Genomic DNA, 72089 nt, shown 5'->3' on the forward strand with positions numbered 1-72089 from the left:
TATTGTATTAAAGGCTGAGGTGAAGTCAATAAAAAATCCCGGGGCATAAGATTTAGACTCCTGCACATGCTTTACAATAAAATCAATTAAAGTAATTGTGGCATCTTCTGTCCCCCGGTATGGTCTATATGCAAACTTCAATCGATCTAAAATCTTACACACTGAAGAAATAACATGTTTACTTACAAATTCTTTCCATACATTTTTCCAAGACAGAAGTGAATGCAACTGGTCTAAAATTTTCAGGTAGTGTTTCCCCTGATGTTTTAGAGATGGGTATTATCGTAGATATTTTTCCACATATGAAATATGTGAATATGAAATTTCCCATTTGAATTGATTTCCACAAGCTTTTAAAATCCTCCCTCTTAAGCCATCAGGGCCTGGGGCTTTATTAACATTAATACGAGCTAAACATGCATCCATTTGGCAGATGCCCTTATCCAGAGTGACTTACAATTATCTCATTTATACAACTGGGCAGTTGAGGGTTAAGGGCCTTGCTCAAGGGCCCAACAGTGGCAGCTTGGCAGTGCTAGGATTTGAACTCACGACCTTCTGATCAGAAGTCCAACATCTTAACCGCTGAGCTACTACTTCTAACACAGATAGAAAATGTCCATATACCGGTGCTCTCTTAGTGACAGTAAAAATTCCAGAGAGTAAATCCTCACAGGTGTGCCCACACCTTTCTCTCCAAGTGTCGAAAGGTTTTCCAAAATTAAGGAGACAATCAAAATGCACGTGAATACAGATTTTCCAGTGAACTCCATTCTCATTTTCACTATCCCATCAAGTGATCAAGCACATATGCAACTTAGACGTAATGAAAACAACTTGGACAAACACAAACAAACAAACAGAGAAGCAGAGAAGCGCTGGGTCTGCAGTCTGGAGGCGCCCCGGAAGTCATTTTCATTGTTGTGGAAACCACAAATATCTCTATTAAGTGTGCAACACTAAATAATTAATTTGACACTGGAATAAGAAATAAAGCAATTCAATGGCATCTGGAGTTCAGCTGTTGCTCTTTCCAACTGAGGATTTAGGCCAGTTGATGCACCACCAGTAGAACAAAAGCCTATTATCACAGAATGCATTATTTTATACTTAAACGTCACAGGATTAAATATTGCAGTTTCAATGGGGACGTTTTTATCCTTAAGGTCCTAAGTGTAACTATTTTGTGTACCTAGCTTATAAAATAAATTTATAAAAGCAAATGAGGGTGAAATATTAAAATTCTAATAAAATACACACCTTTTGCAAAATTTATGCTGTTTGCATTAACACAGACAAAATGATGAAAAAAAAGAGAGAGAAAAAATGTCCATAAGGATGAACTCTAAGAGTTAAGACATTCACAGAAGCATTCACAACAAGTGAATATCAATGAATGCAAGCAGCTGCTCAGTCTAACCCAAGAATGAAGTTTGGTCAATAGTGCAAACTAAACAAGGTAACCAACTGCATACAACAAAACATTTTATTATATAATACATCCAGGAAGAGGGGTGATAAGATTTTATTATTGTTATTATTGAATGGGTAGTCTTCATAGAAACTCATTCAACCTCCTACAGTACAGGGAGAGAAAGAAAAAAAAGAGAAAGTATTAATGAGACCTGGTAAATTTAATCTCCTCCATAAACAGAAGAATATCTGCTTATAATAACTGACCAGTCTGATGTGTGTAGGGGTGTGTGTGGTTGTGCTGTATTACCTGCTTGTATTACATAAATATAATAATAATGAAAAAGAAATAAGAAAATCCCATCTGTTCAACAGCTGGAACTTGAGACTTACTGTGTCAATCACTATAGGGACATTTCTTGCTTTAGATGTCTCTATCACCTCATAAAATATCTTAAAATTTAAATAAAATCTTATCTTATTATCTTAAAATAATGTAAAATTAAATGTCATCCAAAAATGATTAAGTGATGTTGGTCAATAGGCACATTTTAAATGCACTCAAAATCTTCATGTACACATATAAATGATTCATGAGTCTAGGTTGGGCTGCAATTCCAATTCCACACTAGAACTGTCATATTTACCTAAATATATTCTAGTTTCAGGTGTACACAGTTCTTTACGCACAAGGGAAGAATGGATTAAAGTTCAAAGTATCACCTAAGCAGCAGTGTACATGTGCTCCTTTCAGAGAAAGTTGGAATCACCTGTATGAGATCTTTTTTTGACATTCTCAAGAGTCTATAAGCCACTTTTTCTGGGAAATGAAATGAAAATTTTCATTATTAATCATAGGGAGCCATAAACACGAGGAGATGTGTTGTGCATCTTAAATTCATCACTGTATTCTATCTAACAAATATTTAAAATGGCATCAGTTTTCTGCATATGCACAAGCAGCTGGCCTAAGAGACTGTTTTGAATGCAATGGAAAGTGAATATATTCCACTTGCTTTTTTTTTTTTTTTTTCAGTAACAAGTCTTTTAAGGGTTAAGCAGATCATATCATGCTCTGCAGGGGCAGTTCCATCCAGGGCCACTAGAGAGCACCCTGACTATCTGTGCAGAACTTCTTCTTCTGTTGTCTCCCTCATTTCCTGTTTTACCATGCTCACCTGTTTGTTGTTTTTCTTGATTAGTTATCCTGTTAGTTCCCGTTTTCACTCCTTTGTTGCTAGAGCATTATGTTTATTTCTTTACTTTCATTTGAAGGTGTTTGTACTATGCATAGTCTTTTTGATAGTTTAAGTATTTCTAGCCTTGTTTATATAATTTGCCTAGTTTCTGGTTGGTATTCTGTTTTTTTTTTTTTTTTCTGTCCTCATGTCTGTTTCTCTGAGTCTTTGTTCCTGTTCCCCATTTGCATTCACATCCATCCATGGACTCCATCATGGCAGATAGTCAGTTTTACCGTTAGAGCTGTTAATAAAAGGCCTGAAATGAGACACATGAATTTTAAACTTTCTCTAAGGGAGCAAATATATTGTTTCATTCACAGTCTGATGGTCTGAATGTTGCTGTCTGTGTGTGTTATCTGTCTGTTTCTGATGAGACAGGACACAAGTGAGTAAACTCTGTGTTCTTTGTAAAGGGACAACCAATAATCTTCAACATAATTCCAAGCAGAGGTCAAAGTACAGGAAGACAATGTCAAAGTAAGCAGATACATAATCCAAATAAAAAAGCATGCACAAGACATACAAAAAACAGATTTACACAGGAACAGGAAACTAAGGCTCACTAGTAAACCCTACAAGATTTCACGGAAGGTGAGAATCATCAGGTATAAAAAGACAAACAAATCATGGGATAAACATAGAACAGGTGCACACATTAGGGAAAAGACCAACAATGAGAAAAGTGTGGAAACTGAAACAAAAGCAAATCATAAACAAAAGCTCAGCAGCACTCACTGCAGGACACACGCTGTGCAATGAGGGGGAATTTGTGACAGTTCCACAGATTCCTGGTGCTGCTGAAGGTCGCAGTGGCACTGAACCTCCACAGAGTCTCAGGATTTTCCTCCTTTTTGTGTCTTGATTACTGTTAACATTTTTCAATAGACTAGCAGATAAAATATCCAGTTTAGGTGAACACTGTACTGTATATAAAGCTTTTATTTTACTGGCCTTCGGTTTCTGATTAATTCTACTTACTGCCTGTGGATGATATGAACACATTTCAAGTTATTTCTATTCTGCGCTGTCTGTGAATAGATCCATTTCTGTGGTGCAAAGTAATGTGACATAAGATAAGATGCTGTAGAGACTAAAATGACTCAGTAAAGCTTTCGTTATTAGGTCATCTCATTGAGTGTTGGTAGTGTTTGTGCTGAAAACCCTGGCACATGCCACAGAAACTAGCAGTAGTGGGAACATGCAGGTGTGACGGTTTTAATTTTGGCTTCACTGTGAATGTGAAGGACAACATTTTCTTGTTTCTCAAAGGTTAAAGCCACAAAATCTAACCCTTTTATTTATTACAGTATTTGGTGAAATGAACTTGACTGGTTAACATCTGTGTGGAGCTGCTTCACTCACAATAATATTACATTCATTACATTCATTTTATTTCATTATTCAGTACAAGTTGTCACGATTTCCCCTTTAAGCAGCGTGCTGCGGAGCAAGGTGTGCGAGCACCTGCTTTTTCATTGTTGACAATCGTGACACTTGGACACGTCCATTTGTTAGGTTTTGTTGTGTCTCCTCCCTGTTGTCATTGGTTGTTGCTTCACGTGTGTCTGAATTGCCCTCAGTCGTCAGCCATTACAACGCTGATTATGTTTGTGTATATACCGCACGCCTAGCACATGGCGCGGAATATTAGATTAGATTAGTCTAGTCATAGTCCATGTTTCATGTTTAGATTAGTTTGTTTAGTTCACGCTGGTTTCTCCGCTCCTAGTTCCTAGTCATTGTTTATGTTTCTTGTTTTGATTCTCGACCCTGTTTTCGGTGACCACGACATAGTTTCCTGCCTTGCCCCGTGTAGGCCTGTTTGCCAATCACCTGACCTCTTGCATGTTTTGGATCACGTTTTGGATTTACCTGCCTGTGTTTCTCATTAAATAAAACTGTTCCTACTGCACTTGCATCCGTCCCTATCTCCCTTACGTCACGAGACGTGACACAAGTCATCTGGACCTCCCATAGAAGTGTTAAGTAGCATCAATATATGCATGTGCATCTTTTAGCCTTTAGCCTGAGAATGTGAAATGATGGATCAGCAGTGCAAAAACAGTTTATCACCTCCTCTCTCTTTCTGTTTAACTCACACTGCTGAGAAAAGCAAAAACACAACAGCCATTTTAAAGCCCAGTGATGAACAGAGTGGGAAATGTTCACTAAGGCTCATTAGAAACGTAGTTCTGTACCAAAAGTGCTGAACTAAGCTGATCTGACATTCTGTCAATGATGTCATGATGATTCAGCATGTTTTACAAATTTTTTTAAATGTTACAAAATCTGTATATTAATGTGACGTGACTGACTGTGTGTAAATACAGCTGAATGTGACAATAGTATAAAATGTTTCTGTAAGGCCTTTAGGACTTCTGAAACTATATCTGAAGTCTCATGAGATATAATATTTTGATTAATATTGTTGGTAATGATTTTAAGTCATTAGGCCTCATGAAAGATGACTAGGCATTAAATGAGCTACACATCTTGAGATTTTCTGAGCTATTGTCACAGTGGTAAAACCTTAATAAAAAGTAAAAGTAAAAAAGGGTTTTTCCTTAATGCCTAACTGGGAGTTAGTATGTGTAAGTGTTTCTGATCTTTTCATAGATAATTCCCTCTGGATATTTAGTAAAGACTGATTTTTTTTTTTCACAGACTTTTTGTTTTTATTAAAATATTAAAACTTATCAGAACAAAAGCACACTTCACTCCAAAATGTATCTGCACAGGTATTTACTTCATAAAATATTACAAAATAAGAATTACTCCATTTAATTACAAATATTATACTGTATCAAACCATAATGTACTTTTATCCCTGAGTAAATGCTAAATTAAGTAAATGGGAAATTCATTAAAAATAATATTTTAAAATTAATATTCAGTTTAAACAAAGTAAAATTCATGTAGCTAAAACAACAACATCAATAATACAAATTAAAGCTTAAATAGTAAAAATAAATGCATAGGAGTATTACAAATACATCAGGAAAATAAATTACTCCATAAAAAACAAACAAACAAACAAACAAACAAAAAACATAATGCACAATGAGAATTAAAGTTTTCATCCAAAATCACAGAAACAGCATCACAGCCACTCATCACTAAAACTCTACTTACTGACAGAGCACATACACGAAAGTGTTCTCTGTTGCACGGGGAGCTGCTGTTATATAAAAGCTAGATGATAAAATAATGTAATAACCTGAGACTCAGACAGATGCTTCAGTTTCTATCACTCTGTACGATCTGTTGTCCTCATCAGGGTCAGCTGTAAAATACACACTCATGAACACTTCAAATTAGCCTCTTATTAAATGTCAGGGTTTAATTTTATGGCTAATGAACACTGTGAGGTCTTACTTCGAGCTCTGTAACATTTCACTGCCAGAATGATGGTCACCAGCACATACGGAGAGGCCGCTACTGCACTGCTGAGGAGCCTCAGTACCGACAGTGGAGCTTTTCCATCTGATAGAACTGGAGGGAAAAATACCATGGATAATAAAATAATAATAATATATTTTACAAAATAATAAACTATAATTAATCATATATAAAGCATTAAGTTACTGGTCATACATTTACGCTTCATGCCAAAATATGAGTCTAATATTCCTCTATTAAGTCTGAACAGATGTCTTAATATGTTACTTTATTTAATAACATACAGGCGTTTCTCTGGAACATTTCATTGAACATTAGGACAGTTGTATTTGCTCTTTCCTACTGATAATGTAGAAGACATAAAATAAACATCTAAGACAAAATGTAAATAAAAATCAGGCTGGATTTTGGACAGTGCTGTATTGTTGAGCATGAGCTGAGAGGCTGGTTGATGACAGTCACCTGGCAGGTTAGTCACAGCCTATAGACGGTTTGTTGACTGTAAAGTGTCTAAAGTGGGCTTCAATAAATAAATTGTTAATGCTTGAAATGAAAGTATCTTGTCTAAACATTAACACAGAGTCTAGCCTGCTGGCCTTTGATAATAACAAAGGTTTATCTGGTCTACAGTACTTCAAATGCAACATAACTTCTTGTTATTTTACTCAAAAATGCTGTAAAAGTGGTGTTATATCAAGCAGGTTTAACGAGATTTCTACACTGTAAATTCGAAACAGTAATAAATATAGAGTTGCTTAGAAAGTGTAAAGAAGCAATAAGTCATAATAAATATTGTGAAAATGCTTTAAGAATGGAAAACTGACTCCAAAACAGCAAAAATTTTATTTAAATTAATATACGAATTATTTCTCACCTCTGACTGAAACCCAGCTTTTGGGTGACTCTCCTCTCTCTGGGTGTTTACAGTGGTAGAAACCTTCATCTGACTTTGAGACAGTACTGATGGTCATCTCTCCTGTAGTCTGGGACTGGACAACTGAACTATCTTTATAGAAATCAACACCAGAAGCTGAGATCTTTGAGTTGCGAGATAAACAATGTAAAGTCAGAGGATGTCCCTCAGTCACAGGATGGACAGGACTGTCCAGGATCACATGACCATCTGTAGGAAAGAGAAAGAAGACACTGAAAACACACAGTGTCTAAAATACAAATATAATTCTAACATTCAGACCTCTATCTATTTCATGTAGCATTACTGTATGACCACACTGCCATATTTATGACCAAAAGATTGTGGAAGATGTGACAACAGCAGGCAAAAAATAATGGCATTCGATTTCTAAAACACTCCATTCTCTATAAGGAGCACTTTATATCAGGTAAGTTGTTGGCTATAGCTATGTATGTGCTAAATTAATTATCTGATGAGCAGAGGGTTGTATGTTTAATGTTGTTGTTTGTTGTTTTACTCATGGGTTTTATGAATAATAAATATCTTCTTGTACATATCTGCTGGCCATATCTACCTAGGATACACAGTTCACTGGCTAGCTTTAGCTCACAACTAATGTCACGACAAACTTTTATTTCTATTTATAAAGCTAGATAAAGTGATACTGCATTTACTTCATACTGCTAGGTTTCTGTAACTAAAGCCCTCAGACTCTTGCCCGTGTACAGAGATGGACCATGTGTTAGATATATATGTAAATATGAATGGTAGATTTGGAGTTTGGATATAGAACATGTTTAGGTTTTGTAGCTAATAGTGCTATTCTGCCTGAAACACAAGTAACATCATAAATCTTAAAGAGCATGGACGTAACGTAAGAACTAACTATGAGTGTAGTTTATACATTAAAGTTTTCATCATGTATTAAGGTTATGTAAATGTACAACTATGCAGTTATGTTAACCAAGGCAGAGTGATGCAGAGAGAATATCACTTCATTTCGTTACAATACTTTAGAATTGATTTTTTTGTAAATGTTAGGTCCAGGTATGTATATTAAAATATTACTGATGAGAACATTGAAGACTCACGGTGCACTGTGATGTTGACAGGATTACTGCGTCCTCCAGATTCAGACTGACACCAGTAAACTCCAGTGTGTGATGTAGAGAGGGAGCTGATGTTACATGTAGATCCTGAAACTGATGAACAATCAGACACTGCCTCACTGTGTGTGTATCCTCTCACTGTCCATCCAGTAGAGTCACTCTGGTCCTCACAGCTCAGTGAGAGAGAGTCAGCAGTAAAGTGTTGAGTTCTGCTGGGATTGATGATCAGAGACACTGGAGGAGATTCACCTGAAACACACACATTATATATTATGGTTGTGAACAGAACAGATTACATATGGAAAATTAATGATAGATAGATAGGTAAACATCATGAACAATTAAAATGTCATCACTGAGCATGTAAAATAAAGCAATATGATAAAAAAAAATATGTAGATAGTATGCACTTGTCTTATCTTCAAAGACATTTTCAAATAAAAAATGTCAAAAGCAAAAAAATACAGTGTTAATCATTTAAAGTCTGAGAAAACAGCAGTGAGTTCAGATTTAGTAACTACACACCTTAACTAGTAGTTACTGAACACGGTGTAGGATGAGTAACTGAATAATAAACTGTCAGTTTAAAGAGTTAATTCTCACTGTTTATTAACAATATACATTATGTTGACACATGTTTATAAATCATCAAGTAATTAGATTTTAGTAATTCACTGGTCATTACTGGTGTTTATAAAATGCTCCTGAAACAGTCTCAGATAATAATGATTACACAACTGTAAAAGTTTCAGATTTTTGCTTCAGTTTGTTTCAGTAAAAGTTTCAGTTTCCCAATTTATTTATCTGCTGTCCTTCCATCCCCCCTACACACACACACACACACACACACACACACACACACACAAGCACACACACACCATTGATGTTGATTTATTTCCTCACCAGTGATGCACAGTGGCTGTAGGTTACTGTCCCGTGTGTGAAAGACTGGTTCTCCTCTCTCTGCTCTGCACATATAAACTCCTGTGTGATTCACAGTAACAGGACTGAGAGTGTAGGAGCCTCCAGATCCTCTGCTGCTGTCTGAGAGGAGCGCTGTACTGTACCTGAGGGAACCCTGACTGTCTCTGGAGGGAACCTCTGTGTACCAGCTGAATGTCCAGCCTGTAGAGGAGTGTTTAACCTCACAGCTTAGAGTCACTGAGTCTCCTTCAGTCAGCCAGTGCAGTGGAGACACACTCACTACTGCCTCTGCTGCATCTGATGGACAACAAATGTAAAAATAAATAAATAAAATCATACAGAGTGGTAATCTTATATATAATTAATGACAAGATAAAACAAACTCACACACTCACCTGATACAGTCAGTGTAACAGCATCACTGATCTCTGATCTCTGAGAGTCACTGCTTCTCCTCCCTATGCAGGTGTATTCAGCACTGTCATCATTTCTAACTGAGCTGAAGTTGAACTCCTGTGTTTTGCGGGATGGGTAGAGTGTGTTATCTTTCTTATACCAGCTGTATGTCCACTCAGTGTCTCCTCCTCCCTGTATTTCACATCTGAGAGTCACAGTCTCTCCTCTGAACACATGTTTATCAGGCTTTATGGTCACCACAGCTTTAGCACTCTCTGAAAGAAAATTACACTGATATAATACACAGATTAGATCTCAGCAGTATTATTAAATCAGAAAGAACATTTATAGATGGAATTCTGAAGATAACCACATTCAGTGCACATAAATCGTCTGTACATTATCAAGCCATCATTTAATTACAACTAAACAACTGAAATAATGATGCACAAATAACCTTTTTCACTTCCTCCAAAATACTCAAATTTCTTATTTAAACTAAATAAACTCATTGCAAAATTCAGAACTAATAAAGCATTTTAGTATAATTATGATATTTCAATGTATTTCAATAATTATATATCATATTAGCATTTTTGTTTATAATAATATAATATTTATTTTTGTTAAATATATATATATATATATATATATATATATATATATATATATATATATATATATATATATATATATATATATATATATTTATTTATTTATTTTATTTTTTTTTTAAGTGACAGCTTTCAGTGTGAAGTCAGCAAAATAAGAGATTAAACTAAAAGTTTATTTAAATATTTATTTATTCTTCTACACAAATCGGTCAGCTTATTAAGGAGAGGTTTCATTGTACAGGACAGAGTCACTGAGTTTCCTGTCAGTGCAGCTCCTTTAAGATCTGATGTGAGTTCAGGTTTAGGTTTTTCTGTTAGAAATGGAACACAAGTTCAGGATGTGAAGTCTTTACTACACTAATCACTTCTACAGTAAAACAGTATTACTCTCTCTGTGATGACGCTAAACATCTTATGACTACTTTCAAATTATTTTACAATTTTCAGTTGGTAAAATGGTGAGAATGAAAATAGGGATATTAAATGTAAAGCTTCACTGAGATTGAAGTGAGGGTCAGAAAATAACTGCTGTGTGATGATGCAGGTCTCTAATCTCTCTCTACTCTACATCAATTTATTTTTATGGGTGAATAGAGTAGGGTTGCAGCGGTATGAGATTCGCACAGAACGATAACCATCTCAGAAAATATCACTGTTTCACGGTATTACACTATTATTATTATTATTACTACTACTACCACTACTACTACTACTACTACTGGTATTATTGTTATTATTATTATTATTATTATTATTATTATTATTATTATTATTATTTACAGTGACCCTTGAAGGAATAAAAACGGAAGAGTTTTTGTTTGAACAAACACTATTATAATTTAAACTTGAAACCATATGTGTAAAAATAAATAAATAAAACAAATCCCTTTTGAAAATAAATTAAATAATAAGACATCTCCCATTTGAACAAAAGAAATTAGCAGGAAAAAAGGAGCAGGACCTGCTGTGGATTTGTTTGGAATTATTTTCGCTGGTGAAAAAGAATAAAAACAGACATTATTGAGTCTAAAATATAAGTCACTTAATATTAGCTTATTGTTTACATTAGCGTAGCATGCTAAATTAACTACTAAATGAAAAATCACATCAGCTGTGTGAGCTTTAAAAATAATGTCCTGTGATTATTAACATATACTGTAGGTGTGTTACAGTGCAACCAGACAGCTCTCTCTCTCTGTCTCTCTCTCTCTCTCTCACACACACACACACACACACAGATCGAAGTCAGTAACCATATGTCAATCAACGTATTTTTATGCAAATTTTGGGATATTTCATAAAAAATGCTGGATGGAAACACCAGATACAAATAAAATCTCCAAAATGTGCATTAAAAAAATTGTGTCCAATTGAGGCAGATAATATTTCTACTTGATAAAACGTGCACATAAACTATGATGGAAACACATTTACCGAATAAATTCCTCGATGCGCATCAAAAAGTCATGTGACTTTTTCTCAACATATCATGGGATTGAATAATTGGCTGATGTGATTGGATGTCATTGGATATTCCAGTTTATAACCAGCAAACACAGAACGTTCCCCTCACAAAAGCATACGGTTCCCGTTTTTTGGAAACCGAATACCGTTCTAGGAACATTTTCTGTAGGTTATTTTTTATGTAAACAAAAACTAACCTTCCCAGAACGTTGCAGGTTTTTTTTGTAACAACCTAAAGAGAACCTACACAGAGCATCCTCTAATTGTTATTTTTAGATCAATTTAGATAATTGACATTTCCTACAAGCACTGGCAGATCCAGGGGTGGGGCCAGATGACCACTGGCCGGCCCCAGATGAAATCTGATTGGCCCCTTGAAGTTCCCCATCCTGTCAGTCATCTCTGATCTACGTCAGAGTGCTCCATCAGCTGAATCGGTTTGTTTTAAATTCAACTCGCGTAACCGTCTCTTTCTGCTACATCTCCTAATGGCAGGTGTATAGACAGTGCGGTTTATCGTCCTCGTCCACTTAAGCTTCGATGGTAAATACCTATTCAACCCTTTAACTAACATCTCAAAGGACATTAGTGTCACTGTCACTTAACTTCTCTTTGTCTAACGTTAGGAAGCTAGTTAGCTACAACAGCACACTAGATAGTTTATTAGATAGTTAGCTAGGCTAAGCAATGTTGGATGGTAGCTAGCTAGCTGGCTAATTAGTTAGGTTTCACAGATTAGTTCACAGTTGCACAGTTCAGGGAAGTAAAGTATAGAGACTGACAAATAAAACTATAATGTTTGGTCATGCCACACAGCCACAGTCATTAACTGTTGTGAATAAAATTAATGCTGTGTCCCGTATAAGTGTCAGCTGGGACGTGCACAGAGACTTCAGCGCTGACATGAAGGGAACACAGCAAAGTGCTAACGTTAATCAGTGACGATCTTTTGATGAGTCACTTTATCAAAATCACTTCATATCACGACGCTGCACTTCAGCTATAATCAGTGAATTTGTCTCGTTGCTCAGTATAAATATATAAACATTTTTAAAAATGAATAAATTAATCTGGGAACCAAACTGCAGACAATTAAGTGTATTTTATTTTTCATTAAGAAGATTTATGACAAAATACACAAAATAAGTTTTAAAATCCAATGCATGTCTTCTTTTCATGTTCATTTATATTTTTAAGAAGATTTTTATTGGTGTTGTGTGTAACATCAGATCACCAGACACAGCCATACACAGACTTCATGATATTAAAGGCCTGTATAGTAAAGTTTATTTATTTATTTAATTGTTCTTCTAATTCTGATCTAAATCTTACTTAAGTTGCCTTTTTAAAAATATATAAATATATATATATATTTGTTAAATTTGCAGATGACGCTGGTGGAAGAAATGAACCTGTATTTTCAAGTGTAAAAGTCCCGAGTCCCCACACAGTGCTTTCAGCCTCTGTACGCCCTAGTCAGCTGGTATGTTTGTACCTACAGTGCTGCTTGAACTTTTGTAAACCATTTAGAATTTTCTATTTCTGCATAAATATTACATAACAGTACATTATCGTATACATGGCCAGTAAAATGTGTAAATAATGGCAGAAGGTACACTCGTGGCATCTAATGTTTTATTTTATTCCATGGATATTCAAAAGAATGTAGTAAAAAAAAAATTAAAACAAAAGGTGTCCTATTTGTAGAAAACCAGAATATGGTCACCCCAACTTTTGTGATGTAATGTTACCTGCATCAGGAACAGCGATCTTTTATTTATTTATTTATTTATTTATTTATTTATTTAATTAATTTTATTTAAACAGATCCAAACATTGGACATGATTTTAAAATCTAAAATAAGCTATAAATAAAACTATTTTAGATGATATTGCTTTTCTCTTGAAATTATTTCATTCTTGAAATTACTTTGTATTATTTACATACTTGACCTTAAAGTAATCACCACAGGTTTAGGACTCACTGTGTTAAAAAAAAGAAAGAAAATCAGTACTTCTTTATGTATGAATTAATTCCCAACAGCATTATTTAAATGAGTAGTAAGATTTTTAAATGGAATACAGTATATCTGCTCACATGTAAATGATTAAGTTCTGTCAGAGCTGGATTGAGTCATTTTAACAATCACTACTAATGAAGTAAATGTAGATCACTGTTAGGAAAACTGACTCAAACCTAAAATTAATCAAGTTACTGTTCTGATCATTTTCAGGGGTCTCAAACTCCCGGCCCGGGGGCCACTTCAGGCCCCCTCAGTTCGGCCCATGACAGGATGTAAAAAAAACAATATAATCTGGCCCGCCAAATCTAATATATTATAATAGATATTTTATAGTGCTTCCATGCCAATTTAAGCTACCCTTTTGAAATAATTAAAATAAAAACACAATTATGTTTTTTTTTTTTTAATGCATTTTGTTTGTTATGGTAAAGGTCAAAGTTGGCCAAAATGCACGCAAGGTGCTGAAGAACAAAGATGTTGCTGTCAAAATCAAAACGTAAGGTGGATGATGAACACAGACTGTTTCAAGAAAGATGGACTACCCAGTATTTTTTTTTGTTTAGTGTAATAGAAATGCTACCTACCTGATATGCAACGAAAAAATTTTAAAGGAATATAATATCAAGCGTCATTATTGGACTAAACATGGAGAGCAGTACGGGAAGTATGGGGGAGATGAGAGGGCAACACGAGCCACAGCTACAGAGAGGATTTATATCTCAGTAAAGTATTTTTCATAAAGCAAAAAGCTAGCTGATACTGCAGTAGAGGCAGGTTATGTGGTGAGTGAATTAATCGCCAAAGCCGGAAAGCTTTCACTGAAGGCCCGTTTCTGAAGGACTGCATGATGAAAGTTGCGGTTATTTTATGTCCAGCAATAAAGAGCTTGTTCAACAATATAGCGCTATCGGCTAACACGGTGGTGCAGCAGATCAGCGAGTTATCAAGTGACATTTACGATCACTTATGTGACAAAGTTAAAGCTTTCACTGTATACTCTGTGGCTCTTGATGAAAGCACAGATGAAACTGACAATGCTCAGCTCGTAATTTTCATAAGGGGTATTAATGAGGCGTTCGAAGTGACAGAAGAGTTGCTAAGTTTGTGTCCAATGCAAGGCCGCACCACATCGGAAGATATTTTTCAGGAGCTGTGTGACGCGTTTGAGTGTGCTCGTTTACCATGGAGTCGACTGGTAGGCATTACAACTGACGGAGTCCCATCTATGACAGGCAGAAAAAAACAGACTGGTTGCGCTGGTACAAAGATAATTAGAAGAGGAAAAAGCAGGTCCAGCAGTTGTTCTGCACTGCATTATACACCAACAGGCACTGTGCAGCAAGTGCCTGAAATATGAACATGCCATGTCTGTTGTCCTGAAATGTATTAATTATATCAGATCCAGGGGTCTGCAGCACCGCCAGTTCAGGGCCTTTTTGTAAGAAATTGAGTGAGCATATGGTGATGTACTTTACTTTACTGAGGTGCGCTGGCTCAGCAGGGGAAATGTCCTGAAGAGGTTCTTTGAGTTAAGAACAGAGGTGAAGAGATTCATGGAAGATGGCAGAATGGATGTTCATGAATTTGATGATCCAAAATGGGTGATGGATCTTGCCTTCCTAGTGGACATAACACATGAGCTAAACATCCTTAACCTGAAGCTCCAGGGAACTGATCAGCTCATCACAGCAGCTTATGAAAATGTGAAAGCCTTCTCCATAAAACTGAGATTGTGGAAATGTCAGGTTTCTGCAAAAAACCTGATCATGATCATGAGATCCCATCATGCAGATCTCTTGTGGAGGAGGGCACATCATTCCCTGGTGATAAATATACATCCGCTATTGACAACCTACTGCAGGAATTCGATGAGCGCTTTGCTGATTTCAAGGCACACCGTGACACTTTCCAGATGTTTGCAGACCCGTTCTCAGTTGATGTGCAGAGTGTCCCAAGTGTCTTGCAAATGGAACTTATTGACTTGCAGTGTAACAGTGAACTAAAAACTAAATTCAGGGAGGCACAGGGAAAAGCAGATCTCATTGGACAATTTCTGAGAGACTTGCCTCCATCCTTCCCAGAACTGTTAAAAATGTTCAGTCGGTTACTGTGCCTTTTTGGAAGCACATATCTGTGTGAAAAACGTTTCTCAACAATGAACTTTAATAAATGCAAGTACAGGTCCAGGATTACTGACGCCCATCTTGAAGCTGTACTTAGGGTTACGACTACAACCTCTACAATCTGGGCAAATGTATCTCAATTGTGTGAGAAGAAGCGCTGTCAGGCGTCTGGCAAGAATTAAAACAAAACAAAAATCTGTGTGTGTGTGTGTGTGTGTGTGTGTGTGTGTGTGTGTGTGTGTGTGAACTATTACATTTATGTTGAAATTGGTACTAGGCTATTGTTATGGTATTGTTATGGTTATGTTTACGACTACTAAATTTGTTTAATAAAATATTTGGTAATGGTAATTTTAAAAAGTACATTTGAGAATATTGCACTTTCTTGGAGTACTTTAATGCTCTTGCGACCCACCTATGAGATGACGGTACCAAAAGTGGCCCCAGGGCAATTTGAGTTTCAGACCCCTGATTTAGATCTTTTTCACTACTGATTCATGTCTGAGTTACAGTGTGTTTTCATCCTGTTTTCCTGAATATTCATCTTTAGGAACACTGAGTGACAGCAAGGGAACAAGAAACTAAAGGTAAGAGATACACAATAATTCTAGAAATAACTGACTGAGTATAATTTAATCACAGTTTTAACAGGTCTATTTAATAAAAAGAAGAACAAATAGTGCTAGAATACAATAATTCTGATTTACACATCCTTACTCATCACTGCATGTCTGCACACACACACACACACACACACACACACACACACACACACACACACACCCCTGTTATTAATCTCTCTCATTCTTTCAGATTCTACAGCCTCTTAAGCGTGGTTCACACTGCACAGACACACACACACACACACACACACACACACACACACACACACACACACAGAGAGACAGACTCACCTGATACAGTGAGTGTAACAGGATCACTCATCTTCGAGATCTGAGAGTCACTTCTCCTCCCTCTGCAGGTGTATTCACCACTGTCATAATCGCTGATGCTGAACTCCTGTGTTGTGTGGGATGTGTAGAATGTGTTATCGTCCCTATACCAGTCGTATGTCCACTCAGTGTCTCCTCCCTGTATTTCACACCTGAAAGTCACTGTCTCTCCTCTGAACACCTGTGTATCAGGCTTTATAATCACCACAGGTTTAGGACTCTCTGTAAGAAACAAAAACAAAATCACTACTGTTTCTATAAATGAATTCATTTCCATCACTATTATTTACACAAGTATTAACACTTTAAAATTGAATATAGAATGTAGGTAACTATTCAGAGTGTAGATACGGTATATCTGCTCACATGTAAATGATTAAGCTCTGACAGACAACAATCAGTACTGATGAAGTAAATGTAGATCACAATTTTAAATACAGACTCAGCCCTAAAAATAATCAGGTCACTGTACTGACAATTAACATCTACACTATTTATTCATGTCTGAATTACAGTGTGTTGGCCATCCTGTTTATCTTTTCATAAGATCTTTAGGAACGCTGAGTGTCAGCAAGGGAACAAGAAGCTAAAGGTAAAAGATACACTGGTATGATATCAATGATTTTATTCCTGATTTCACAAGAAATAAATAAATAAATAAATAAATAAATAAATAAATATACACACACACATAGTGATAGAAAACAATAACTCTGCCATACACATCCTTACTCATCACCACACACACACACACACACACACACACACACACACACACACACACACACACACACACACAGACCTGTTATCAGTTCATAACTCCTCATACACACTCAGTCTCTAATCTCTCTCATTCTGTCAGATTCTATAGCCTCTTACACTCAGTGGTTCAGTATAAAAGTTCGACCCTCGTCCTCTTCACTCATTCACACTCAGGCAGGTCTCCACTCGAGCATGTTGATGCTTCTGAAGCAGTAACTTTATGAAGCCCCTTTTACAGCCTCTGAGCAGCTTGTTAAAAGAGTTTTACAGGTTTTGGTGACATTTTCTACCAAAGCTAAACTAGTGTTGTTCCACTTGCTTTCCAGCTCACCTCACACCAGCCCTGCTCAGCCGTGCTCACACTGTCTCTCTCTAACTTTAATAACATGATTTAGCTGAAAGAGTTCTCTGTATGTAGCTGTGTACATGTTGCTATATTGTGACTCTGCTCACATGTTGTTTATATATTCAGTGTTGTGCTGAATCACTTAACAGAAAGTCTCTTACTCACCAGTAACATTTACCCAGAGTGCATCACTGTAGTGTGTGTAGTAGACTGGGTTTCCTCTTCCAGCTCTGCACCTGTACTGACCCCCATCAGAGACTCTAACTGAGCTGATGTAGATGGTGTAGGAGTGTGTTTCAGTCTCAGTCTCAGTGCTCTGTGTGGGTTTGATCCAGTAAAACTTCCATCCAGCAGACTGCGGCATCATTGTACAGGACAGAGTCACTGAGTTTCCTGTCAGTGCAGCTCCTTTAAGATCTGATGTGAGTTCAGGTTTAGGTTTTTCTGTTAGAAATGGAACACAAGTTCAGGATGTGAAGTCTTTACTACACTAATCACGTCTACAGTAAAACAGTATTACTCTCTCTGTGATGACGCTAAACATCTTATGACTACTTTCAAATCATTTTACAATTTTCAGTTAGTAAAATGATGAGAATGAAAATAGGGATATTAAATGTAAAGCTTCACTGAAATTGAAGTGAGGGTCAGAAAATAACTGCTGTGTGATGATGCAGGTCTCTAATCTCTCTCTACTCTACATCAATTTATTTTTCTGGGTGAATAGAGTAGGGTTGCAGCGGTATGAGATTTGAACGGTACGATAACCGTCTCAGAAAATATCACCTTTTCACACCATTATTATTATTATTATTATTATTATTATTATTATTATTATTATTTACAGTTTTTAGCTTGAACAAACACTTTATTATAATTCAAACTTGAAATCATTGTGTGTAGATAAATAAATAAATAAACAAATAAAACAATTCCCTTGTGAAAATAAATAAAATAAATAAGAAATCTCTTATTTAAAAAATTTTGCACAAAAGAAATTAGGAGGAAAAAAGGAGCAAGACCTGCTGTGGATTTGTTTGGAATTATTTTCGCTGGTGAAATGGAACAAAAACAGACAATATTGAGTCTAAAATGTAAGTCACTTAATATTAGCTTATTGTTTACGTTAGCGTAGCATGCAAAATTAACTACTGAATGAAAAATCACATCAGCTGTGTGAGCTTTTGAAATAATGTCCTGTGATTATTAACATATACTTTAGACACACACACACACACACACACACACACACACACACACACACACACTGGAATCACATTTACTTAATAAATTCCTCACTAAATCATGTGATTGGATAACTGGCTGATGTGATTGGATGTGATTGGATATTCAGCGCATGTGTCCAACTTATACTCAGCAAAACAGAACGTTCCCCTAACTTTAGCATATGGTTTTCCTTTGGTTATTTTTTTGGTGGGGTGGGAACCAAATAATGTTCTAAGAACGTTTTCTGTAGTTTCTTTTTTTTTTTGTAACCAAAAACACTTAATTCCTGCATCTTTTAATATAAATTTTATTATAATAAGGTACTATGATTTGCAGAGTTTATTAAAGTGAGTTCACTGACAGCATTAGAGCATCTAACATACTGTGTTCTATACAAAATACACCTCTACACTTTTCACTGTTGATGGAATAAACAATATGTGAGATAAAACACTCACCTGATACAGTCAGTGTAACACCATCGCTGGTCTGTGTGTTTTTAGGGTCTGATGACTGTGTTCCTTTACATGTATAATAACCTTTATCAGAGTCTTTAATATCAGTGATTGTGTGTGTTTTCTTTCCTGCAGCATCACTGAGTTCTTCATTATTTCTATACCAGAGGTAACGCCAGGATTCTCCAGTCTGTCTCTCACATGTGAGAGTGACGGTTTCCCCAATGAACACACGCTCAGCTGGCTGTACTTTCACTACAGGCTTTGGTCTCGCTATAGAAACATAGCAAAACATTTTAAACACATACAGAATCAATTAAACATATAATATAGTTACATAATTACACAATTATAATACTTCTTTAAACAATTACTGAAACAATAAAATAATTTCATTTTCACCGTCTTCCTTTAAGTCTGTAGTGAAAAAGTAGAAAACATGACGTACCTCTCACTGTAATTGTAACTGGATCACTGATCTCTGAGTCGTAGTTTCCTCTGCGTGCTTTACAGTAGTACTGTGTTCCCCCTTCATTAGAGACTGTTACACTGAGTGTGTTGGTGTTTCTGGTTCCAGGAGACGGGGGAATTGATTCCTGATAATCTTGGTACCAGAGAAAAGTCCATCCAGTAGACTTCAGATTACAGGTCAGAGTAACTCTGTCTCCAGTGTAGACGGAGCTCTGAGGATTCACACTCACAGTCGGTTTGGGTTTTTCTGTTGATATGAAATGATGAAGAGCCGCTTTTACATTTACAACATAAGCAGTAGTTTTATCCTTGTGTCTAATTAAGAAATTAGATACAGTGTTTATTGTAAAGTTTACAGTGAGTTTATAAATCGTTTCTCAAATTCTGAACCATGCTGCACACATTAGTGTCTTTTTTTTATAATGTCATTAAATCATTTAACTCTTTACAGTAAAATCACAGCAGTGAAACTCTGGCAGTAGAATCAGCTTGACTATTAGGTGAAGAAGAATGTGTTTCTCTTAAATATCAATTATTTTCTAACAATTTAAATAATAGCTGAGGAAAAATGTCACACCGATCAGAATAGCTAATAAGTTGTAGTGATTCTTTACAAATCAAATGAATCAGTTACTTTAAAATAGGAAAGTGAAAATCAAAAGAAAATAGAAAAAAGGAGCTTTAAAATCATTATAATGAGACTGTGTTATTCATATGATAAAATCTGGAACAAAATCTGAAACTAGTGATAACTTTTACATATATAAGTAATAATACACACACACACACACACACACACACACACACACACACACACACACACACACACTCACTCACCTGATACAGTGAGTGTAACAGGATCACTCGTCTTCGAGATCTGAGAGTCACTTCTCCTCCCTCTGCAGGTGTATTTACCACTGTAATAATCACTGATGCTGAACTCCTGTGCTGTGAGGGATGGGTAGAATGTGTTATCGTCCCTATACCAGTCGTATGTCCACTCAGTGTCTCCTCCTCCCTGTATTTCACACCTGAAAGTCACTCTCTCTCCTCTGAACACCTGTGTATCAGGCTTTATAATCACCACAGGTTTACTCTCTGTAAGAAACAAAAACAAAATCACTACTGTTTCTATAAATGAATTCATTTCCATCACTATTATTTACACAAGTATTAACACTTTAAAATTGAATACAGAATGTAGGTAACTATTCAGAGTGTAGATACAGTATATCTGCTCACATGTAAATGATTAAGCTCTGACAGACAACAATCAGTACTGATGAAGTAAATGTAGATCACAATTTTAAATACAGACTCAGCCCTAAAAATAATCAGGTCACTGTACTGACAATTAACATCTACACTATTTATTTATGTCTGAATTACAGTGTGCTGGCCATCCTGTTTATCTTTTCATAAAATCTTTAGGAACGCTGAGTGTCAGCAAGGGAACAAGAAACTAAAGGTAAAAGATACACTGGTATGATATCAATGATTTTATTCCTGATTTCACAAGTAATGAATAAATGAATAAATAAATAAATAAATAAATAAATAAATAAATATATATATACACACACCTAGTGATAGAAAACAATAACTCTGCCATACACATCCTTACTCATCAACACACACACACGCACGCGCTCACACACACACACACACACACACACACACACACACACACACACACACAGAGAGACCTGTTATCAGTTCATAACTCCTCATACACACTCAGTCTCTAATCTCTCTCATTCTGTCAGATTCTACAGCCTCTTACACTCAGTGGTTCAGTATAAAAGTTCGACCCTCGTCCTCTTCACTCATTCACACTCAGGCAGGTCTCCACTCGAGCATGTTGATGCTTCTGAAGCAGTAACTTTATGAAGCCCCTTTTACAGCCTCTGAGCAACTTGTTAAAAGAGTTTTACAGGTTTTGGTGACATTTTCTACCAAAGCTAAACTAGTGTTGTTCCACTTGCTTTCCAGCTCACCTCACACCAGCCCTGCTCAGCCGTGCTCACACTGTCTCTCTCTAACTTTAATAACATGATTTAGCTGAAAGAGTTCTCTGTATGTAGCTGTGTACATGTTGCTATATTGTGACTCTGCTCACATGTTATTTATATGTTCAGTGTTGTGCAGAATCACTTAACAGAAAGTCTCTTACTCACCAGTAACATTTACCCAGAGTGCATCACTGTAGTGTGTGTAGTAGACTGGGTTTCCTCTTCCAGCTCTGCACCTGTACTGACCCCCATCAGAGACTCTAACTGAGCTGATGTAGATGGTGTAGGAGTGTGTTTCAGTCTCAGTCTCAGTGCTCTGTGTGGGTTTGATCCAGTAAAACTTCCATCCAGCAGACTGCGGCATCATTGTACAGTACAGAGTTACTGAGTTTCCTGTCAGTGCATCTCCTTTAAGATCTGATGTGAGTTCAGGTTTAGGTTTTTCTGTTAGAAATGAAACACAAGTTCAGGATGTGAAGTCTTTGCTACACTAATCACGTCTACAGTAAAACAGTATTACTCTCTCTGTGATGACGCTAAACATCTTATGACTACTTTCAAATCATTTTACAATTTTCAGTTAGTAAAATGATGAGAATGAAAATAGGGATATTAAATGTAAAGCTTCACTGAGATTGAAGTGAGGGTCAGAAAATAACTGCTGTGTGATGATGCAGGTCTCTAATCTCTCTCTACTCTACATCAATTTATTTTTCTGGGTGAATAGAGTAGGGTTGCAGCGGTATGAGATTTGAACGGTATGATAACCGTCGCAAAAAATATAACGGTTTCACGGTATTACACATTATTATTATTATTATTATTATTATTATTATTATTATTATTATTTACAGTGACCTTTGAAGGAATGAAAAAAGAAGAGTTGTCCCTGCCAAGCCTGGGCCTGGAGAAGTTCTTAGTTTTTTAAAACCCTTACTGTGCTTCATGGGAAAGCGATTTCATATTTTGTCAAGTCTTAAATGATGCTGAAGTGTCGTCATAATAAAATATACATTTTTATATTCATACCCATGTCTCACTCTCATGTTCATTGCCCCGATTGGTGAAACTTATCTGTGTGCCTTTGGTTTGGGTGTATTTCCCTGGTTCTCCCACAGGGTGGTGTAGTTGGATTTACTGAATTTGGGATAAACATTTCCCTCCATTTGGGAATGCCACATTTTTGGCGTAGTGGTGGGATAAACTTCTCCCTCCACTGGAATATTGCCACACATGGACAGAACAATGGAGTCGGGAAAGTCAAGGGGAGGTGAAGTGTATCTGATGGTAAACAGCAGTGGGTGTGACAGCGTGAGCATTGTTCCACTCACACACTCCTGCTCACCCAACCTGGAGCTCCCGACCATCAAATGTTACCCTTTCTACCATCCTCGGGAATCTACTGTACCTCGATCATAGTCAGTGCCCTTTATGTTCCACCTCAGGCGGTCATGGACACTGCCTTATGTGAACTGCATGAGGCTCTCACTCAACACTAGACTCATCATGGTGGCAGGAGACTTTATCAATGCCAACCTCAAACGTGCAGTGTCAAACTTCCACCAACACATCACCTACCCTACCAGGGGCAAGAGGATACTGGACCATTGCTACACTGAATTCAAAGCACAAAACTCTGAATTCAAACTCCAGCACACAGTCTCGTCCACCATTTGGGAAATTAAACCATGCCACCATCTTCCTCATGCCTAGATGCAAACAAAAAGGGGGTGGCCCAAGATGGTGGCTGTAGCAGTTGAATGTTATTTAATCTGAGCGCTTTTTAAGGTTTAGATGCTAAATATCCATGAATGTTTATTGACTTTGGTCATACAATACTTTAAATAATATACATAAAGTTCTGCAGCATGTTTGGAAGCTATTGGTTATTTTTTACATTACTGCATCATGGAGCAAGCTGTGTCACCTCGGTTTCTAATCTAGTGAAATGGCTGTTACTATCATTGACAAGTCTACTGCAGCACAGGTAAAGTGGGATTCCTCCTCCAAAACAAAGAAAACCTCTCAGCACCAGCCAACGTTTCATACGGAGGATATGATAAATGGTATTGAGAGGGATCACTCTTATCCAAGAGCAGAGGGCAAATAGTTGATTCCTCTACCTGACACACCATTGAAGAGCATGGAATTGAAAGAGACAACAAAAGAACCTACACTATTTGAGATTCAAAACAACATAGTGAGTCATCAACTCATTCAACAAGAGATAAGATCAAGAAGAGAGCCGATAGTCTGGATGAAACTGTCAAGAAGAATACTGTGAGTATTGATGTTCAAACGCTCACTTGACTTTGCCTTTAAAGAAATCAATGAATTAAAAACCTGATATGAAAGCTGTGAAAGAGACATGTACAAGAAACAAACAAGAGGTAAAGGAATTAGAAGACAGACTGAACAAGGCTGAACGATATCAATGTAGGTGGAATCTAAGTATTTCTGGAATTCTGGAAAGGGCAGATGAGAATATTAAGCAGTGTGTGATAGAAATATGTGAAGTTATCAGTCCAGAAGAAAAGGTCAGACAGACAATGGATGTAGACATTGTTCATCGTTTAGTAGCAAAGGAGCCGAACAGAGACCCCAGACCGACAATCATCCAGTTCTCAAGCAGAGCACACACTCCTATGGAAACAGGCAAAGAGCTGTGAATAGTTGAAGACACGTAACCTAAGATTTAAGGAAGCTCTGATCAAAGCTGACATGAATGCTCGTAAGGAACTATGGCCATTGGTGGGGGCAGCATGAAAAGAGGGCAAGGTGGCATTCTTTGCTGGAGTTAAGGTGATCATCAATGGTAGCTGGTATCGATCCTCCAAATCGTAACTGTTCTTTTGCCAAGATGTAGCTTTAAGACACTTTTAGTAACAAACAGTGATTATATTGTTGTTTTATGCAATGGGGAAATGATATATACCATCAACTTATTTTTATGGATGTAGAGAGTAAAGATTATTTTGACAAAAGTGGAACACAAAATGCAAACTACACATATAATCTTTACTGGAAGACACATTGGGAAGGTTTAGAAATGGTCTTGTTTTTTAACACTTTGTGTTTTGCCTAAACATCAATACAAGTGGATAGTGTTGCCATCTCACAGAAAAGAAACAAACAAATAAATATACATTGCTAAAATAATATTGTGTCAGCAGGGGCGTGGTTAAGCTTTGGCTGTGGACGGACAGGAGGCGGGTCGAATCAGCAGGTAATGCCGATTGACGCTGATGATTCTCACCTGTGTCCGATTTGCCCAAATTTACTTATGTGTTTCTTTGTGCCTGTCTCCCGGGTCTTCCTCTACACTCTCCCACACCGGGTTCTACAGTGGTGCCGAAACCCGGGATACAAGCAGAATTCTAGCGGAGCTCCAGGCTCATGTTTATTCACTCTGCACTTTTCAAAACACTTTCAACAAAATCAAAACACTCAGCAGAAACTGGTCTGTGCTGGACTCACAGCTTTCACTCAGTCAAGTTTAAATTCACACTGTGTATGTTGCTGTCAGGGTGTGTGTTGTGCGTATCTCTCAAGCTGTCTCACACTTTCTTTTCTCTCTCGCAGGTTACGGGTCTCCTGAAGGCACAAAGAGACACTAACCACGCTCTCACGACCTCATCTATGAACATAGTACACTAAGTAGAAATCTCTGCAGAAATTTCCCAGTCTATCTTAATCACCCCTAACCCTAATCTCCCCACCCCATGGTATGTTTGTACCTATAGTGTTGCAGTGGGTAATGATTGAGATGTGGAAAGGTGGGTTTCCGGATTTTTCACTCAACACGGCAGACACATGGAGTAAGTACTGAAGGTAATATCCAGGATGAGTATGATTATCTGTAGTCCCACCCTCTTCAGATCTAACAGGATAGGTGAGGCACCTCTACTCCCTAATAAGTATCTCAAAATAAACAAAAACTGTACCTTAAGCTTAATTAACTGAAATATTTATTAATATTAATAATTATATGCTGTATGACATTAATAAAAGTAATTGTTCTTAGTTTTTATCTTACAGAAAGGAAAATGTGAGGTTAAATCTCCAACTCAACCAAATACAATTAAATAGAAATCATTTGAGATAAATAACCCTTAAGTGCTGTCAGTTAAACCTAAAAAATCATAATAAATAATCTGTCACTCTTTTTTGATGCAGGAAATTCAGGTCCATTCAATTACGGGGAAATATTCACTTTCAAGTTCTAAAAAAAACTATTATATTGTCTCTTTGCATCAATGAATCCAGAAACTAAAGTAAATCTGCATCCACTCCAAACTGGATTTAATTATCAAGCTCACCAAAGTCCAGTCCCTAAATCTTCTTTGATGAGAAAACAAGAGTTAATATTACTCGTCTGATACGTGGGGATGAGACGCTGGAGGAGGTCTAGAGGATGGTGGGGTAATGTCTCTTCACTGAGGCATGAATATCTTTGGCAATTGTCCTGGAGAAGCCCAGACAGCTATGGTGGGATCCGACGTGATTACAATTCAAGTATGGGCCTACGATGGTTAATGCTGACAAAACCCACGTTATCCAAAAATAAAATCTTCCCCTGTGATTAATAAACACATCAGCTGTGTCTCCCTGAGTCACCAATAACACGTACTGATCATTGAAAGAGTCAAATAAATTCTGGCAATAAAACAAACCAAGCCACTCTACTGGCTAACACTTTTCAGTCATTCTCTCGCTCACTAACTGCTCTCAGGATCGTCACTCAGTCCGACACAATGATGTGCACATAACCGTGTTCGTCACTCAGGGTCTCGGCTGTACTGGAGAACATCAACTTTGAATCACAGTAACACAGTGTGACTCTTGAGTAGACTACAGGTGTAACTTAACTTTTATAACTTTATCACAACCTCATGTGGTCGTAGTACTCAGCTTTTTATTTAGTTTAGCTTCCTCTCATATCACACGCCAGCTACACTTGTGTGCTCCGATTAGCTAAGGAACGCTCAGATGCGGTGTCAAAATAAACGTCTTTTAAAATACTTGTAGATCCCTACACATGTTTAAAAACGTAGAAAATAATCAAATGATAAATATCTGTACATGATTTGCACTAACTCTCTGCTTATTTTGTTACAGTTTATCAGGTCTATATGCATCTTAAATAACAATTTTAGAACCTCATTTAAAAAACTATACAATGTGTGTCATTTTTCTACCTCAAGAAACTTTTAGGTCAGTTTTATGGATGCTTTGATGCTATGCTAACTCTGCTGTATAATTGCTTCTATGTTTTGCATGTTGAAACGCTGTATGCTGCCGTCTTGCCCAGGTCTCTCTTGAAAAGAGATTTTTAATCTCAATGATTCTTCACTTGATTAAATAAAGGTTAAATTAAATAATAAGTTAAATCTCCTGTTTGGTTCAGACCACGCCCTCTTATATGATGTGACATGAATGAAGTCATGTAATTTGTATCAAGCACTTCCACTGCAAGGCCTCAGTAACATATGTTTTTACATACATTTATCAAGCTAGAAAATAAATAATTATAGGTTTAACTGTCCCAATATTCCTGCATTTATCCGATTATATTTACAAATCTGATAACGTCGTCAGTATTGAAAATCATTATATGACTTTGTGATTTTCTTGCTAGAGTGCACATTTTTTATTATTTTTAACAAGCAGATGTTTATAGCTGAATGACTCCAGACAGTGAAGGTCGTGCTCTTTGGTACAGCTGATGTGTTACAGAGACTCTGTGTTGGACTGAGATGTGTTCTTGTGTGCGCATGTTAAAGAAAAATGGGGTAAAGTGTGTAGACACAACCTGCATCACCAACTGCACACATCAGTATCTATTTAAAAATCTTCTTCACTCAACTAAACGTACAGATCTTTACTGTGAAGCCACAACAGTGAAACCTTCAAATCTTTTTCAAACATGCAGAAACTTGACAGTAGCATCAGCTTGACTATTAATTGAAGAACATGTTTCTTATACATATCAATGACTTTCTAAAAATTTTAAATAAAGTCAAAGGTGAAAGTATGTTGATTTTAAATAAAATCAAAGACAAAATTATATTCCACCAGTCAGACTGAGTAATAAGTGATGATTCCTGTCTTGAGCAGTATTGAAGGGAATTCGAGGCTTTAAGATAGAAAAGTGAAAATTAAGATTAAACAGACAGAAGGAAGCTGTAAAGTTATTGTAATGAGACTCAGTTACAGTGTAGCTCAATGAAAATAATCTGGAACAAATCTGAAAGCTGAAATTACTGATACATTTTACATATAATATAAAGAAAAGTAATAGCATATTATAACAAAAAGTAATAACATAAACTCACACACTCACCTGATACAGTCAGTGTAACAGCATCACTGATCTCTGAGCTCTGAGAGTCACTTCTCCTCCCTCTGCAGGTGTATTCAGCACTGTCATCATTTCTAACTGAGCTGAAGCTGAACTCCTGTGTTGTGAGGTATGGGTAGAGTGTGTTATCTTTCTTATACCAGCTGTATGTCCACTCAGTGTCTCCTCCTCCCTGTATTTCACATCTGAGAGTCACAGTCTCTCCTCTGAACACATGTTTATCAGGCTTTATGGTCACCACAGCTTTAGGACTCCCTATAAAAAAATAAAATTAAAAAAGTATGTATGAATTAATTCCCAACAGCATTATTTAAACGTAGAAAGATTTTAAAATGGAATACAGTATATCTGCCACATGTAAATGATTAAGTTCTGTCAGAGGTGGACTGAGTCATTTTAACAATCACTACTCATGAAGTAAATGTAGATCACAGTTAGGAAAACTGACTGAAACCTAAAATTAATCAAGTTACTGTTCTGATCATTTAGATCTTTTTCACTATTGATTCATGTCTGAGTTACAGTGTGTTTCCATCCTGTTTTCCTGAATATTCATCTTTAGGAACACTGAGTGACAGCAAGGGTACAAGAAACTAAAGGTAAGAGATACACAATAATACTAGAAATAACTGCATGGGTATGATTTGATTACAATTTTAACAGTTATACTTAATAAAAAGAAGAAAACATGGTGCTAGAAAACAATAATTCTGACATACACATCTTTACTCATCACTGTACAGTGAGGGGAAAAAAGTATTTGATCCCCTGCTGATTTTGTACGTTTGCCCACTGACAAAGAAATGATCAGTCTATAATTTTAATGGTAGATTTATTTAAACAGTGAGAGACAGAATAACAACAAAAAAATCCAGAAAAACGCATTTCAAAAATGTTATAAATTGATTTGCATTTTAATGAGGGAAATATGTATTTGAAATAAGTATTTTAAGTATTTATTAATGGCAACTAAACCATTTTGGAATAACAAACACATCATTAAGTGTAGCCTATTTATGAAGCTGTGAATGTGTGAAATTAATTCACAGCTGTTTGCAGCCTGTAATTACTCATGATTAATAATAGTCCCGGCTCTTGTCATCTCAAAACTGGACTACTGCAATGCACTACTCTCGGGCCTCCCAGCAAACTCCATCAAACCCCTTCAGATGATTCAGAATGTAGCAGCACGTCTCGTCTTCAACCAGCCCAAAAGAACCCATGTCACACCCCTCTTCATCTCCCACCACTGGCTTCCTGTAGCCGCCCATATCAAATTCAAGACCTCGTCTGGAACAGCACCCTCCTACCTCAAAACTCTCCTGAAGGTTTACGTTCCCTCATGCAGTCTCTGATTGATTAGCGAAGGACGCTTAGTAGTACCTACTCAGTGTGGCTCAAGGTCCCTTTCAAGAACATTCACACTAACTGTTCCTCAGTGGTGGAATGAACTTCCAATCTCAATCCAGACCACAGAATCTGTCACCATCTTCATAAAACTGCTAAAGACCCACCTCTTCCGTGAACACGTAACTAACCCCTGAAACTCCAACCCCACATGATCCATTCTTTATTTAAAAAAACTTACTCTGGCTCTTACACCTCGACTCTGCGCACTTTGCTTTTCTAGAACTTAATTAATAAATCTTGTATGGTAGCACTACTTGTATTGTTCTGCTCTTGATATATCGCTTTGCTTGTATTTAATCATTTGTAAGTTGCTTTGGATAAAAGCTTCTGCTAAATTAATAAATGTAAATAAATGTAAATAATGAGTTACTATTTTATTTAGGGAGGGGATTATACAAACGGTAAACAGCAAATAGTTATTTGGAACAATAAATGTCAATACATAGAAACAGGCTAATTCATCAGACTACACAAGCTAATTATCTAGTCTAAATAAACAAACAAACAAATATTGTCAGGATTGAATGCTTCTTATGACCAAGTAGCCTGTACGCAGTTATGAATGAGCTGCATAACTTGATATGTAGTGTTACGCCTGAGAGCTGTGATTTGCACATTTAGCTGTGTAATATCCCTACATATCCACAGGATCTCATCCGTTCTCACAGTCTCTAAATTGTTGCAAATGGGTCAAAGCTTCCATAAATATACACTTTCCTGTATTTCTTTATAAATCTGGATTTTTGCAGGGGAGTTTTGCAGGGGACTAAGACTAAGACTATGAAACGAAGCATGAAACTATGGACTGTGACTGTGGTTATCTATCGTAAGGACTCTAACCTAATCGACTATCTATCTAATTCAACATTCCGCGTTGTGTGCTGGTATATATGTGGAGATAATCAGCCTCGTAATGGCTGATGGCTGAGGACGATTCAGACACACATGAGACTACAACCAATAACAGAATGGGGAGGAGACATGACATAAACATAAACAAATGCACGTGTCGGAATGTCACGATTGTCCACAAGGGAAAAGCAGGTGCTCCCACACCTGCTCGTGCACGTGCGCTCACATGCTCCACAGCGCGCTGCTTAAAGGGGAACTCGTGACACTCCTGAACTATGTGCAGGTCTGATCCACAGCTACAGGAAGTTCCTGGTTGAGGTTATTGCTGCCAAGGGGAGTCAACCAGTTATTAATTCTAAGAGTTGACGTACTTTTTCCACTGCCATTTTGAATGTTGAATGAGTGTGTTCAATAAAGAAATGAAATATCAGAATCTTTTTTATGTTATTCTTTTAGACACATTATATTTGTCAATACCCCTGACTTAGATGAAGTTCAGATGACATTTTATGACAAATTTATGCAGAAAACCATGAAATTCCAAAGGATTCACATACTTTTTCTTGCCACTGTATAGCCTAAATTACCCTTGTCATGTAATGGAGGCGAGCACGAATGCAGATAAAGCAGTTTATCACACAGGCAAACAAATCCAAATCAATAGGCAGTAGCAGAATCAAAGATCATGCAATGTGCAAACAGACTGTAACAAGCAAGGCAGAGACAAGAAAACAATACCACACAAATTGGGTCAAAAACCAAACTAGCAAACACTAGAAAACCACTTGGGCCCATCAGGTGTATTAGGACACAACTGTTTATATACTTCACAATGAATGTGAGTGCTGATAGTCCTTATATAATGTAAGTGTGGTGGTGCAGGTGATTGAGTCCAGGTGTGTAATCAGTAATCAGGAGAGTGTGAGAAGTTCTGGATGTTGTAGTTCACAGCGGTCATGTTTGTAGGCTGTGCTGAGTTCTGGGAAATGGAGTTCATAGATTGTGACGATGTGATAACCCTGATCAGCAATACACATTATATTTAAATTACAGATCTGTCAAAGCCAGGTGTAGCCCATTCTATAACCATTCATTTTACAAAAGATCTCTATTTCCTGTTAATATACAGTGAAGAGAAATATGTTAAATGTAAATTTTTCATATACAAATCTGTAATAAACATCAAGAGACGCACGAGTTTCACTGAGTGTCTGTTATCCCTGTGTCACAGGCTTCAAAGGAGATTTTTACACATGCTGCACTGTCCACCAGAAAAAAACAAACAGTTAAATGAACAAACAACACAATACTGCAGTGAGATATTTGATCATTTGATTCACTAAAATATTGAATTCTAAGAAGATTATTGAATAATGTAAACATTTTGGTAAACATTTCTGTGCTGAATTTTAATAAAATTTTAGGGGAAGCTGGGCTTTCTGTGTAGTCTGAAAGCAATTGCCAGTGGTGCTTGCATAATACAGCCACCATGTTTAATGTTATGTGCGGTTCCATTCATATTTCAAGCAGTGGCTTGTCTCTACTCATAGAATCTCTGGTTATGCATGTGCACTTTTTTGCTTTTAAGCATGAAGATAGCTGTACAGTGTGGCTAATGCCCTTTTACCCAGATACAGACAGCCCACGCAGTTCGACAATATGGTGTTGGTGAAGGAGTGGTCAGAGTGGGGACTGGGTTTCCCAGGCTTATACATGCTAATAGCACATGCTAGTAGCTTTATTCACCGCGTATCAGAGAAAGACCACCAGTGTGCTGAGTTGCACATAAGCCAAGCAGTGAGAGCTTTAGTGTGTGTGGGTGTGTTTGTATGTATGTATGTTTGTGTGGTCACATGGTCACAGGACTTTTAATACTCACTGACTGCGATGTAACGTTCAGTGTATGCATTGCCTTTATCTCTGTTCTTATAGCTATTCTGGTTGTGACTTTTTTGCTTGGGCATGTTTTATTCCGTGCGTCTTCCTTCTTAATTACGTAGACATACAGAGCATGTATATTCTTATGTTAAGCTAAGAAAATCTATAACTCTAGAGGCGTATTGCTATAAATTGGTGGGTAGCAAGAATGGAATGGATTTAACCAACATAACGTCTTCTAAATAGGCAAAGTCTAATTAGTCTTTAAAAATAATACAGTCAAGTTTCTTGGTGTGTTTGTGATTTTCATATTCATGACTTTTTAACAAGTATATACATAGATTTATAGCTAAAATATGCTATATGTCTTAATTCCTGGTTCAAAGAAACCATGTACATGTGTAAAAATGCTAGAGACAAAGAAGCACAACGGACAATCCATGTGTTACAGATCCTGCCTGTGTGTGTATGCATTTATATTAAAAGCTCTTATAGTCTAAGTTCTCACTGAAGCTATATGTGTAAAGATGATCTAAACACTGAGTAAAGTTTAATGTTCTTAAGGCAGAAAGATTAATAAAGTTATCTAATTTACAAGACATGTATTTATTCATATGATTTTACTAATTTGAGCCACTTGTCTTCATCATCCATTAATGGAACAGACCAAGATTTACATATACAGTGGATATAAAAAGTCTACACACCCCTGTTAAAATAGGTTTTTGTGATGTAAATAAAAATTAAATCAAGATAAATCATGTCAGTACTTTTTCCACCCTCAATGTACAACATATAAAAAATAAATAAATAAAAAGCAATCAGAAACATTTAAGGGAAAACTATGAAAAATAAAAAAGTTACAATAACCCGGCATAAGCGTACATACCCTTTTATAATTGGGGATGTGGCTATGTTCAGAATGAACCAATCACATTCAATCATCTCATGTTCAAATGTAATTATCATACAGCTGTCATTACCATGAACAGGAGATCCCTCTTAACAGTTCTGATTTCTCTCTGCATGTGACAACAATCTCTCATATTCTTCACATGTCTGAGCTATGGGGTAGGAAGGCTAGACGGATGCCCTTTTTCACAAAAAACAACAACAAAAAAAAAAACATCAAAGCTGGACTAAATCACGTCCAACTATGTGGCAAAATGTGTGTTTGATGAGAACATTCAGACCAGACCTGACAATTCCAAGAGGTATGTCTGGTGAAAAAAAACAAAGCACATCACCAAAAGATCACCATACACAGAGTGAAGCGTGATGATGGCAGCATCATGCTTTAGGACTGCTTTTCTTCAGTCAGAACTGGGGCTTTTATCAAGGCAGAGGAAATAATGAATAGCTGCAAATACCAGTCGATTTAAGTGCAAAACCTTCAGGTGTCTGCTAATAAACTGAAGATGAAATGAAATTTCCTCTTTCAGCAGGACAATGACCCAAAGCATACATCCAGATCAACAAAGTAATGACTTAATGAGAAGATCAAAGTTTTTGAATGACGTAGTCAGAACCCAGATCTGAATCCAACAAAAAATCTGTGGGGTGACCTGAAGCAGGCTGTGCACCAGAGATGCCTTTACAATTTGATGGATATAGAATGTTTTTGCAAGAAGGACTGAGGAAATATACGTCAAGTAAGTGGAGACGTGTCACGCTGATAGACTCTTAGCCAAAAGACTGAGTGGTGTAATAAAATCAAAAGGTGCTTCAACAATGTTTTAGTTTAGGGGTGTGCACACTTATGCAACTAGCTTATTGTAAGTTTTTTATGGTTACTTTTCCCCCTAATATGTTTCTGAATGGTTTTTACTTAATTCTTAAACGTTGTAATTTCAAAATGAAGGAGGAAAAAGATTCTGACATCATGATTTTCATGGTTTCATGTTTTTACATCACATAAACTTGCCATTTTAACAGGGGTGTGTAGACTTTTTAAAGCCACTGTATACTGAAGGGAAAATAAATAAATAAATTATAAGAATTACCTGCTGTTGTGCAGTGGATGAGTCCCATCAGCACTAAAAGTAGGGAGAGAAACAGAAGAAATGACAGCTGAAGTATACAATAAAGCTTGGGTGGCTTGCTGTTGTAAGAAAATAAGCCAACAACAGGGTGGTGTGATGTGGCTCAATGTGAAGTGGATTTACTTTTACCATTCCAAAGTTGATTAATTTCCAATGACAGCGTGTTTTATTCCTCTTATACCACAGCAACATGGCAACAGTTACAATGTTTATCTTAGTAATGAACATGCCATGCTTTTTACCATTTATAGTCATGTTTAATATTGTGTGACAGCCACAAGGCACAAATCACAAGTTATTTCTTGTTGTCACTAAAGTTATAGCAACTAATAGCAGTTGTTCCCCTTCATCAGCATCTGTTTTTTTCACAATTGTTGTAATAAAAATATACAGGCAATCACTGTTGTCATGTTACATTGAAACTTCAAAGGACAATCTATATTACTCTACATTTCTTTCTCATGGAATAAAGGCTTTACCATGATGGAAAATGTACTGATCATCAATCCATCAATGTTAAATAATCGTCTCCTTACAGAAAACATCACCATATCAACCATTATGAAATTGTCTGTTAAACGACATGGTTATTAAGTCACTTTATAAAGACATGATAAAGTGTGACAACATTAATATAAACATGTGCTTTGTCTTGCAACCAGCACTCAACAGCATGGTGGTATAATATGAACTGTTAGCTGGTATCACACTCTATATGCTATATTAATCTCAAATAGATTTATTCAAAGCAGCATCTGCTCTGATCTGATGAACACAGTGTCATGTCTCGATCAATATAAATGTCGCTGGATTTCCTGTCTGCTTGGCACAGTCTCCCGCCAGACGCTAAGACCTGCAGCGTTTTATAGTATATCTGCAAGAGCAACTTTCTTCACTTTACAAATGTTAGAGCGCCGAGAATATCACCAAACAAATGTTAAATAAACTATAAACTGTAAAATTCTAAATTAATACTGAGTATTAATGGATAAGCATGCAGTTGGTGATTTAATACCATGACTATTTAATATTTTACTCATAAAATAAAATGGGTGGAATGTAAACATACCACAAAATTCAAAATTCAGTTTTCACACTACATTCAGCATCCTGAACTACAGATAAATAATCACACAGAACCTGATGACAGGACTCTCAGCCTGTTAATTAGAAACTTTATTCACTACCAATCACTTTAATGAAGATAAACAGAAAACGTTTACTCACAGAGAAACACACAGAGTGGACGGAGCTCCATCCTGTCACACTGATGACTGACTGAATGAGAGGTGTCTGTGTTAAAGCCTCAACACTTCCTGGGTTTCTAAAGACCAATCACACTTGAGAGAGAGAGAGAGAGAGAGAGAGAGACTTTTTTTTGACTTTTAAATTGTCCTTTTTATTCAGTCATTTGGAAATCCTCCAAAAATCGAGACATGGTAAGATAATGACAAGAAAAAAATTCATTGATACAAAAAAATAAAATAAATAAATTAATAATAAATTTTAAAAATGTAAAGAGAGAAAGCAAAATATATATATATATATATATTAATAGTAATAAAAATAGTAAAGAATATATATATATATATATATATATATATATATATATATATATATATATATATATATATATACATACATACATACATACATACATACACACACACATACATACATATACATACACATACATACACATACATACACATATATATACATACACATACACATACATATATATATATATATACACATACACATACATATATAAGTCGACACGAAAACCCAAAGTAGAAAAAAAAGTGACTATTTCACATCCTGCTCTTTTTTTTTAAGAAAGATTAAGACTTAAAAACCCTGAACCTACAGAGCATGAAACCTCCCCAACTGCCCACAACTTTGAATCTCGGGATAAAACAGGCCGTGAGAGAGAGAGGGAGAGACAGAGACAAGAAAACACAAAATACCTATTTCACAACCCACTCTTTTTTTTTAAAAATGAAAACTTAAAAATCCTGCACCTACAGAGCATAAGACCTCCCCAACCGCCCAAACTTCCAAGAATTCCCGCAGCCTCAGAGTCATTTTGAAAAAACCATATTCAACTTTGAGTCTCGCTTTGACTAGTGCAGTTAGCAGTTTTTCCGCCTCCTGAGTGCCTCCTCCCTGCATTTTGTTTTTTCTTGAAAGCCAGATAGCAAGCTTGGCTTGGCCTATTATAAAGTTTAGTAGAACCACAGCTTTATTTTTTGGAACGTACTTTGGCCCATATATGTAAAGGCTTTCTGCCCATGTAACGCCCAGCCCTCTGCACCAGGCTCTAAGTAGAAAGAACAACCTTTGTAATCTTTGACAGTGCAGGAACAAGTGTTCTACTGTTTCTTCCTCGCCACAGAAGAGACACTCCCTACCCCTAGTGGGGTCGATGTGTGCCACGTGTCTGTTTGTGGCCACGGCCCCATGCACTATCCGCCACTGAAGATCAGCTGTGCGCTTCTCTATGGGCGGTTTGTACAGGGACCTCCAGCATCCTCGTGGGGAAGAGTCCGGTTCCAACAGCCCTGACCAGTGTGACTCTTTCAGTCCTGTCAGAGCACCTCTGTGCCCAACTTTGATACATGTTTCATACAGTACTTTCTTCGAGGCGTCCTCAAAAGTTGTCAGTGACAGTGTTTTAAAGGATAAAAGAGCTCCTTCCTCTCGCTGATTCCCCTCTACTACCGCGGAGATTCGTAGAGGTGAAAAGGCCTGCTGATTTTCCTCTCGGTCCTGTCCCAATGCTTCCCTGAAAAGGGAGGGCAGTGCAGAGACCACCTCTCCCAACAGTCTCTGCATGAGGCGGCACGACAGTACCCCCGTCTCAGTGCACAGTTCTCTAGCCGTCTTCCATCTGTTGCCAGCCCTCAGATTCTTGATTTTTGTGAGTCCTGCTCTCCGTAAGCGCTGTCGAAGATATGTTGATTCTAACATTTTAGATCGTATCACCGAGTTGTAGAACAACGGCTCCTCTTCTATGTTGGGAAAAAAATCTGCACCAGTCCTGCTGATGTTCAGTACTGAAGACCAGGCTCTCAGGACAGACTGGTAGAAAGTTGTTGTAGCTGATAGGTCCATTTCCTTCAGATTCAGCACGAATAGGTGTTTGTCGTACGCCAGGTCTTCAATACACTGAAGTAGGGCACAGGCTGTGCTGGCCCACGCTATCCCTTCCCCATAGAGTAGCCTCTGTGCCGTCTGCAGTCGGAAAGTCTTGACTCGACTTAACAGGTCAATCAAACCCTGCCCCCCCTCCTGCAATGGCAGGTAGAGAACAGGGGCACGAGTCCAGTGCTGTCCAGCCCAGAAAAAATCCACAATCTTCTTCTGAATTTCTTTGATCAAAAACCCTGGGGGGTCGAGGGCAGCGAACCGATGCCACAGCATGGAGGCAATCAGGTTGTTGACAACCAGTACTCTCCCCCTATAGGACAACTGGGGCTGAACCCAGGTCCATTGAGACAACTTGGCACCCACCTTCTCCACTACCCCCTCCCAGTTCCTGTTTTGAAATTCTGGTGTTCCTAAAAACACTCCCAGGTATTTCAACCCAGCTTTTCCCCACTGGAGATTTCCGGGTAATGTAGGAGGGCCATGTTCCTGCCACTGCCCTATTAAAAGACTCTCACATTTATTCCAGTTAATGCGTGCTGAAGAAGCTCTTGTGTACATTTCTAGGCTGCGAGTCAGTGTTTGTATATCATCCTGATCTTTTATAAAAACTGTCACGTCATCTGCGTATGCAGACAGGACCAGCTTTTCCTGCGCTCCGCTCACGGACAGTCCCCGTAGTTCTGCTCTAAGGCGGCATAGCAGCGGTTCTATAGCCAGGCTGTAAAGCTGGCCCGATAACGGGCACCCCTGTCTAATTCCTCTTCCCATTTTAACTGGGCAGCTAAGACCCCCTCCAACCTTGAGTGTAAAAAAAGCCTCAGAATAAAACATTTTCAACCACAGTAAAAAATTTCTCCCCACACCAAAGGCTTCAAGTGCCTGAAAAAGGTATTCATGATCAACCTTATCAAAAGCTTTTTCTTGATCTAACGAAAGAAGACCTAAATCCCAAGAATTCCGTTTACATAGCTCTATAACGTCTCTAACAACAAAAATGTTGTCCATTATTGTGCGGGCCGGTATGCAGTATGATTGATTTCTGTGTACAATTGTGTGCATGCACTGTTTTAGTCTGTTAGCCAGGCATTTTGATAAGATTTTATAGTCACTACAAAGAAGTGCCACGGGTCTCCAATTCCTCAGGAGTCCCAGGTCTCCTTTTTTTGGCAGCAAAGTCAAAGCCGCTCTTGTGCAGCTCACTGGTAACCTTCCTGTGGTGAACGAACACCTGAAGACGTCCAGCAGGTCTGCGCCTAGGAGTCCCCAAAAAAACTTGTACAACTCGTTTGGTATTCCATCTATTCCGGGTGCTCTTCCCTGTGCGAGCTGCTGAACAGCAGTGGTCATTTCCTGCATTTCAAGGTTTGCGTCCAGCATACTGCTTTGCTCGAGTGTCAGTTTAGGCAGCTCCCTGAACAGCTCCTCCCTGCAGGATGGATCACAAGTCTCAGCACGGTAGAGGTCGGTGTAAAAGACTGTAGCTTCTCTCCTCATTTCAACCGCCTCTTTTGTTATAGTTCCATCCGCTTTTCTAAGGTACAGCATCTGATTTTGTGGTTTCACCTTCCTGGAGAGATTGAAAAAGAAGGCACTGGGAGCGTCCATGTCCTTGATATTTGAGAAACGGGATCTTATTAGTGCTGTTTTGGCCTTTTCATGGAGGAAGGAGCTTAAAGACTTTCTCTTTCCCTCCAGCAAGCTGCTCATGTTTGGGTCATTTCTACCAATTATTTCACTTTCTGTTGAAATTATCTCCGCCTCGAGTTCTTGTATTTGGCCTTTTTTTTGTCTCTATTGAGTGTGCTGTGTATTTCTGACAAAATACTTTAATTTGTGTTTTTCCCACCTCCCACCAGGAGACCAAGCTGTTAAAATCTTCTTTTGTTTTTTTCCACTCACCCCAAAAAGCCTTAAAATTTCCGCAGAAACCCTCGTCCTGAAGCAGTTTTATATTGAAATGCCAATATGATTTATATTTTTTTGTGTCAGGCATCAGTAGATCTAGAGTAATTAAATGGTGATCTGAAAAACCAGAAGGGCTCATGACTGCTTTATAGATATTATTTCCATTTGCTCTGGTGATGTAGAACCTGTCCAAACGTGCTGCAGTGATCCTCATATTAGTAATTTTAACCCAAGTATATTTTCTGATTCCCTGGTTTCTCTCCCTCCACACGTCAACCAAGCCACACTGTCTGATAAGCCCCTCAAGTGCCTTAGCAGACTGTGGGTGAGGTTCCTCCCCGATCCTGTCTAGGGTAAAATCTATGGTGCAATTCCAATCCCCTCCCAGTATTACTAAGGGATTTCTTCCACTTTGTTGTATTGCATTTTTTAATTTGTTAAAAAGTTGTACTTTCTCACTGCCGTTGTTGGGGGCATAAACATTTATAAAAACGCACTCTATTCCCTTTATTTCCGCCTGCACCATTAAAACCCTGCCCTGCTCCAGTTCTATCATGCGTGTGTTGGTGTCCCCCAATGCTCTGTTAAAAAGTATTGCTACCCCAGCACTAACATTTGTTCCATTGCTCTGGAAGATTTTCCCTTCCCACCACATTGCCCACTCTATCTCATTTTCCGGATTACTGTGAGTCTCTTGTAAAAAAATTATGTCCATATTCTTCTGTTTTATCAGTTCTCCAACTGCTGCTCTCTTGTTCCTATCCCTACCACCATTGATGTTTAAGGAGCCTATTTTTAATATCTCCATTGGAGGGATAAAAGAGAAAGAGAAGAAGACAGAAAAAACAGCAGTGCAGAAAAAGAAAAACACCCAGTGTAACGCCTTCATTTTTTCTTTCTTTTGGCCGAAGGGTTCCGTAATCTAGCTAGATGATTTTTTAAACGGTATCTCTTCCTTTGGTCTAGCTCCTTGAGACTTGTTGTGCGTTGTAACTTTACTACTGAAGCAATAAATTTTTCAGTGTCCGAAAAAAACTCCTTGATCTCAACCTGTTTACCAAATGTATCATCCAGAAATCCCACAATTCAGTTAGCGAATAGAGCTCTTGATCCTCCCCCAACTGCGACCCACTAATGTCTGAGATATCGGAGAAGTTGTCCTGGAATTCCTCCTCTTCCACTTCCTTCTCCTGCTCTGTTTGCAGACTTACTGACTTCTCACTACTGTCTGCTATATCTATGCTTTCTGACCCCCCCCCCTTCTAGACCCCCCATACTATCTGACCCCCCCCTTACCGCTGTACCCCATTTTCCATCTAGCCCCCCTTCCACTACTACACCCCCCGTACTGGGTGACCCCCCCCCGCACTGCTGCACCCCCAGTGTTGCCCGACCCCCCCTCTACTGCTGCGCCCCCGGTGCTATCTGACCCCCCCTCCACAGCTGCACCCCCAGTGCTTTCTGACCCCCCTTCTACTGCCGCACCCCTGGTGCTGTTTGACCCCCCTATTCCGCTCCGTTTTTTTTCCTGCGCTATAAATTCCTGAGTTCTTCCTACCTCTGCGCCTCTCCCTCCAGGAGTCAGCTCGTCTGACCCCTCTCTTAGGTCTTCCCCTTTTTGCTCAGGTCTATCAGGTCCACTTCCCCCCACAATGATTTGGTCAGTGTCCTGTCCTCCGGCAGTCTCTAGCTGCTCTACACTGCTCACATTAACCTGCTTCTCCACCCTGACTCCGCTCGGCCCCGCTTCCTCTCCGACTTGTTTTTTATGTGGGCACACCAACTTTTTGTGCCCAATGTCCCCGCATTCGAAGCACCTCATGCTCCCAGTGTTGGCGTACAGCATGTATGACTTTCCCTCATACCATACCCTGAATGAAATATCCAGCGTGGGTTCATTCAGAAACATGAGCACTGTGCGCCTGAAAGAGGTCACGTGCTTCAACGCGGGGTATTTGCAGTTTAACGGAACCGTTCTCACCCCACTCACTATTTTACCGAAGCGAGACAGCTCCCGCGCGATTTCCTCATTAGGGATGAATGGCGGAATATTCGAAACCGTGACTTTAACTGTTGTAGCCCCCAGCGGAGTGACGGAATAAAGCTCTCCACTTACCTTTATTCCGTTTTCAGTCAGCTGGTGCACGAGTTCCCTCTCCTTCACGAACACCACTACGGCCTTGTTCATTCTCGATGCCGCCACAATGTTTTCACATTTAATAAGCTCCCCTACCGCCATTAGCACCTGCTCCACCGAGACCTCGGAGCTCACCTCACACCGCACCCCGTGACGGAGCGAGAGAGGCCGGGCTCCACCGCTCAGGTGAGCCGCCATCCCTACACCCCGCCGCGAGATCAAACACTCCCCGCAGCAAAAAAAACAGCAACTAATAACACCGCTTCCTTGATAATACTATCACACACTCACCCAGTGACTGTGCTCTGAAATTCCAGATTGTAAAGAAAGGAAATATATCTATATAAAAATAGAAAAAAGTTCATTCGCTCTCACACCACGCTCACACGCCGCGCTCGCTCACAAACTCCCAGCATGCACCAGAGAGAGAGAGAGAGAGAGAGAGAGAGAGCGAGCAAGTGGTGATGCAGGTGGAAATTCATACATTAGCCTGTTATTATAATTCATTACAACCAGCAAAAAGTGTTTTCACCATTTTTCACATTTCACATTATAATTGTGGTGTAAAAAGTATCTCCATACATGACTGAATATACAATGGTTATAAAACATCTACGCACCAGTCAGTTCTTCTTCAGTATTTAATATGATATAGCAACCAATAAAAGTGAAAAACATTTTAAATATTTTAGGGAAAAAAAGAAAATCACATAACTTACAATAACCTGGATACACACCAGTGCTCACTCTTATATAATGGGGCATGTGACTGTGCTCAGAATGAACCAATCACAGTCAAGCTCATGTTGAAAAGTAATTATCATACACCTGTCATCAATCAGGTGATTCTGATTAACCCCAAATAAAGATCAGCTGCTTCTGTGTAATTTTCTTGACATGTTCTTGGTTTAATCTGATTGCTAAAGCCATTGTCCACAAAGAGCTCACAAAGCATGTACGGTATCTCATTGCTGAAAGGCCAATCAGATGGAAGCCCTGCATAAAACACCCCAAACCATGGGGCAAAATGTGTTATGGTCAGATGAGAAAGATCAAGGTAGAAATTTTGTGGCATAAAAGATGTTTGGCACATAAACAAGACAGCCTATCACCCAAAGAGCACCATACCCATGGTGAAGCATGGTGGTGGCAGCATCATGCTATCAGCTGGGACTGGGGCTCTAGTTAAGATAGAGGGAATCATGGATAACTCCAACTCTATTTTGGCACAAAACTTGCAGGCCTCTGTTAGACAGCTGAAGATGAAGAAAAAAAATTACCTTCCAGTATGATAATGACTAAAGCATAAATCCAAGTCAACAAAGAAATAGTTCAGAAGAAGAAGCTCAGTGTTTTGAGAGCCAAGACTTAAATCCTTGAAAATCTGAGGAATTACTTGGAGAGGGCTGTGCGCAGATCGGTCCACTGGTTAGTCCACTTATGCGACCAACCGCGCCCCAGTTCCCACAGAAAAACGCATTTCTGAGCTATTTATTCTGTAAATATTTTTCTACCACAGTTTATGCGCATGTCTTCTTAATGAATGAAAAGGTTATCCACCTCAATTGAAAGCATATGTTTTTTATTGTTTGTTTTATTGGTTGTGATCTAGTAATTACGGTAATTCTGACATGGCGTGAACACGGTGAAAGTTTGTTATCTGTCCTTATGCTCTGCTCATATCATGTTCATGTACTTTCGAACTCATATAGACATTTATACAGCTTGTGTTCCTTCTCAGCATGGGAGTGTTTCATTTTCAACCCTTGCACTGGTTAAAATAAACAAATAAATAAATAAATCTGCGTATCTGCGTGTTTTTTTCCCCTCACACTGACTGTATGAGCTAGCATTTGGCAGTATTGAGGCCTTTCAGGAAATAAAACACAAGTATTTCCATGTATTTCCCTGAAAACTGATTGGTCTTGCCTCCATTCAATGAAGATTACAGCACTGCCGTCTTGACGTAGTGACAAACTGCCCAATGTGAAGAATTCTTCAGGGCTAAAGAAAAAATCTTCAGGGCTACAGCTCAGGTTTTAGTTATTGGGAGGAGAAAAATGGATATTGCAGATTATTTTTTAAACAGTAAAGGGGTTGAAACTGAAACACTAACATCCTCCCATGCTAAGAAGGAAAACAAGTTGTGTAAATCTTTATACGAGTTCCAAGTTACCTGAATATGATATGAGCAGAGCATACGGACAGATAACGTACTTTACATGGCTCTGTAGCAGACCCATGACCCAAACCCATACGGTGACAGTTTAGTCGTGCCTCCGCTTGTCTAGCGACACCAAACTAACCTAGTTTTGTTTTAGATAACCAAAATGTTTTATATTTTATCAGTCTGGCAGTCCTGCAAACAGTGATAACACTCGCAAGTTTTATTATAAATCCAACTTTCTTTTTAATATTGTTGCTTTCTATATAACATTAAAGTTGGAAATAGATCTAACATGATTTATCTTGGTTTATTTATTTTTATATTTTATATCACGAAAACCTGCAATTTTAAGAGGGGTGTGTAAACTATTTCCTTTCTAGTGGGAGTCTTAAAACAGTGTGTGTGTGTGTGAAAGAGGAAGTACAGAGAGAGAGAGAGAGAGAGAGAGAGAGAGAGCGAGCGAGCTGTTGTGGTTTGTGTATGTGGTGGGAAAAAGTTTCAATACTGCTGACACTAATGACAGCACTGACCAGCATGTAGGCAGTCAGTGAACGTGGTGTACTTTTATTTCCTTTAACATAAGGTGCAAACAGATCATCAGTTTTACTGTTAGAGCTGTTGTACACCTCCACCCTGTATACACTGCAATAACTCAACATTTCTCACATTCCTCCACACTGTATTCTTGTTGATTTTTTAAAATTATTTTTTCTCATGGATCATCACAAATTTTACTGACAGTCACTTTATGATCACCTGGACTACAGTCACTTTAAAATCTCATTTTATTATATTTTATTTTTATTTACTTACTGGAATGGATACTACAATCTGTGCATTTTCTGTGTCCATTGTTCTTCCGTGTTTATTGTACTGCTGAAACAAAACAGTTTCCTCAGGGATCAAAAAAGTACTTAACGCGAGTATGTGTAATGTGCAAAGCTGATGAGACAGAACACAACTGAGTAACCTCAGCATGTTCTTTATTAAGGCCAAACCAGTCATCTTCATCATACTGTAGTTCAAAGCAGAGGTCAAAGTTCAGGAAGGGAATATCAAAGTATGCAGATCCATAATCCAATGAAAATGAAAAAAAGGAGAGAAAGGTGTAGATTTACACAGAAACATGGAAATAAGGCTCCGTACTGCACAAGAAACATAAACAAAAGCACAGCAGCACTCACTGCAGATCACACGCTGTGCAATGAGGGGGAATTTGTGACAGTTCCACAGATTCCTGGTGCTGCTGAAGGTCACAGTGACACTGAACCTCCACCAAGTCTCAGGATTTTCCTCCTTTTTGCGTCTTGGTTACTGTTTGCTTGTATTTACTCATTTGTGTCACATATCGTGACGTAACTGAGATAAGGTAGGATGCAATCGCAGTAGAACAGGTTTATTTAAGAGAGAGACAGGCAGACAAATCCAAAACGTGATCCACAAACGTAATCCAGTAACATGCAAAGTTCAGGTGATCGGCAAACAGGCATAAAGGGGCGAGGCAGGAATCAAGGTCACGTTCATGGAAATACAGGGTCAAGAAACAAAACAAGAAACGTGAACTATAGTGCGGGACTGGTAGCGGAGAAACCAGCGTGAACAAAACTAACGAACCTAAACGTGAACCTAAACGTGAACCTAAACGTGAACCTAAACGTGAACCATGGAACATGACATGAACTAAGACTATTGCTATCTATCGTGAGGATAGAATAGATCTTATCTATTCTAATATTCTGCGTTTTGTGCTGGGAGGCGCGCCATATATAAGCGGACATGATCAGTATCATAAATGCTCACAGCTGAGGGCGAATCAGACACACGTGAAAATCCCAGCCAATGACAGAACAGGGAGGAGACATGATAGAAACATAAACAAACACACGTGTCCAAATGTCACTACTGTCAACAACGGAAAAGCAGGTGCTCGTGCATTCGCGCTTAGAGCACGCTGCTTCAAGGGGGTATCATGACAATTTATAAGTCGCTTTGGATAAAAGCACCTGCTAAATGAATAAATGTAAATGTAAATGTTAACCATTTTCAACAGACTAGCAGATAAAATATCCAGTTTAGGTGAACACATCACTGTACTTAAAGCTTTTATGTTACTGGGCTTCAGTTTCTGATTAATTCTGCTTAAAGTCTGTGGATGATATGGACACATTTCAAGTTATTTTCATTCTGAGTTCTCTGTGTTTAGATGCATTTATTGGCAGCACAAAGTAATGTGTTATAAGATGAGATAAGATCTAACATTATGTTCATCTTTTATTATTAGCTCAGCTCACTGAGTGCTGTTTACCACAGAAACTAGAATGAGAACATGCATGTGTGACTGTTTTAATTTTGGCTTTACTGAGAATGTGAATGACAGCGTTTCCTTGTTTCTCAAAGGTTAAAGACACACAGCTCAACTAGAATAGAATTCAAACTACAATAATGTTTTGTGTCTTAACTGCTATTAATTGAAAGCATGGCCATATACAGGTCCAAAAATTAAGTTTGCTAGAGGGGTTGAGGGGCAAAAAATACTGAATTCCCTGATCGACAGATGTGCATTTTCAGACATTGGATAATAATAGCTTTAAAACCATGTCAGTGGGCATGTCAGTGTAGAAATGTGTCTCTTCGACTGACATCAGCTCTATCACCTCTCATTTCATCCTGGTCTACTCCACGATTGCTCTGCATGTGTGGTCTGTCTGAGTCGCTTCCTTTTGTGCCTCCTGTGCTCTTTCTCTCAGCCTCTTTTTCTGTATCTCTCTGCTCCCCATAACCTGCTCCCTGTTTCTCATCTCTTCTTGTCTCTCTGCCTTCAACATTACAAACTTTCTGTTCATTTCTCTCCCCATCCTCTGCTACTCTTTCTTCTCTCTCTCTCCCTCTGAATTCACTGCCTGTCCCGTTCTTTATGACTCCTCATTTTTGTCTCCTGTCGAAGTGTAATAAAAATAATTTAGTAACATTAAAAACACTGCATTTAATCTTTGTGTTTGAGTTTGTATCATTTTAGATTTGAATTATAAAAATGTGTCTCAGCAGTAAATTAATGTAGGAAAAATGTGTTTTATAAAAATTGATATCTATAGTACTATACTGTATTATAACACTATACTTATGAAAGTAAATTGAACCTATAGGCTTCACTGTAATTCCCAAAGAACATATATCCAACCATCCATCCATCTTCTATACCGCTTAATCTTTTTCAGGGTCACAGGGAAACCTGGAGCCTATCCCAGGGAGCATCGGGCACAAGACGGTGTACACCCTGGACAGGGTGCCAACCAAAGAACATATCTCTGTGGTTATTAGGCCTACATTGTTTGAATGAGTCCAGGTCAGATTTTTTGTTAAACAGCAGAGTAACATAATGCTAATCATATTCTGTGCACAGTGGGTAGTAACTGCTTTTCCTCTCTCATCTTCATCATCTTCTCTTTTTGTTTTTCTCTCACAGTCTTTTCCTTTTTGCCTGTGTCACTAAAGAAAATAAACATGGGGTAAATTGATATTTATTTGCAAATGTTCCCGGCCTCTGTTAGGATAGTCTTCCAATGAAAATGTGACGCCTACAAATGTATTGTCACAATTGTTAAGTGTTTTGTGTATCGGCCTGTATAAAAAGAACAATTTCAATGTATTTTTGAGGGTGCAATTGCTTAATTATGCCACAAGGGGAAGTGTTCACTTATGTGAGCGCTAGTAGGGCTGCGCGATGCTTCCGCTCCTCAGACAGAGAACAGCCTGCTGAGCGATCACAAGCAACATCTCCTGTGTCTGATTTTCCTGTACAAAACAGGTCAGTAATTAGATTACTGCTGTCCCTGTAAACGTAGTCACTGTTCTGAGCGCGCGCTTTGTTTAATCGACACGGTGCAGCAACCCGGAAGCCCGACTCTCCCCACATTCACTCAGAGCACAACACAATCTGTACAGAAAAGTAGCAGTAACCAAATACAAACAAAACTAACTGGTTTTGTGTAGGTAACTACTGACTGACAGGAAATGTATAATGAGGATTATTAATGTACATTAATGTGATGTGGTTGACTGTGTGCTGAATGTGAGAATAGTATTAAATGCCTTTAGGATTTCTGAATCTATATGTAATAATGTAGATATAATAATTTTATTATTATACCATTATATATAATGGTTATTTAGTAAAAACTGAAACCTTTTTTTTTTATAACAGACTTTATTGTTTTATTAAAAATGTATCAGAACAAAAGCACACTTCGGTCCCTTTAGAAAAAGAATTCTAGACAAAACTTATCTGCCCAAGTATTTACTTCATAAAATATTACTAGTCTTACTCTATTTAATTACAAATATTACACTGCATCAACCCATACTGCATATTTATCCCTGTGCAAATGCTACATTGAGTAAATGCTGGCTACAGAATCAAAAATAATATTCAATTTAAACAAAGTAAAAGTCATATAGCTTAAAAAACATCAATAATGCAAAATAAAGTTTAAATAATGAAAATAAATGCATACAAGTTATACAGATACATACATTAAGACTAGGAATCACCTAAGTTAAAAAATAAAGTCTTATACCTAAAAAAAACTATAACCTAAAACAAAAATACAAAGCAAAGCTTAAATCAGTCTATACAGGATTTTTCACTGTCTTTCACAGTGATGTTTGTTGGTAAATGAGACCTTTTTACTGTACTCATGTTCAACATGAATGGAAGAGGGCTTTGGCTGAATGCGCATTGTGCATGTCACATGATGCGTCTTGGCCCAAATCTGCGGAGAATCTGAGCTAATTTTGAAAGATTGCAAGTTGAATATTGAATCTGAATATTGTGGAGTTTCTTTGATTTTTGTGTTAATTTCTGTGATCACAAAATCCTGGAGAGACTGTTAAAAAGTGAAAATAAATGCAAAAAAATATAACACATGATTAGAATTTAAAGCTTTCATCCAAAATCACAGAAACATCACAGCCACTCATCACTAAAACTGTACTTACTGACAGAGCACATACACAAATGTGTTCTCTGTTGCACGGGGAGCTGCTGTTATTTAAAAGCTAGATGATAAAATAATGTAAACACCTGAGACTCAGACAGACGCTTCAGCTTCTATCACTCTGTACGGTCTGTTGTCCTCATCAGGGTCAGCTGTAAAATACACACTCATGAACACTTCAAATTAGCCTCTTATTAAATGTCAGGGTTTAATTTTATGTCTAATGAAGAATACTGTGAGGTCTTACTTCGAGCTCTGTAACATTTCACTGCCAGAATGATGGTCACCAGCACATACAGAGAGGCCGCTACTGCACTGCTGAGGAGCTTCAGTACCGACAGTGGAGCTTTTCCATCTGATAGTAAATAAAAATGATAAATAAAGCTGCAAGCAGCAATACCAAGGTCAAGCCAATTATCAGAGCCATGAGCAGCAAAAGAAGCTTTGTGACATGTTTTTTGTTAGAGTCCGATGAACAGTGTAGGGGAGTTAGAAAAGTAAACTTTCAAACATAAAAAAACATTACTTTTAAAAATAATTAAAATAGCTACTACTTGGAAATTTTGTCCAGTATGTGTTGCTGTTCTGAAACTGCTCAGGTAGCATCTGGGCATGATGGTTATCATTTGAAAACGGTATGGTTTATCACAATTCCGTGAATAACTTTTTGTCATGAATGCATCTAGATGAAATCTAGACAAACAGTCTAGGAGGAGTTTAAAAAAAAATAGGCTTTCAAAACATTTAAAAATAGCGGACAGGAAGTTTCAACCATGACATAATTGGTATCATTCAGCATGAACCACGGAATCTGTCATGGCTGGATCACTGAACTCTGACTCGTAGTTTACTGTATTTGTTATTATTAGTTTGATGTTTTGTAAATAGTGTATCAAGTCATGTACCACAACCTGCACCTATCGGTAGCTATTTAGAAATGTTAGTCAGTTATTAAATTTACAACTCTTTACCGTGAATCTCCAGCAGTGAAACTTAAAAACCTTTTATAAATAAGTAGAACCATTACAGTAGAATCAGCTTGACTAATAGATAAATAGGAACGTGTTTCTCGTACACTAAAATTATTAATGATATATATTATTAAATGCTTTAAGAATGGAAAACACAGCAAAAGTTGCTTTATTTAAAGTAATATATAAATTATTTCTCACCTCTGACTGAAACCCAGCTTTTGGGTGACTCTCCTCTCTCTGGGTGTTTACAGTGGTAGAAACCTTCATCTGACTTTGAGACAGTACTGATGGTCATCTCTCCTGTAGTCTTGTTCTGCAGCACTGAACCATCTTTATAGAAATCAACACCAGAAGCTGAGGTCTTTGAGTTGCGAGATAAACAATGTAAAGTCAGAGGATGTCCCTCAGTCACAGGATGGACAGGACTGTCCAGGATCACATGACCACCTGTAGGAAAGAGAAAGAAGACACTGAAATCACACAGTGTCTAAAATACAAATATAATTCTAACATTCAGACCGCTATGTAGCGGTTTCATGTGGCATTACTGTATGACCACACTGCTATATTTATGACCAAAAGATTGTAGAAGATGTGACAATAGCATGAAAAAATAATATTTTATTTTACCAAAACACTCCATTGTCTGTAATGAACACTTTATATCAGGTAGGTTGTTGGCTGTAGCAATATGTGCTAAGCTAAATAAAATATCTGAGCAGTTGTCTGAGACAGCTGTGCAGAGGTTTTATGTTGAGTGTTGTTGTTTGTTGCTTTACTCTTTGGTTTTATGAATAATAAATATCTGCTGGCCATATCTACATATCTACCTAGGATACACAGTTCACTGGCTAGCTTTAGCTCACAAATAATGTCACCACAAATTTCTGTTTCTATTTATAAAGCTAGATAAAGTGATACTACAGTATACTTCATACTGCTAGGGTTCTGTAAATAAAGCCCTCAGACTCGTGCCCGTGTACAGAGATGGACCAGCTGTTAGATATATATGTAACTGTCTGAATGGTAGATGTGGAAATGTCTGTTCTGACTCCAGATCTGTATATATTTTCCCTGGGACTTGGTATGGATCATAAATTATGGTCATAATTATGGCAGCTACAAGAAAGAGCTTACATGACAAACAGATCAATAGGGCCTAGAAATCTACAAAAAATTGCATTGTAGGGAATCACCTGTTATATGGTTGGCAAATCCATGTAACTTTTTGTTTAATATGCAATGTAGCATTAATATGACCCCCAGGCTCCAACTTCCCTTACCTATATTTTTCTAGTATTCTATTTTGCTTGTGGTTCAATGCTGATTTCTTTTTTATTTGATTTTTATTTATTTATTTATGTATTTATTTTACAATTATAAGTCACTCAAAGCTCATGTTCAATTCATAAATGAACTGGAGTTAAGTTATAGATTGAATATTATGAATAGTAACATTCACATTAAACCAGTTAGATATATAGAACATGTCTCGGTTTTGTAGCTAATAGTGCTATCCTGCCTGAAACACAAGTAACATCATAAATCTTAAAGAGCATGGACGTAACTTAAGAACTAACTATGAGCGTAGTTTATACATTAAAGTTTTCATCATGTATTAAGGTTATGTAAATGTACAACTATGCAGTTATGTTAACCAAGGCAGAGTGATGCAGAGGGAATATCACTTCATTTTGTTACAATACTTTAGAATTGATTTTTTTGTAAATGTTAGGTCCAGGTATGTATATTAAAATATTATTGATGAGAACGTTGAAGACTCACGGTGCACTGTGATGTTGACAGGATTACTGCGTCCTCCAGATTCAGACTGACACCAGTAAACTCCAGTGTGTGATGTAGAGAGGGAGCTGATGTTACATGTAGATCCTGAAACTGATGAACAATCAGACACTGCCTCACTGTGTGTGTATCCTCTCACTGTCCATCCAGTAGAGTCACTCTGGTCCTCACAGCTCAGTGAGAGAGAGTCAGCAGTAAAGTGTTGAGTTCTGCTGGGATTGATGATCAGAGACACTGGAGGAGATTCACCTGAAACACACACATTATATATTATGGTTGTGAACAGAACAGATTACACATGAGCGGGTCAAATAAAGCAATATATAAGAATGCTTAGGAAGTATGTACTTGTCTTATCTTCAAAGAAATTTAAAATAAAAATAAATAAAAAAACAAACAAAAAAATACATGAGTGTCATAAAGTCAGTCCGTTTACGTGGACAACAATAATCCAATATTAACACAATTAAAATGATACTCTGATTAAGAAAGTACCATGTACCGCAATTTTTAATTACCTTAATCCGATTAAAGTCATACTCGAAGAAACACAAACCGAATTAAGACATGTGGAGTATTCCTGTTTTAGTCACATTATCGACGTGTATTACAGACATGATATCTTAATCATACTATTAACGTCATGTGGGAGTTTTCACCGCATTGTGCGACAGGACACGTACACACAATCCAGTGCTCAACCATTTAATGGCAAACAGGAGAGCATGGCTGCGTCCCAAACCGCATACTTACCTGCTATAAACTGAGCAAAATACATGTTTTTCCCACGGCTTCAAGCAGTCTTCTATTTGCGCGTATAGCATGACAAATAATTAACTGCACTTGAAGCTTTCGTAAAATTAAAAATAAAATGGTTTTCTGCTATGATGTATGATGTTTATATAGGACTTATACTCTTGCAAGTTTGTGTTTAATAGTTGAATGTTCCCTGCTGTGGGCTGGCTAGACTGGTCATTTGTTCAATTATGCACATTTGTGGGGAGTCACGTGACGCCATGCGAAGGGCAGACGTGTGAAAGACAGCTCTGCGCACTTTGCTAATTTTTATAATTATTTTCTATAATTATATATATATAGATATAATCTGGTGAAATTCGGTATACCCAGTTACACTTTTGCTGTTTGAGGTAAACATGGCAAAGAAGTTAAAATCCTCGCGCTCTGGAGACATTAAAAGACACTTATGTGTTCAAGATGGAAGCCCGGACGATGTTTTCTTTAGTGCTGACTCAAGTAAGAGCAGGGGAGTCATTATATTGGTAAATAAGCATCTACAATTCAAATGTCTCAAACAGTTTAAAGATAAATAAGGGAGAGTAATTATTGTTTTAGCAGAAATTCAGGGGCAAAGTCTTATTTTGGCTAATATTTATGCACCCAATGCTGATGATGAAGGCTTTTTTTATAGATTTTGAAGGGATGTTGCAATCTGCTGGCACCCCACATGATATAATATTGGGAGGAGACTTTAATCTTTTGATGGACTCAGTCCTTGATCATAGTGTTGCAAAAGTGTGCAAGCCCCCTAGAGCAACAGTGACGCTTCACAGGATGTGTAAAAATCTTGGTCTTGCAGATATTTGGAGACTTTTGAACCCATCTGGTAGGGACTATACATATTTTTCTTCAGTCCATAAGATTTATTCTAGAATAGATTTTTTTTTATATATATCCAAATCATTCATTTCATCCGTTGCTGATTGTTCAATCGGAAACATTCCAGTCTCAGATCACGCCCTGGTGAGTTTAGAGGTGTGGCCACAAACGGAGAAGAAGAAATCATTTAGTTGGCGCTTAATGTATCCCTTTTACAAAATCCTGATTTCCGACAAATGTTAAAGACTGAACTTGATGTTTATATGGAGCCCAACTGTTTCCTCGGTATCCTCTGTGGGCGTGGCGTGGAAGGCACTTAAGGCGGTTCTTAGGGGTCGGATCATACAGTATGCCTCATTCATTGAAAAATTCAAAGCACGAGAACTCGTGGAGTTGGAAGGACATATTAAAAGTGCAGAGGCAGAGCTGAAGCGCCGGATGTCGTCTGATGGTCTCAGAGAGTTGACCAGATTGAAATATAGATATAATACTATTTTGTCGAGGAAAGTGGAGTTTTGGTTATTCAGGGCAAGACAGTTATACTTTGAGTTGGGGGACAAAGCAGGAAAACATTTGGCTAGATATATAAAACAGAGGGAGGCCCTTTCTACCATTCCCGCAGTGAAGTCGGTTAGTGGTGAATTTTTTACCTTGGCCATTGATATTAATAATGCTTTTAAAGAATTTTACTTTGATCTCTATAGTTCAATGTCTTCGTCTACTGATGAAGATATTAGGAACTTTGTTTTAGAAAGTTAAACTTTCTAAAAAAAAAAAATTAGGACTCCCGAAATTGACAACGGAGCAAAAAAATGCTCTTGATTCTGAGATAACCCTGGAGGAGCTTGGCGAGGTAATTAAGGCCCTGCCTACAGGCAAGTCTCCGGGGCCAGATGGCTTTGCCGCTGAGTTTTCAAATCTTATGCTACAGAACTGGCTCCACTTCAGTTAGAAGTTTATACAGAAGCATTAAAGAATGGAAAGCTTCCTCCAACCATGACACAAGCCCGGATCAGTCTGATTCTTAAAAAAGACAAAGATCCAAGTGAGTGTAAAAGTTATCGTCCAATTTCCCTGATCCAGTTAGATGTAAAAATCTTGTCGAAAATTCTGGCTAATAGATTAAGTAACGTTATGACATCTCTTATACATATAGATCAGGTAGGGTTTATTCGGGGCCGTAGCTTTTCTGATAACATTAGACGTCTCATTGATATCATGTGGTCAGTAGCGAATGATCAGTCTCCGGTTCCTGCCATCTCACTTGACGCCGTAAAGGCGTTTGATATGGTAGAATGGGATTATCTTTTTAAGATTTTGGAAGTGTATGGGTTTGGGAATTCTTTCATTGGTTGGATTAAGCTACTTTATAGACATCCGGTAGCAGCAGTACAAACAAATGGACTAATTTCAGATTATTTTACTCTAGATAGGGGCACCCGGCAGGGTTGCCCTCTTTCCCCATTATTGTTCTGTCTTGCCCTGGAACCGTTAGCAGCTGCGATAAGAAAGGAGAATGATTTTCCAGGGGTGGTGGTGGGAGGTTTGGCGCCTAAGCTTTTGCTTTATGCAGATGATATTTTATTATTCGTCTCTGACCCTACTAGATCTATTCCTTGTCTCCACAGAATTATTAATTCCTTTTCCAAATTCTCAGGATACAAAGTCAACTGGTCTAAATATGAAGCTTTGTCTCTGACAGCGTACTGTCCAGTAACGGCTTTCAGCCTGGTGCCTTCCAGTGACCCAAACAGGGCATTAAGAATTTGGGTATTTTATTTCCAAAAAATGTGTCCGATTTAGTTAGTGTTAATGTTGACCCGTTAATAAAAATGTTTTCGAGTGATGTAGACAGGTAGTCTTCTTTACATGTATCTATTATTGGGAAGGTTAATTTTACTAAAATTAGTTGTATTTCAAAATTCAGTTACCTGCTACAGTCTCTCCCTATAGATGTCCCTCTTTCTTATTTCAAGCAATTTGAGAGTATAGCGAAGTCTTTTATTTGGAATGGTAAGCGTCCCAGGTTAAATTTCAATAAGTTACAGAGGCTGGTTGACAAGGGTGGATTAGGCCTACCCAAGATTCTGTTTTATTATTATGCATTTGGTCTCAGACATTTGGCTCATTGGTCACTTCCACCTGAGAGAGCCCCTCCCTGGTTCTGCATTGAACAAGAAGTTCTTCCCCTATTTTGCCACTGCAAAGCCTTTCCATTAATCTAACCAGAGAAGTTAAATCACACCCCGTTATTTCACATTTGCACTCGGTGTGGACAAGAGTGTCCAGAGTGTTTGATTCTGACATTTATCTCAATGTTGCCTCGAGCCTATGGCTAAACCCCAAACTACGTATTAATAAGTCCCCTTTTTTTTGGTCAGAGTGGATCATGAGGGGGGTTAATGCACTCGGTGATCTTTATGACAGTGGTATGATGATATCTTTTGAAAAATTGGTTCAACATTTTGGGATCCCAAGATCTCAGTTTTTTTAGGTATCTTCAACTACGCCACTTGCTCTGTACTATTTTTGGGAGTAGCATGCACGCCCCTAAAGCAGCAGATACTCTGGGAGAGGTGATTTCTGCTTTTGGAAGAGGGCATGAAGCGTATTAAGTGTATTACTGCTTACTGATTCTGAGTCTAGGGGACGGAGTCTCGACCACTCTCAAGAGATTATGGGAGAAAGATTTAAATTGGGAATTGGGGGAGGGAGAGTGGGCTAGGATTTAAAAAAAAAAAAAACTGAATCTAGAAACGCAAGGGTGCGCCTTATACAATTTAAGATTTTACATTGGTTCTATTGGACAACCCTCTAAATTGTATAGCCTCGGTCTTAAAGACACACCCACCTGCTGGCGATACCATTCAGAAGATGGAGACACTACCCATGTTTTTTGGGGGTGTCGTAAGATCCAAGGATTTTGGTGGAAGGAGCAGAGCTTTGTATGTGATATGTTGAACACTCAGATCTCGTTCTGCCCTAGACTCTGTATCACAATGTCTCTTTTCATTTATATGCTGATGATACCCAGTTGTACATTCCTTTGATAGCTGGTGACTCCATGAAGCCATTGCTGGACTGTCTGGGTGACATTAAAAAATGGTTGACAAATAATTTCCTCCGACTTAATGAAGACAAAATTGAAATAATTGTTTTTGGACCCCTGAGATTGAGAAATGGTCTCATTAACCAGCTCCATAATCACTTTCCCTCAATTTCTTCCCAGGTTCGGAACCTAGGCTTCATTCTGGACTCAGAATTATGCTTAACCAAGCAGATAAATTCGGTCGTTAAGACTAGTTTTTATCAACTACAGATTATTTCGAAACTCAAAACATTTTTGTCTTTCCAGGATTTGGAGAAGGTTATTCATGCTTTTATTACTTCTCGCTTAGATTACTGTAATTCATTATACTTGGGTCTTCCTCAGTCATCTCTGGCGCGTCTTCAGATGGTTCAGAATGCAGCTGCAAGGCTGTTGACCAGGGCAAAGAAGTTTGATCGTGTCACCCCAATTTTAGCATCGCTCCACTGGCTCCCGTCCGTTTTACGATTCAGCTTAAGATTCTGATGTTTGTTTTTAAAACTCTTAATAATCAAGCTCCTTCGTATGTTGAGGATCTTCTTAAACCACATTCATGAAACAGATGTCTAAGATCTTCTGATAGGTTTCTTTTGCATGTCCCTCGTTCCCGGTTAAAAACAAAGGGGGATAGAGCTTTTGCTGTTGTTGCCCCCGTCTATGGAATCAACCGCCTAGCACCTTCTATTACCACTTTTAAAAATAGGCTTAAAACTTATCTCTTCTGCCAGGCTTTTTGATCAAATTTTTAATTGTTTAAACAAATTTTTAATCAATTTTTTTTCTATTGTCCATTGTCTGTTTTTATTTGGTCTAATTCTGTTTCCATGTTACTTTCCTTACTCTGTGCAGCACTTTGGTCAGCTTTGCTGTGTGAAACGTGCTATATAAATAAATTTTACTTACTTTACTTACATGTCTCTCATTTAGAAACTGTCAGTTGATTTCCTGTTTGCTTGGCACAGTCTCCTGCTAAGTGCTACGTCCCTGCAGCATTTTATAGTATATCTACACGAGCAACTTTCTTCACTTTACAGATGATAGAGTGCAAAAACTCCAAACAAATCTCCAAACAATTATAAAATATAAAATCCTAAACAAATACTGACTACCAATGTGTAACAGCAGTTAAAATCATCAGCTTAAAACTTAATTCACTACCAATCACTGTAATGAAGACACACAGAGAACATTTACTCACAGAGAAACACACAGAGTGGACGGAGCTCCATCCTGTCACACTGATGACTGACTAAAAACACAGGAAGTGTCGAGGCTTTAACACAGACACTTCTCATTCAAACACCAATCACACTTCAGAGAGAGAGAGAGAGAGGGAGGTGTTTCTATAAATGAGGCTAAAACGTCTTCATGTCTTCATGTTGGTGACATTAATAACAGCAACTGTAAACAGTCAGGAAGCTCTTGATGTGCTGTTATGTTTATTTATTTATTTATTTTGCCTAAGGTTTAAGCAGTTCATCAGTTTTACTGTTAGAGCTGATTGTTTTAAATTTCTTCAAGGGAGCAAATATAATGTTTCATTCACAGTCTGATGGTCTGAATGTTGCTGTCTGTGTGTGTTATCTGTCTGTTTCTGATGAGACAGGACACAAGTGAATAAACTCAGTGTGTCCTTTGTTAAAGGACAACCAAAAATATTTGTCATAATTCCAAGCAGAGGTCAACATACAGGAAGGCAACATCACAGTAAGCAGATCCATAATAATAATAATAATAATAATAATAATAATAATAATAATAATAATAATAATCCAAGTTAAAAAGCACGCACAAGACAAAAAAAAAAAAGATTTACACAGGAACAGGAAACTAAAGTTGATACTTTTATGTTACTGGGCTTCAGTTTCTGATTAATTCTACTTACTGCCTGTAGATGATATGAACACATTTCAAGTTATTTCCATTCAGAGCTCTGTGTTTAAATGCATTTCTGAGGCAGAAAGTAATGTGACATAAGTTAAAATAAGATGCTGTAGAGGCTAAAATGACATCTAACATTATGTTCATCTTTCATTATTGGTTCATCTCATTGAGTGTTGATGGCACAAGTCACAGAAGCTAGCAGTAGTGAGACCATACATGTGTGGCTGTTTTAATTTTGGCTTTTCTGAGAATGTGAAGGACAGCATTTCCTCATTTCTGTAACGAAACAGGACTATATACAGGAAGTAAGCACAGGAGCAATGTCTTTATTTGAAACACAGCAGGCAAAACACAGGAAACATGGTCTAAACTGGACAAGGTTAACTGGGTTAAACATGGAACTTAAGGTCTAGGCATGGAACGAGAACAAACATGGAAATAAACCGCTAGCATGCTAAACGTATTCGCTACTGCGTTACCATATACGAATAATACTGCGCGAAGTGCACAGCACCACAAGAGGTTTAAATATCCAACATAATCAAACTAAAATACAGACACCTGGAGTAAATTAAGACACACCCTCGAATATCAACCAACGCTTAAACAGGGAGAGAATCAAAACAAACAACGGCGTGTGTCTATATACAAAAGTCTTGTGCACATGCGCTCTCTAAAGCCGCGCGTGCATGTTGACGCCGCAGTGCCATGTGCCGGCGGGAGCGTAACAGGACCCCACTCCAAATGCGCTCCTCCCAGAGCGCCAACGAGCACCCCCCTCCAACGGCGGTCCGGTGCCCCTGTGTGATCTGTCTCTCGCTGCATCGGAAAACAGGGCAGCCTCCGCCAGGCAGCAGACAGGCGAAGCACCATCCCCAGCAGGATCGAAACTCGGGGCACCATCCCCGGTGGGGTTGGAAGCTGGGCGACGCCCCCAGCGGGGCTGGAATACTGGGTGATGCCCCCAGCGAGGCTGGAAGGCTGGGCAGCCTCCTCGGCTGGGCAGGACAGCGGGACAGCCTCCTCAGCAGGACAGCGAAGCGGGACAGCTTCCTCCACAGAACAGGGCAGCAGGACAGCTTCCTCAGCAGGACAGGGACGCGGGACAGCTTCTTCCACAGAACAGAACAGCAGGAAAACTTCCTCAGCAGGACAGAGCAGCGGGACAGCTTTCTCGGCAGGCTGGAGCTCCGAAGCTGAGACCTCCCTGAAGGTCTCAAGCTGGAGCTCTGAGGTCACCATGTTGACCTCAGGCGGGACCTCCACAGCTGAGGCCTCCCCCGTAGGTCTCAAGCTGGAGCTCCGAGGTTGCGGTTACCCCCCCCCAAAAAAAATGTTCTAGGCCAGCCTTCGGTTCCAGACTGGGCAGCGTGACTGGGTTCTCAGCAGGGCAGGAGGGTGGAGCACTGTTCCCCTCCGGGCCGGAAGGTGGGGTGCAGTTCGGCGCTACGGCACGGGAGCGAAGCGCTTCCTCCACGGTGCGGAGTGTCTGATTTATTTCATCCTCCCATTGCTTCCACTGCAACTCCTCCTGTTGCCTCCTTAACGCAGCTTGGTACTCCTCCTGCTGCTTCCTTAACGCAGCTTGATACTCCTCCAGCTGCGGAAAGCCCCAGTAATCCCAATATTTCCCGACAAGGTGCTCTCCTGCTACTTCCATAGTCTTTTGGCGCAGTATTCTGTAACGAAACAGGACTATATACAGGAAGTAAGCGCAGGAGCAATGTCTTTATTTGAAACACAGCAGGCAAAACACAGGAAATACGGTCTAAAATGGACAAGGTTAACTGGGTTAAACATGGAACTTAATGTCTAGGCATGGAACGAGAACAACCATGAAAATAAGACCGCTAGCATGCTAAATGTATTCGCTACTACGGTATCATGTACGAATAATACTGCGCGAAGTGCACAGCACCACAAGGGGTTTAAATATCCAACATAATCAAACTAAAATACAGACACCTGGAGTTAATTAAGACACACCCTTGAACCTCAACCAATGCTTAAACGGGGAGAGAATCAAAACAAACAAAGGCGAGTGTCGATATACTAAAGTCTCGTGCACACGTGCTCGTCGACACCGCAGGGCCATCTGCCGGCGGGAGTGTGACAATTTCTCACTGGTTAAAGTCACACATCTGAACTAGGATCGAAACCAAACCACAATAATGTTTCATGTCTTAACTGCTATTAATTTAAAGTGAAAGTCACATATTTGCTGAAAAACAAATAAGAGTAAACACTTTGTGCAATAATGGTAATTAATCACAACATTCATTACTAGATATGAACTCCTGAGTATTTTATTTTATGGAAATGAGATCCAAAATGACTGATGTGAGACAACAAAGCAAAATATCAACATTGTTCCAGAAGCAGATTGAACTAAACAGGTCTAATTTCCTGATGTGTGTCCGTATCTGAGTCATTACCAGTAACGTAAGGATCTTCTATGTAATGAAAGGGAGACTTTCAAAGTTAGCAGTAAGCCTAAACAGGTGACGGTAATGTTGTGAGGATGTCTTACTGTGTGGCTTACAGTGTGAGTTCACTTATTTTGTCATCAAGCTTTTCTTCCTCCATTTAACAAAAATAACTTCACAGATTTATTTTTTATGACCATACATTTCCTGTATTAAGTTCATCAGGGTCATCACTATTTCTGTAAAAGGTCATTTCAAAATAAGAGACAAAGGTTTGTGGGCCTTCTCATTTGGACAAACTTCTTCAGTTCAGTCCACATGTTTTCTGTGGAATTCAGGTCAGGGCTTTGTGATGGTCACTCCATTACTTTCACTTTGTTGTCTGTAAGCCATTTTGTTCAATCTTTGGAGGTTTGATTAGGATCAATGTCCTGCTAGAAAATGACCAAGCTTTAACATTTTTGATGATGTCTAGGGGTGTTGCTTTAGTTTATCTAGATAATTCTCCTTCCTCATGATGCCATTTTTTTTTCTAAGTGCACCAGTCCCATTTCCAGCTAAACACTCCTACAACATGATGTTGCCACCCCCATGCTTCACACTTGGGATGATGTTCTTTGAATTAAAAGCTTTACATGCATAACATTTGATCATTATGGCCTAACATTTAATTTTTTTTTTGTTTAATCTGACCAGAGAACACTTCTTCAAAAGCTATATATATAAAAAAAATACACTCTGGCTTTTTCTGACAGTGTTAGAGTATGGGCTTCTTCCTTGTGCAACACCCTTTCAGGTCATGATGATGTAACATGGCTGTATGTGATGATGGCTGTACACAATTTCATACTTAACATCTGGAATTCCTTTTCCAGTTCCTTTGTTGTTGTCTTGGGGTTCAATTAAACATTTTGGACCAAAGTTTGTTCATCCCTTGGAGTTAATTTTTGCATCTTTCCTGAACGACACAGTGTCTGTGTGGTCCCAAGACTTACTGTATTGTACTGTTGTTTAGAAATGACTCCTGAGTAGGGACCAGACTTGTCCACTGTTTCTTTTCTGGGGTTTTGGTTGAGTTATACAGTATTTTACATGGTTTCAAAGGCAAAAAAGCATTGGCTCTAAAGGTAGGCCCAGGCTCAAGCACATTTCAGGTAACCCCTAATTATGATAATTGGCCAAACAGAAGCTTCTCAAATTCATTGTTGACTTAAAGCTGGAATAAATCTGTCCTTTATCAGTTGTTTTTATATTATCTCTCATGTAAACAGAATTAGATACAATAATTGATTGGGCAAAATCAATGTAGGTTTCAAGTTATTATACAAAATGTATGTTACCTTGAAAAGTGTGGAGTTGTGAAAATCTGAGACGGAATATCTTTAACCTAGTAGTCTACTTATACTTCTATATTAGGTAGCTACTTAAATATTGCTTGATTTGTTTAACACAAACTCCTGCTTTTCTGATTGTTTGATAAGACTCATGGGTGTTGTATTTATGTGAGAGAACATTATTCCATTGGATCCAGAGACTGTCCCAAAAACTTTGGCCATAAGTGACCATCTCTGTGCTTTCTGCATTTCAAACATTTCAAAGCTTACCCAAATTTCTGACTGGCTTTTGAAGACATGGATACTGGGTATTGTAATATTTGTAATGAGAACATTAGAACCTGAAGGTAAAATAAAACTTTGAGAATGTTCATTATCATTATTATTATTATTTATCACTTTTCACTGTCTCTTTTTGCCCCATTGTGAAAAATGTCCACTTGAAACAAAACAGACCTTTTGACTTCCAGACCTTCATTTAAAGTAAACACACATTTTACATACAGCCAACCAGCTCTGATTAAACCTCAGTGTGACAGAGCACTCTGCCACCGGCCGGGACAGCACAGCTACATGATACCACACACACACACACACACACACACACACACACACACACACACACACACACACACACACACACACACACACACACAGAGTTGGTAGCCTTTTCATCGGGTGCACACTTAGGACTGCGATACTGCTTTATCCTCATACACGCATACAGTGCTGAGCATAAATAAGTACACCCCAACAGATGTCTCAGAAAATCATCTGTCTCTCTTTATAATTAATACTTTCTATGGGACTCTATACAATAAAATATTCCAGCAACTCTGGTTTATTGGTTGTAAATTAGATTTGTCAGTACAAACAAACAAAACTGAATTTTTTAACAAAGTGATTTAAGAACATGGTGTGAAAATAAGTACACCCCAATGAAATAACACACATGTCAAATCAATCATTACACAGGTGGCTGCAAGATAACTGACAATTAAGGGTAGTATTTAACCTATACAATCTCCTCCCAGTCCAACCTGACAATTATGGCACCACATGGAAGAGAAATGTCACGAGTCTGGAATAATTTCTTTACACAAAAAAGGTCAGGGCTACAATAAAATTAGTAAAGCATTGCTAATTAGTTGGAATACAGTAGTGAAAGTTATTCAAAAATGTAAAAAATATGGACTTCTGGCAAGCATTCTGAGACGTCCAGGCCGTCCATGGAAATTAACACCCCGAGATGAGCGTTTTGTTCTAAGAAGAGTTGAGGCAAATCACCATGCAAGTTCATCACAGTTAGCTAAAGCTGTAGAAAGCCAAACTGGGGTGACTGTTTCATGTGAAACGATACGACGTATGCTGCACAGGAATGGCATGCAAGGGTGTCGTCCATGAAGGAAGCCACTGCTAAAGCCCATGCATACATAAGCCCATTTAGCATTTGCCAGGGCCCATGTTGACAAAGGTGAAGAATATTGGGACTCCGTACTTTAGATGAGACAAAGGTAAATCGTTTTGGAACTGATGGCATCCAAACTGTACGGCGTCAAAAATGGAAGAGTACAATGGAAAACGCATGGTACCCACAGTAAAGCATCGCCGTGGCAGTGTTCTTCTATGGGGTTGTATGAGTGCTGCAGGTGTCGGGGAATTGCACTTCATTGATGGCATCATGAATTCACAGATATACTGCAAAATACCGAAAGAGAAGATGCTACCATCTCTCCACACCCTGAGTCACCGTGCACTCTTTCAACATGATAATGACCCAAAACATACATCCAAGGCCACTGCTGCATTTCTGAGGAAGAACAGGGTGAAAGTGATTCAGTGGCCAAGTTTGTCACAAGACCTCAACCCAGTAGAACACCTATGAGGAGTTCTGAAAAGACAGGTTGAGCATCATTCTCTGTCCAGCATCCAGACGCTGAAAGAGCTCATTCTCCGAGAATGGAGAAAGATAGACGTGTCAGTATGTCACCAATTTGTTCACTCCATGTCCAGAAGAATTGGTGGTGTTCTTAAAAATCATGGAGGTCAGACAAAATATTATAATATTCACCACTAATATATACTAAGTATATAGTTTGGAATATAATACTTAATAATAATCATCATCATCATAATAATAATAATAATAATAATAATAATAATAATAATAATAATAATAATAACACATGAGAACAGAATAATGAAAGATGCAAAACACAATCATACAAATTCCATAATAAGATTTTGCTAAAAGTCATTTTTATTCAAAGCTCTTCACACAGCATGTATACAGACTTATATTTCTTTTGTTCCTGTAAAATTTAATACATCCTGCTGGATACTGAAATCAATAAACAGGAGAAAAACAAAAGAAAGTACATTATCTTACTCAAAATGTTTACATCTATTACTTTACATTTTTTAGGATGAAATATATATAGTATTATATATATATATATATATATATTTTTTTTTTTTAAATATGAATTTACATATTATAGAGGCACTAAACAAAAAAAAAATTAAAGGTATAAAATTAGACACAATATCAGTCTATGTGCCAAAAGTCCATGAGCCGCTCACTCAAAGACAATACTGCATTATTGACTGTTTAAAGCAGTGAAGACAAAATATCTGATTATTCCACTAATAGGTAAATAGCATAACTGAGTAAATAAACAAAAATACATTAATAAATCTTGACTTCAATAAAATAATTCACATACAATAAGAAATTAAATGTTGACAGAAATATGTAAGAAAAATCTAGTTTTTACTGTGAAACAATATATACTTTTTATTCATGTTTTATGTGTCATTAAGATCAGTATTACAATATACAAGTGAACACTTAGTAATCCACACTGCCAGCTTATAAATTATACTGATCCAGTGAATGAAAACTGGAAACTTAATTTATCCTGGATAAAACCAGTTCTGACCAACTGTGAACGATAGGAAATATAATTTTAAAATTGCTTCCTGTTCCTCCTTTAACATTCATATCAGGAATTTGTACAATGCTTAGTTTTGTATTAAGCAAAAACCAAGCTTTCCAAACACTACAATGTGCCCCCTAAAATATGTGTAAATATGTTCTTCAGCTGTTTCAACAATTCTTGATTGGAGACTCTAAACTTTCTTCAGGGACCTATGCACAAAGGACATTTTATATCATTTAGTTATTAATGATATAACTATTATTGGGTGCCATTTATCAAACATTTACTATAGTTATGTGTAAATATTTCTGAAGGCCAAACTGAACTAAAATTCCTGCCAATTTTTTTCATTAACACTGATTTTCTTTGTTCTCATGTGCATACGTTGATACTTGCCCCATTAATTACCAACTACATTGAAGTGCAAGGTTGTAATCCAGCCCAGTAAATCAATTTTGATTCTGTGTTTAAAACTAAAATAGTTTTTTAGACCAGAATTAAACTGAAAGTTAAAGAAATATAGAACTGGTCTAAATTGCACTGCAACCAGCCACTAGAGGGCCTCACAGGACTTTTTCGCTTCATTTTGAAACCCCTGTTATGATGCCCAGCCAAATACAGTCATCGAATTATTGAAATACTACCAAGTAATTTCTTAAATCCGTGTCTTTATGGTACTTGTGTCCCAGTTATGACTTTCAGGCTATTAATCCTTGCCTATTCTCTGGGTGATTTGTATTGATGTTCCTTCATCTGTTTGCACATTTCTAAATCTCTATAAGAGCATCTGCCATATTACTTAATGTAGTGTAAATGTAGTAAAAGCAGTGTAAAAATATCTGTTTGCTTAAGCAATACTGTTATCTGGAGAGATTGTGTATATGCTTTAAGCTCATCTTACCTTTATCTGTGATCTGCTTCAGTTCTGAGTAAACAGTGTCAGCTCCCACACTGCTTTTTCCTAATGGGAAACAGTCACTGATTTAGCATTCGCTAAGATAAAACACACATTCTATTAACCCCTTAAACTTCCATAACTACATTACACTTACCTCTATTACCTTCTGTTATTTTCATTTTACTTACTGAATGATTTGTAGCAGTTATGGAATACGATGCTTTAGGTTGAATAACTGGCAAATAATTAAAGGGTGTAAAGGTAAAATAAAATCTAAAACAGTGGCCATACATAAATTGAAAGAATTTAGTCCCACCTTGTTTTCTCTTTGGCTTCTTTTGGTTTTTCAGTTCAATTTTAGCATAAGTCATATCACTCAGTCCAGCAGCAGCATCTATAAAAGACAACAGACACAGCTTTCTCACTCTTCATGTTTGTGTCACAATCCTGTAGAAAACTTCTACAAATCACACGCTACAACACAGTCCTGAACCAATTACAGTTACCTGTCCAACTGTCCCAGATTCTGAATTTAACACAATCAAATGTTTCCCTTAAAATGTTATATTCATAAGACTAAATGGTCACAGCTATCCACTGGATGATGCAGAAAAAAAAAAACACAAAACTTTGCATACAAACAAGTACACTTAGTTAGCAGATCAGTCAAGTCTAACCTTTAATCTCGTTTCACACAGATATATTATCCCCATAATGCTGCTATTTTAAGTCAGTGCTTATTTTTGCGTGGAGTGAATTGCAGCTGTGTGGGATTCACATTAGGTAATTAATTTGGTCATTTAAGGACATTTCGCGTCTTGGCCCTGTAGCTCCCCATAGTTGCCTTAGCAGTATATTGGTATATCATGCTGCTGTTGCCAATTCTTCAAAGTATAATAAATTAAAAATCCAGTTTTAGCGACCTCACAGGCCCACACCATGGCACTGCCTGTGTAGTTATATATATATATATATATATATACATATATATATATATATATACATACATATACATACACACACACACTATATGAGGAGTGACTGGTTAACCTAGCCACCTAAATGTAATAATATAATAATAGTATTAATAATTAATCATTTAAATCTGACATGACTGGGCAATTTTAATATCTAAACTGGATTATTATGACATCTCACAAGAGAGCTAATTTAGCTAGATGTCACGTATCGTGATGGAGCAGAGATAGGACGGATGCAAGTGCAGGATGAACAGTTGTTTATTAGAAAGAGAGACAGGCAGACAAATCCAAAACGTGATCCAAAACGTAATCCACAAACATGCAAGAGGTCAGGCGACTGGCAAACAGGCATACACGGGGCAAGGCAGGAATCTAGGTCGTGGTCACGGAAAACAGGGTCGGTAAACAAAACAAGAAACGAACTATGACGAGGGACTGGAAGCGGATAATCCAGCGCGAACTAACTCTAAACATGGACCGTGACTATGACACGAGCTAAACTAACTCTAAAATATTGCTCTTCCGCGTTGTGTGCTGGGAGGCGCGCGGTATATATGCGGACATGATCAGCGTCTAAACCGCTAGCAGCTGAGAGCAATTCAGACCCACGTGAAATCCCAGCCAATGACAGAACAGGGAGGAGACATGACAGAAACATAAACAAAACACACGTGTCCAGATGTCATTACAGTCAACAACGGAAAAGCAGGTGCTCGCGCATTCGTGCTTAGAGCACGCTGCTTCAAGGGGAATCGTGACACTAGACTGTTCCCCCCTTCATCCCCCCTTCAAGGTGTTTCAGTTTGCTAATGTTATGAAGCAGCTAGCTAGCTAGTTAATGAGCTAGTTTAGGCATCAAAATGAGCCACATACCAGAAAAACTACAAAGATCACCCAGAGGGTCTGTTAGAACAGGTTACAGTAGAAGATATTGCTTTACTACAGAACGGTCAAATTTATCAACAAAGTGAATCTTTGGTACAAATTTTGAAAGATGTCAGATGAAGTTTTCTGTGCTATAGTCTAGCTGATGATCAGCTCATCCCGAAACTGTCCATGGCCTCATCAACAATGCCCTTTATAAAATTTTATTAAAATGCATTTATTGTGAAGGAAAAATACTTAGGAGATATCAAGGCCAAGTGAAGTTGTAAAATGAACAGAACACTATTCCCTAAATGAATTTATGGAGATGTAATTAAAATGTACAGTGAATGTAAAATCACCACGGTTAAAAATTTAGCTGCAACCTGCTGCTTAAACCTTGTTACAATGCCCATGCATATCTACAGTCTTTGATTTGAGTGATACAGAAATGGTGATAATAGATTATTGGAAGTTTATTGGGTTAAGATTATTGAAATACTGTCAAATAATGTCTTAATTATGTCCCAGTTCTGACTTCCAGGCTATTAATCCTTGCCTATTCTCTGGGTGATTTGTATTGATGTGCCTTCCTCTGTTTGCACATTTCTAAATCTCTACAAGAGCATTAAGAGTTATTAGAGTTATTTTAAGAGTGTAAATGTAGTAGAAATATCTCGTTTGATGAAGCAATACTGTTATCTGGAGAGATTGTGTATACACTTTAAGCTGATCTTACCTTTATCTGTGTTCTGCTTCAGTTCTGAGTAAACAGTGTCAGCTCCCTCACTGGTCTTTCCTAATGAGAAACAGTCACTGATTTAGCATTCACTAAGATAAAACACACATTCTATTAACCCCTTGAACTTCCATAACTACATTACACTTACCTCTATTACCTGCTATCATTTTCATTTTAGTTACTGAATGATTCATAGCAGTTATTGAATATGATGCTTTAGGTTGAATAACTGGCAAATAATGAAAGGGTTTAAGGGTTAAATGAAATGTAAAATAGTGTTCATACATAAATGGAAAGAATTTAGTCCCACCTTGTTTTCTCTTTGGTTTCTTTTGGTTTTTCAGTTCAATATCAGCATAAGTCACATCACTCAGTCCAGCAGCATCTATAAAAGACAACAGACACAGCTTTGTTTTCTCACTCTTCATGTTTGTATCAGAATCACTAAGCAAACTCTATACTATATGATGCTGTATAACAAATAAAATAAAATAAAAATCCAATTTCACTAGCTACCACACAGGCCTTCTCCATGGCACTACCTCCATGATTCATTATGATGCACTCCGTGTTAATCTTTAATCTATCTGTCTATAAGATTTTTCCCAGAACTTTGCAGGCGTGTTAATAAACATTTGAGCAAAGCATAACCTCTGGTTTCTATTCCAGTAGATTGTATCTTGCAGAAATCCTAATGCTGGTGGTACTGCATTGTTTAATATTGCTAAACTAGTTACTGAATTTTCTTTTTTTTAAACACACACACACACACACACACACACACACACACACACACACACAAACATGAACTAAATGAATGGTTTTAACAAAATCTGTTTCCAGTTGATTTAGTGTGATTGTGAGGTAACACACTAATTGTTTATTCTACTTTTCATCTTCAAATGCTCTGCTCATTGATAAACTATGTATAACTAATTAGTGCAGTGGTAGCTCAGTGGTTCACTCGGCTACTGATCAGAAGATCATGAGTTCAAACCCAAGCACTGCCCAGCTGCCACTGTTGGGTCCTTGAGCAAGGGAAAGACAATGTTGTTTTGAAAGTAAAAGTGTTTATATACTGTGTTGATTGAAAGCCTGTGAATACTTTAGAATTTAAAAAATATATATATTTCTGCATAAATATCATCAGATTTTCACAAAATTCCTAAATAAGAGACAGATAAAGAGAACCCCATTATACAAATGAGACATAAATATTATACTTGGTCATTTATTTATTGAGGAAAATGATCCAGAAATTATTTTACATTATCTTCAAACACCAAAGGCAAACATTTGACATTAGTTTCATGCAGTATCTTACCATTTTGTGTCTTGTATCTGTGGACATCCTGTGAGCGGATCATATTGCTGGTTCCAGCTGCAGAATCATCTAGAAGAGAATAAAATAGTCGTTACAGAAACAGAAGCTCTTGCAGTGTTGTGTTGCCAAATCTATCTCACATTTAGGAGCAAAAATTTAGATATACTTTACCTGTGGTCCTGATATCAGCATTTTCGTAGATGTTCTCACCATCTTTTAAACAGAAACAATAAAGACTTTAGAGGAAAAGGTTAACTAATGTCAAAAACAAAATCTGGTGTGTTTATTGTTACTGCAGACGGACCTGCAGGCTGATTGGTATCCTGATTTACTGGAGAAGGAGTCTGATATTCTACACCTTCTCAACAGAGTAAAGCAGTAATACAGGTTAAAACACTGCCTTTACACATAAGTATATTTGGTGAAACATGAAATTAATTTTTCCTCCTTGTTCTATGGACATAAAGAGCTGACCATCAAACCTTTTTTCTTCTTGAAGTGCAGCAGCAGGATCAGTAAGATCATTAAGATGACAAACACGAAGGTCAAACTCAGTCCTATAATTACACCAGTAGATTCAGAATCTGAAGCTAGAGAAAGAAGGGAACCCAAATATTCATTTAAACACTGAATACTGAAATTTTATCTTATTACAAATCTAACTCAAGTAAGAAGACATTGTTTCCTCACTTCTGACCGAAACCCAGCTTTTGGGTGACTCTCCTCTCTCTGGGTGTTTACAGTGGTAGAAACCTTCATCTGACTTTGAGACAGTACTGATGGTCATCTCTCCTGTAGTCTTCTTCTGCAGGACTGAACCATCTTTATAGAAATCAACACCAGAAGCTGAGGTCTTTGAGTTGCGAGATAAACAGCGTAAAGTCAGAGGATGTCCCTCAGTCACAGGATGGACAGGACTGTCCAGGATCACATGACCACCTGTAGGAAAGAGAAAGAAGACACTGAAATCACACAGTGTCTAAAATACAAATATAATTCTAACATTCAGACCGCTATGTAGCGGTTTCATGTGGCATTACTGTATGACCACACTGCTATATTTATGACCAAAAGATTGTAGAAGATGTGACAATAGCATGAAAAAATAATATTTTATTTTACCAAAACACTCCATTGTCTGTAATGAACACTTTATATCAGGTAAGTTGTTGGCTGTAGCAATATGTGCTAAGCTAAATAAAATATCTGAGCAGTTGTCTGAAACAGCTGTGCAGAGGTTTTATGTTCAGTGTTGTTGTTTGTTGCTTTACTCTTTGGTTTTATGAATAATAAATATCTGCTGGCCATATCTACATATCTACCTAGGATACACAGTTCACTGGCTAGCTTTAGCTCACGAATAATGTCACCACAAATTTCTGTTTCTATTTATAAAGCTAGATAAAGTGATACTGCAATATACTTCATACTGCTAGGGTTCTGTAAATAAAGCCCTCAGACTCTTGCCCGTGTACAGAGATGGACCAGCTGTTAGATATATATGTAACTGTCTGAATGGTAGATGTGGAAATGTCTGTTCTGACTCCAGATCTGTATATATTTTCCCTGGGACTTGGTATGGATCATAAATTATGGTCATAATTATGGCAGCTACAAGAAAGAGCTTACATGACAAACAGATCAATATGGCCTAGAAATCTACAAAAAACTGCATTGTATGGAATCACCTGTTATATGGTTGGCAAATCCATGTAACTTTTTTGTTTAATATGCAATGTAGCATTAATATGACCCCCAGGCTCCAACTTCCCTTACCTATATTTTTCTAGTATTCTATTTTGCTTGTGGTTCAATGCTGATTTATTTTTTATTTGATTTTTATTTATTTATTTATGTATTTTACAATTATAAATCACTCAAAGCTCATGTTGAATTCATAAATGAACTGGAGTTAAGTTATAGATTGAATATTATGAATAGTAACATTCACATTAAACCAGTTAGATATATAGAACATGTTTAGGTTTTGTAGCTAATAGTGCTATCCTGCCATAAATCATAAATCTTAACATCATGAATCTTAAAGAGCATGGACATAACTTAAGAACTAACTATGAGCGTAGTTTATACATTAGAGTTTTCATCATGTATTAAGGTTATGTAAATGTACAACTATGCAGTTATGTTAACCAAGGCAGAGTGATGCAGAGAGAATATCACTTCACTTCGTTACAATACTTGATTTTTTGTAAATGTTAGGTCCAGGTATGTATATTAAAATATTATTGATGAGAACATTGAAGACTCACGGTGCACTGTGATGTTGACAGGATTACTGCGTCCTCCAGATTCAGACTGACACCAGTAAACTCCAGTGTGTGATGTAGAGAGGGAGCTGATGTTACATGAAGATCCTGAAACTGATGAACAATCAGACACTGCCTCACTGTGTGTGTATCCTCTCACTGTCCATCCAGTAGAGTCACTCTGGTCCTCACAGCTCA

At 37.8% G+C, this 72089-nt stretch overlaps 3 protein-coding genes across 3 annotated transcripts in view; all 3 read right to left on the reverse strand.

Annotated features, from left to right (window-relative positions):
* Positions 1-5400: 5400 nt before the first annotated feature.
* Positions 5401-41700, reverse strand: LOC108267213 (carcinoembryonic antigen-related cell adhesion molecule 5). Its single transcript, XM_053681386.1, has 15 exons — positions 41567-41700; positions 35620-35732; positions 34354-34386; positions 28193-28465; positions 22015-22293; positions 20675-20935; positions 19815-20084; positions 19370-19639; positions 17850-18128; positions 9398-9673; positions 8982-9299; positions 8061-8327; positions 6928-7176; positions 6030-6146; positions 5401-5937 (listed from the first exon to the last, which is right to left on the reverse strand). Exons 2-15 carry the CDS (start codon positions 35648-35650, stop codon positions 5879-5881), a joined length of 2982 nt encoding a protein of 993 aa, XP_053537361.1. The 5' UTR covers positions 35651-35732; positions 41567-41700; the 3' UTR covers positions 5401-5878.
* A 6236-nt stretch (positions 41701-47936) lies between these two features.
* On the reverse strand, positions 47937-59774 carry LOC128628777 (low affinity immunoglobulin gamma Fc region receptor III-A). Its single transcript, XM_053681427.1, has 7 exons — positions 59477-59774; positions 58900-59112; positions 51508-51774; positions 49921-50169; positions 48996-49103; positions 48835-48900; positions 47937-48637 (listed from the first exon to the last, which is right to left on the reverse strand). The coding sequence occupies exons 1-6, from the start codon at positions 59772-59774 to the stop codon at positions 48842-48844; spliced, it is 1194 nt and encodes a 397-aa protein (XP_053537402.1). The 3' UTR covers positions 47937-48637; positions 48835-48841.
* A 4342-nt stretch (positions 59775-64116) lies between these two features.
* LOC108261553 (titin) overlaps positions 64117-72089 on the reverse strand; it is a 102181-nt gene continuing 94208 nt past the window's right edge. The window contains exons 24-27 of the mRNA XM_053681428.1: positions 68298-68357; positions 66031-66108; positions 65718-65777; positions 64117-65025 (exon numbers count right to left, since the gene is read on the reverse strand). Of these exons, the coding sequence (XP_053537403.1) occupies positions 65018-65025; positions 65718-65777; positions 66031-66108; positions 68298-68357 (206 nt within the window). The 3' untranslated portion in view covers positions 64117-65017. The remainder of the gene's footprint in view (positions 65026-65717; positions 65778-66030; positions 66109-68297; positions 68358-72089) is intronic.

This window comes from Ictalurus punctatus, chromosome 7 (assembly GCF_001660625.3).
Source record: "Ictalurus punctatus breed USDA103 chromosome 7, Coco_2.0, whole genome shotgun sequence".
In the NCBI taxonomy this organism is placed as follows: domain Eukaryota; kingdom Metazoa; phylum Chordata; class Actinopteri; order Siluriformes; family Ictaluridae; genus Ictalurus; species Ictalurus punctatus.

Excerpts from the sequence above, each read along its gene's own strand:
- LOC108267213 (XM_053681386.1), bottom strand. The coding sequence starts at position 35,650 with ATGGAGCTCCGTCCACTCTGTGTGTTTCTCT. Across the intron at positions 9,674-17,849 it reads ACTCTGGGTAAATGTTACTG|AGAGTGCTAAAGCTGTGGTG; the intron begins GTGAGTAAGAGA and ends ATTTTCTTTCAG. Across the intron at positions 8,328-8,981 it reads ACAGCCACTGTGCATCACTG|GTGAATCTCCTCCAGTGTCT; the intron begins GTGAGGAAATAA and ends TGTGTGTTTCAG.
- LOC128628777 (XM_053681427.1), bottom strand. The coding sequence starts at position 59,774 with ATGGAAGTAGCAGGAGAGCACCTTGTCGGGAAATATTGGGATTACTGG. Across the intron at positions 51,775-58,899 it reads CACAGGGGCACCGGACCGCC|GTGAATCTCCTCCAGTGTCT; the intron begins GTTGGAGGGGGG and ends TGTGTGTTTCAG. Across the intron at positions 50,170-51,507 it reads TGTCAACATCACAGTGCACC|GTGGTCATGTGATCCTGGAC; the intron begins GTGAGTCTTCAA and ends TCTTTCCTACAG.